Source organism: Vanessa cardui, chromosome 23 (assembly GCF_905220365.1).
Source record: "Vanessa cardui chromosome 23, ilVanCard2.1, whole genome shotgun sequence".
Taxonomy (NCBI): domain Eukaryota; kingdom Metazoa; phylum Arthropoda; class Insecta; order Lepidoptera; family Nymphalidae; genus Vanessa; species Vanessa cardui.
The window spans coordinates 2,204,147-2,276,235 of NC_061145.1; the positions used below are offsets into that span (position 1 = coordinate 2,204,147).

The following is a 72,089-nucleotide window of genomic DNA, read 5'->3' on the forward strand; positions in this document are numbered from 1 at the left end:
ATCAATAATCACATTACACCGTAATAATTATATTCGCGATCTCTATGTGTCAACCACGAATCTCCCGCCTTTTTTTAAGGGAAGTTGTGTGACTTGACGCAGATGTTGTTTGTTTATTCTTACAAAATATTTCTGATTCCCTTGCAATCATTTCATTAATTATTGTGACAGTTCAACATTTTTTATTAATATATACGTATTTGTGCCAGTCTTAAATATTATGCTTCATAAATTAATTACAATTACAATTGATACATAATAATGCAAAATAAATAGGTCAGTTAAAATAATTATCTCTCTATACATGTAAAAAAATTGACTTGACTTTGCATATGTAATACACAGTAAATATACCAAAATAACATTTTTTTTCCATTTTTGTCCGTTTGTTTGTTTGTATCGGCTAATCTCTGGCACGGCTGGGCTGGCTGGATTTTGATAGGACTTTCACTAGCAGATAGATGATACAATAAGGAGAAAGTTAGGCTAAAACAAAAACAAATGCGGACGAAGTCGCTTGCACAGCTAAGATGTAATAAAATTGTGATATACCTGTCATGATTTTTAAATAATTTTAATTGAAGTAATAATATTTAGTACTGCTTTAATTTTTAAATACGTTGTTTTTAAATTAAATAACATTTTTAAGTATTATTATTGATTCGGTTATCGACAACATATTGGTGCAAGCCCGTGCCTTCCTCGGGTGGCGTGGCGTGGTGTGGCGACTGGTACCGCCTGGCACGAGAAAAAGAACACAAGAGGATTGATTGGGAACGAAAAAGAAAAAAAGGACATTCTTGTGAGAATAGTGGTGAAGACTAGTTAATTTTAATATATTAAGCGGATACTTAATATTGTATCAAGTGATAAATTAATATACTGAAATAATTAAATGTTACGTGAGTAGTTTTATTACACTTCAGAAGTGACACGGACCGGATAAAAAGGTATGTTTAAGCAAATATTATCGAGACATTTTGTCTGTAAGGATGTTGTTTTAACGCCCACAGCGGTAAATTATATTATACACTATTAATTAATTAATGAATTTTTAATACTGTCAGCAGACAAATAATCTTGATATAGCTTATTTCTTTTTGAATTAAGCTGTTGACCGGCTTATTAAAATATTTAACATAGAATATATATAATAAAAATATGATGATATATATATTTTTTTTATTCTTATAAATAATCTACCATTCTGACTACATATTTACTTGGTTAATAAATCGCAATGCTGATTTTCTTTTTCTGTGTCCATCTACTAATAAATTATCTTATTGATCTCTATTCTCTTATTCTCTAGTCTTAAAGTATTATAGAATCGGATAATGTTAGGGGGTGAACTATGTTTGTTCATCGGATAATGTTAGGGGGTGAACTATGTTTGTTCATCGGATAATGTTAGGGGGTGAACTATGTTTGTTCATCGGATAAAGTTAGGGGGTGAACTATGTTTGTTCATCGGATAATGTTAGGGGGTGAACTATGTTTGTTCATCGGATAAAGTTAGGGGGTGAACTATGTTTGTTCATCGGATAAAGTTAGGGGGTGAACTATGTTTGTTCATCGGATAATGTTAGGGGGTGAACTATGTTTGTTCATCGGATAATGTTAGGGGGTGAACTATGTTTGTTCATCGGATAATGTTAGGGGGTGAACTATGTTTGTTCATCGGATAATGTTAGGAGATGGACTATGTACATATGTAGCTGAGCTGAAATTATTGTTGTTTTTGCACATAGTATGGTAAACAGATTACGTCTCAGATAATATTTATACGTTTTAGAATTTACTGGCAATGTCATCTGATCATGAAGCGGACACGCCGCCGGTTACGCCTCCAAAGCGACGGCGGCCGAAGAAGGCGATTAAACGAAGAAGGCGAAGGAACTCGTCTTCTTCGTCATCATCCGCTGATGAGTCTTCACCGCGAAGGACGCGTAAGCTATCGAACAGGCTAACCTCTAGAGACGTGCTGAAACTTCTGTCCAAATGGAAGGGAGAGTCAACAAAGAATAATTTTGGTAGGAACAATAATTTTAATAATGTTATTCCTGAATTTGACCCGTCCTGCAGGACCCAAACTATTGATTGCTGGCTGCGAAAAGTAAACGAATGTGCCTCTATATACGGTTGGGAGGATAAGCAGACAATACACTACTCTTTACAAAAGCTAATTGGTCTGGCTAAGAAATGGTTTGAGTCTTTGCAGACGGTCAAATTTACTTGGGACGAGTGGCAACTGAAATTACGCAAGGCATTCCCCAGCGACGAAAATTACGGACGTCTCTTGGAAGAAATGTTAAATCGCACATCACGTAATGATGAGAGCTTGCGGGAATATTTTTATGACAAATTGGGTTTGTTAAGTATGTGTGAAATTACTGGTAAGAAGGCTGTTGATTGTATTGTGTACGGCATAAGCGACCGATCTGTTAGGAATGGGGCACAGGCTCTCGATAGTACGGAACCAGAAGATTTGCTTACTTACCTTTCTTCCCAAAAACCACAACAGGCTATGAGTTACAATAATAGACCGCGTGAACGCACATTTCAAAAGCCCAACAACTCTGCAAACACCAATACGGGTGCCAGCAACTCAAATTTAAATTCTGTTATTTGCTACAATTGTCGCGTTAAAGGTCATCCTTATTTTAAATGCACTAAGCCGCTAACAATATGCAAACGTTGTAATCGGGTAGGACATGACAGCGACCGATGCAGGCTTGACTCCTTAACATCCACAAATCGTAATTCAAACAATAACGTAGAGAATTTTGAAAAAAACACTTTAAAAATTGACACAATTAATGACCCTAATAGTAAGTTCTTCAAAACTATCACAATCAATGACCATTCTCTCAAAGCCTACATAGACTTCGGGAGTGAATGTACTCTTTTGCGTAAAAGCGATGCAAAGTTTTTGAAACTTGCACAAAATTATGACAATATTCCAATTGTAAGAGGGTTTGGTCAGTCTTCTGTAATACCTTTGTACAAAACCTTCGTTTCTGTGAGGGTTGATGACATTGAATCGATTATCGAAGTATTAGTGGTTGATGACGCGCACATGCAGGTATCTGTGATTATTGGACAAAACTTTACAGAACAGTCATTCGTTACAGTCTTAAAGAATAGTGACAATCTGACGTTCTATCTAAGTCCTAATAAAATTCCATTTGATAACGATGAGGATACATTAAAACTTTACGTTACCGATACCACTAACATTTCGAAAACCGGCGTTGTCCCTGTGCAAATAGATCATGATTTTACCGGAGATATTTTTATTGGGGGCTATAACTCAGTCGAACCACGGAAGGAATACCGGTTGTTGCCGGGCGCTTACCGTATTTGTTGCGGCAAAGGTGGGGTCATTATTTCCAATCTGTCCGATAGTACTTTAACTTTTGAAAAGGACGCCTTGATATCTAGAGCAAATCCCTTTGTTGAACGGCCTGCTTACCAGATTAACAGGATTGTAGAGAATTTCTCTACGATAGAACCCCTCAATAAAGCCGACATTAAGATTGGACCAGGTCTTGACAATAGTCAAGCAAATGCGCTTTATTCGTTACTTCAGAAATACCGGGACTGTTTCGCTACCAACTTGGGTGAGATAGGCTGTGCTGTTGACGTGGAAATGAAAATTGATCTCGTGGATAACAAACCGATTGTTTACCGACCCTACCGCCTATCTCATTCCGAACGTGAAAAGGTCAGAGAAACAGTTAATGAACTTGTACAAAACAATATCGTTCAAGAGTCAAAGTCTGATTATGCTAGTCCAATTTTAATGGTAAAGAAAAAAACCGGTGAGCAGAGACTATGTGTAGATTTTAGGGCATTGAACAATAAAACAGTCAAAGATAGGTTTCCTCTTCCTCTCATTGATGATCAGTTATCTAATCTTAGTGGGAATACCTTCTTTACCACTCTCGATCTCGCATCAGGATATTATCAGATCCCAATGGCTCCAAGTAGCCGACATCTCACCGCCTTTGTCACGCCTGATGGGCATTATGAGTTTTTAAGAATGCCTTTCGGACTCGCTAACGCGCCAGCCGTCTTCCAGAGGATGATCAACAAAATTCTCGGTAATAAGCGATTTGAATATGCGTTAGCCTATTTGGATGACGTGCTGATACCATCAAAGGGAGTGGACGAGATGTTTTGGCGACTAGAGGAGGTGCTTAAAATTTTTAGAGAGTTCGGATTAACTTTGAAGCTCTCTAAGTGCCGTTTTTTCGATGCCACAGTTAGCTACTTGGGATATGACATTTCCTCACAAGGCATGCAACCCGGTGAGGCTAAGATAACAGCGGTCAAGGGATTTCCCACACCTCGCAATACACACGAAGTTCGTCAATTTCTTGGCTTAACTGGTTATTTTCGCAAGTTTATAAAAGGTTATGGGGAAATCGCTCGACCGTTGACTTCTCTATTAAAGAAAGAGGCAAAATGGCAGTGGTCTGAGATCGAGAACCAGGCATTCTCCCTTTTGAAGGAAAGTCTTGCTAGTCGTCCTGTTTTGGCCCTTTATGACCCAAGATTGGAGACCGAATTGCATACCGACGCCAGTTCTGTTGGCGTAGGGGGCATATTGATGCAATGGCAGAAAGAATCGCGGGTTTTAAAACCAGTAGCATATTTTAGTCGCCAAACAACACCAGAGGAGAGATATTTGCACTCCTATGAGTTAGAGACCCTAGCCGTCGTATGTTCTCTAAAAAAATTTAGGGTTTACCTTTTGGGCATACCTTTTAAGATTTTCACCGATTGTGCTGCACTTAGAACGACACTAACAAAAAGAGATTTAATTCCGCGTATAGCGAGGTGGTGGCTGCAAATAAGCGAATTTGATTTTAGTATAGAGTATCGACCGGGGGTACAAATGCAGCATGTTGATGCTCTCAGTCGAAATACCACTCTGCCCGCGAACTCAGAGGAACATTTATCCGTTAACATTTATTCTATAGAGAAGGACAACTGGCTTCTAAGTTTACAAAGAGCAGACCCCGACATCTCGCGTATTTCGCAAATTCTAAAACCGGAAGACGACCGGGATATTCGCAAAAATTACGTTGTTAAAAACCACGTTATTTATAGAAAAATAGATGACCAATTACGCCTTGTTGTGCCACGAAGTGCAAGGTGGCAAGTATGTCGGGCTAATCATGACGAAGTAGGACATCACGGCTATTCTAAAACGCTAGAAAGGATACAAAGCAATTTCTGGTTCCCAAAATTGAGAAAATTTGTAAAAAAATATGTAGCGGCTTGCTTAGAGTGTGCATACAATAAAGATACTGCAGCAAAACGAAAGTCTGGACATTTATACCCAATTGAAAAGGTTAATATACCTTTTCACACTGTCCATATGGATCATTTAGGGCCATTTGTTCGCAGTAAGGATGGTAATACTCACATTTTGACCGTAGTCGACGCTTTCACAAAATACGTGTTCGTTAGACCAGTAAAAGATCTTAAAACCAAAACCACTATCAAAGTCCTTGAGAAAATATTTTATGATTTCGGTATTCCGGCAAGGATAATATCTGACCGCGGTACATCTTTCACGTCGACAGCCTTTAAGACCTTTTGTGAGGGACAAGGAATTAAGCATGTATTGAATGCGGTCGCTTGTCCCAGAGCCAATGGTCAAGCCGAAAGATTCAACCAGACTATTCTTAATTCACTAGCGGCACAAAATTCTTTTGGCCACGAGCGCGACTGGGACAAATGCCTGGGGAAAATCCAGTGGGGCATTAACAACACTGTGAATGCCTCAACACAAAAAACGGCGACCGAAGCTTTGTTTGGACTCAAAATGCGGGATCATTTGGCAAATAAACTTAATGTTATAGATGAATCTATGACTTCTAATTTACAAGAACTTAGACAAGATATTAGCTCTAACATACAGAATGAGCAAGAAAAATTGAAACTAAGACATGATAAAAACAGAATTTCTGCTGTAAAGTATAAAGTCGGTGACCTGGTAAAGATATTGCGAAACAATTTTGCCAATGATGGGAAGAGCACAAAGCTTTTGTCAAAGTTCATAGGTCCCTATAAAGTACTAGAGGTTCTAGGAAACGATAGATATACGATAGCCGATGTCCCAGGCTTCAATAGAACGGGCAAGCCCTATAAGACTGTAATAGCGGCAGACAGGATGAGACCCTGGATACATATAAAGGCTTTGGAGGTATATAATTCAGACAATAACAGTTCCAGTGAGCATAGTGATCACAATAGCGCTTGAATGTATGTGTACAGGGTCTTATACTAAATCCATGTAAATATTTTTTCTGTAAACAATTATTTTTGGTACAGCGTGTGTTTTATTAAATGAAAAAAAAAAATATTATGTATATGTTCATATGTGTGTATGTGCATATATATGTATAAATTACTCACTGTGTGATCTACACACATCTGTTGAAATAAAAACAAATATAAATATAACTATAATATGTAATGTATGAATTAACACAAATGATTTATTCCAATGTAATCGCTCTATTTTCTTTAATTATTTCAAACTATCAATATTCACTATATAATATGTTTATAAATAATTCGATTACTAGCTTAATTGGCGAATGTCATGATTTGTTGTATGTAGGATTATTAGCGCGCTAACCTTTGAGTTGTACTCTTAAATTTATGTATCATTATTATATTGTGTAGAGTTAAGTTTGTGTTGAGAATTGAGCTAAGTGTTATGTGGTTATATAATATAACAACCAATTATTGTCATATATTAGCAAAGGGTGTATTTATATATAAACTATAATGATTAGCATGTCGTGCGCCGGGAGTCGGCACGATGTCGGATGGCCGAATGTCATGATTTTTAAATAATTTTAATTGAAGTAATAATATTTAGTACTGCTTTAATTTTTAAATACGTTGTTTTTAAATTAAATAACATTTTTAAGTATTATTATTGATTCGGTTATCGACAACATATTGGTGCAAGCCCGTGCCTTCCTCGGGTGGCGTGGCGTGGTGTGGCGACTGGTACCGCCTGGCACGAGAAAAAGAACACAAGAGGATTGATTGGGAACGAAAAAGAAAAAAAGGACATTCTTGTGAGAATAGTGGTGAAGACTAGTTAATTTTAATATATTAAGCGGATACTTAATATTGTATCAAGTGATAAATTAATATACTGAAATAATTAAATGTTACGTGAGTAGTTTTATTACATACCTAGAGATGACATCCAATAACATAGCACCAGAGTCTAGAGTTAGTTGATTATACTATATTTATTATAACACTTAAATGAAACAGTGTTAGTCAGCTATCAAGATTCTTCGAAGGAGAACAAGAAGTCAGTTCCAGTATAGAACTGCAGTACAGGCAAGTAAACAAGTTCATATTTTAGGAATTAGTGCAGAAAGCCTACACAAAGGCCGACATCATTCATCGCAATATTACTCACTGTCCGCTATTGACTGGCTCGAGGGTTCTTTAAAATGAATAGGTAATATACTCCTCGCTTATTGTATTCTTACAATAGGCGAAAGGCAATGCTGCTCGGTATTAAGAAAAAGAAAATGGAACACTTCGTCTGCATTGCCTGCTAAGCGCACATCGTAGGCGCCTGCAATTCCTGTACTCTGAGTTTGATTATCAGCCTTCCTTTTGCATTATTTTATTAAACACTAGCTGTGCCCGCAACCTTGTATGCGTTTGAATGTAACAAAAAAATATTATTGCAGCCTAAGTTACTCGTTATTATATCAGTTATCTGCCAGTGAAAGTCCCGTCAAAATTGGCCAGATTAGCCGAAACAAACAGACAGACAAAAATTGTAAAAAATGTGCTATTTTGGTATATGTACCGTGTATACATACATATGCATAGAGTAAAAAAGGACTATTTTAATATTACAAACATACACTCCAATTTTATGATATGTATAGATAAGTACCGGGATACAGCTAGAGGTTTAGTTTGCGTGGAGAATAGGGTCATCTATAGTCCAAACATGGCATGACTGCCTTGTTTGCCTAGTGACTGGATTCAATCAGATTAGAACATATCAATGGAATATGCTCTTAAAAGGAGGGCCTTAACCCAGCGTCAGGGCGTCATGGTAGCATGCGTAAGCGATCCCATGGCGTCTATCGAAAGACGGAGAGGGTACCGCTGGTTTTTTGGTGGGAAAACCCGGCGTACTTGGGCGCACTCTGCGTCTAGGGCTCTAGGGAGTCCCACACCTCCCTCACTTTCCGTTCCGTTTTCACGTGAGCGAAGCGTGTAACGCGTTTTTCCAGCGAGAAAAAAGGGCCTTAACCCAGCAGTGGTTTTTAAAGTGGAAATTTAAAGGCTGTTACTTATTATATACTATTATGTCCTATAATATGACCTAAGTAGGTAGTTGGGATTTGACGTCGCGATCGAATTCGGCCCGAATTATATCATATAAAATATTCAAACCAATTCAGATGTCTGTTCGTGATATAATGTTGATCTGAACATTCAAATTTATATTTTCTTTATAAATAATAGGTTTCCACGTAAACAAGTGCATCAATATATACTTTGATATCCGTTTGCGACGTCTTTTGTTCTATGCCCTATGATCAAACTCCAGATATAGAAATCTTAACGTCATATACAAATCTTTACAGCCTAAAGCTTTGAACCGATTTAGATGAAATATGATTGAGATAACTCGAGTCTCGGAAAGGGACGTCACTTTTTTAATCCTCCCCTCGAAGGTATAACAACAACAGCCTGTATATTCCCACTTCTGGGCTAAAGGCCTCCTCTCCCTTTGAGGAGAAGGTTTGGAACATATTCCACCCCGCTGTTCCACTGCGGGTTGGTGGTATACACATGTGGCAGAATTTCTATGAAATTTGCCACATGCAGGTTTCCTCAAGATGTTTTCTTTCACCGTTGATCGCGAGATGAATTTTAAAGACAAATTAAGCACACGAATCAGTGGTGCTTGCCTGGGCTTGAACCCGCAATCATCGGTTAAAATGCACGCGTTCTAACCACTGGGCCATCTCGACTCGAAGGTATAAAGTGGGGAGAAATGTTTCGTGTGCTATCCAAAAAGTTTTTAATTCACACGGGTAAAGTTGCAGGTTCAGCTTGTTACAAATAAAAGCGAAGTTAGGGAACAGCTTCGAGAATGATCGATAGCATTTTATCTTTATGCACGTGTTAGCCTTTTTCACGGCAATTTTGCCTTCACAAAGGCATCATACCTTCCTAAAGACATCTTGTAAAATATCAATACTGTGATAACTCGAGCTTGTGTGTAGGCTAAATATTACCATTACTAAATGGTGGTTCGATTTAGTATTTTTTGAAAATAAGAGGAAAACGTATGGTTTGAACGTGTGTATCTTAATTTATAATCGGTATTTTTTATGGTACAGGTTAGCGGACGAGCATATGGGCCACCTGATGGTAAGTGGTCATTATCACCCATAGACAATGACGCTGTAAGAAATATTAACTATTCCTTACATCGTCACACGGTTACAATGGCTCACTCACCCTTCAAACCGCAACAATACTGAGTACTGTTATTTGGCGGTAGAATAACTGATGAGTGGGTGGTACCTACCCAGACGGGCTTGCACAAAGCCCTACCACCAAGTATGAAGATTATATTGGCTCATACACAAGCAAGCACCGCTGATCTTTCATGTAATGTCCATGTGCAATGAAAATCACTCCGTATGTGTAAAAGAAGAGCAGCAACTTTCATATTCCCAGTAATTTTGGATTACCATGATCAAACCATTCACCTCATCTGAGTGACTACTATACTACGTACACCCCATATCACCGTTTGCATGAAAAGTTTATTATATGTATGGCGCTAAGTCACTACTTAACGTCGATACTGTATTTTTAGGTTTAACTTTCAGGGCAACATATGTCTCCACTCGAACACGAAATATATAATGGATTTATCGATTCAACAGCGAACGAGGTTGGTCATGAATATTACACCGGAACGCTTCGAAACATCGAGTTTTATCTACACTATTTGTACCTTGCTTAACTTAATGATTATTGGTTGATTATTTATTTACACATTGGAAATTTGTGAATGTAGTGTCTCATAATCATTTTAAGCGTCTTCCACAAAATATCAGTGGCATGTTTCAGAAATAATACCATTTTAAATAATAAGTAAGCTGTATATAAGCAATTTATCATCCTCTTGCCCTTATTCCGATTTTATTTGGGGTGGGCGCATGTCAGCTGTCAGACGTCATCTCACAAGTAACATTCTTTCTTACCATATCTTCTTTCACACTATCCACCCATCGTTTCCTTGGTGGTCCTCTACCTCTATATCCATCCACATCAAGGCCTTCCATACAAAATGTTCCTCATTCCTCCGCATATTATGCCCAAACCATGATAGCCGCCACATAACTTCACGGCTATCGGTGTCGCTTTCAAACTTTCTCTTTTGTACTCATTCCTTATTCTATCCATTCGCGTAACACCACACATTCCTCTCAGCATTCTCATCTCCGCAACATGCAATTCTCTTTCAGTCATCCCTTTTGTAGCCCAACACTCAGATTCATATAGGACAGCAGGTCTGATCATGGCCTTATAGATCTTCACCTTAAGTTTAAGGGGAATACGGGGATCACAAATTGTTCCCGTAACTTGTAAATTAATGAAATTATGTAATTAAATTGATATTTAATAAAATGGAAATAACAAATACAGGATATCATATAAATGGAATACTATGAGTATTTATTGTGGTAGAATAAAGGCTCATGATCATTGCAGGTTATAAAACCGCCTCAACTGTTTGTCTGTCTGGCATTTATCATTCCACATTTTTTGAAGTGAACTTTATCCTGGAAACAACAGAGTTCTTTGTTATTTCAATTGATCAATCAATCAATCAAAAAATCACATGCAGTCTTAATCATTGATATTAGTTATATAAAAATCCTAGCGACCCGCCCGGCTTCGCACGCTTGCTATACAAATACTAAATATTTTAGTGCATTTTTATATCATGACATAACATGAGATACTTCTAAAATTATCATTGTTTGTTTACTATATATACATATTATACATATCGCATCCTCCGTACGTTCGGGCTCAGATCGCTCTTCCTCCATTACTTAATTTACAAAATAAAACCGTAACGGATTTCACAATATTTTATTTTCACGGAACAAATCGATAATAACAAACGAATGTCTGACAGCTATTAAGAACTAGCGCGCACTGGTAACTTTTGTCACGGTGACTGTTTAGACACTCTTGTCAAGTCCGTGAATATGTACATATGCAGACACAAATGTCACGTCGTAATGTACGCGCACCTCCATACGTATTCACGGACTTGACAAGAGTGACGAAACAGTCACCGTGACAAATTTACCAGTGCGCACTAGTTGTAAGAATGCAGTGCTGTCGTTTTGCAAAAGCGATTTCATACCAGTGTCAACTTCAAGAATTTATTAACTAGTAACACCAAGGCATAGTTCTTGATCGTATCGATGGCGTTGCTCATTCTTCGACATATACATAAACCTTCCTCGCGAATCACTCTATCAATTATAAAAAAGCACATCACAATCCTGTGCATTGTTTTGAAGATCTAAGCATACACAGAGACAGACAGCGATAAGCGAGTTTGTTTCATACTATGTAATGATAACGATTACCAAGTGTTTCTTGTGGCTTTGTTCGTCTGGAACAGCCTTTCGGATTTCGGAGCGAAAAAGGGATATAAATAAAGAAACAAACTTTTATTGCTTAATCTTTTTTTTTTGTTTCTCTCGTCGTATTTTTTGTTATACTCTGTGGAATTCCCTAATTTACTTCGGAGGGCGTTGAAACTCTGCCCCTGATTTATCTTTTGTTTTAGCGCCGTGTTTATTTGTAATTTATTTTATTTTTTATTTTTCATAAATATATTCAATTTGGTCTTACGTTCCATTAGTTTCAATTTGTGTTGTTTGATTGAGTTTTTTTTCGATATTATTATTATTATTATTTTTATATTGGGGGAGAAACAATGAGATGACACTTATGGCATATTAATATATTACATACATCAGCTAAGTTTTCACTGATTCTTATTACTTAATTATGAATAAACTTAAATACATAAATAAAAAAAAATTGATGCATTGGCAAATTAGTTACATGCTAAATATTTATTCATGTCATTACATTTTTTTTTTTTCGAATAAAATATCAATATACAAATTTGATATATGAATATCAATTCTAAAAAAAATCATTTAAAATATAGTAAGATAAAGATATAAATATATATAAACATAAAGTTATATATGCAGAGAAATATATAGATAGATAGATACATAGTTTGTCAAGAACGTTATTTGGTTATGACCAATCAACGCGGAATCGGATTTCGTTGATTTCCTCATTTTGCCTGCAATATAGTATTAGTATGACGGTTATCTTTACTCGTTCGATACCTCGATGACGTAGTGCATAATTTATAAGGTTGTTAATACTGTGTGTATGTATTACTTCTAAAAATAGATTTTAAGAACATTCTCCATCATAATTAATCACTAATAACTTAAAATCTATAGGGGGACGGTAAATGCACAACTATATTTTTCTATCCCTAAAGCTTACTTAGCATTATAGAAAATATTTATAAGTGTAAACCTGTTACGAATCCATTAAAGTAAACCCAAGCAAACTTTTCTATTAACTGGAGGATCTAATAAAGTTATCGACTTTTAAGATCTAAAATTTAAGTAGAAGACATTTTGTTTTTAAAAACTATCTCAGTCCTTATATTCTATAGGCTTAAGTCTGTCTAGTTCTTTTATTTATTTAAGGTTCGTCAAGTTACAAATCAAATGGGTTGATACGTTACAATTATAAAGGTATGTAAATATTAAAAATTTGTAACTTTGTGTAGACAAACACCACATGCATATACATTTAAGTGAGAAAGAAGCTAAAGAGTAATAAAGTTATACAATAAAATATGATTCTTATCTAATAGAAAAAAAAGAGAAAAACAGTAGTAAGGATAAATTACACATGAAACAGTATAAAAATAAAATACAGACAAATAAAATTAAAACATACAGACATTAAGGATAACTTAATCGATTCTTTTTGAGACTGTCAGGTGTACACGAAATGATAGCTATTTGACTGATAAATGACATTTTATATTAATATTATAAATGTGAAAGTAACTCTATCTGTCTGTCTGTCTGTCGGTCTTTCACGACCAAACAAATTTGGTATGAATCAAACTTGAACTTCAAAAAGGACATAGCTTACGTTTTTTGCCTAAATATAAAACCAACCCCTAAAAGGAGAGGGTAGCAGAGGGACTACTAGTATTTTATATAATGCTATAAGTAATTGTAATTAATTCATTTGCATTAATGCAGTAATTTTACCTTTAATAGTCTTTTTTCATTTCTAAGGTTAGATTTGCGTTTTAGTAAAACTAAGTACATGTTTAATAAATATAAATAAAAACAGAATTCTACCTTTATCCGGATAAGTCATTTGTTTATTATTTTCTTAAGATATTACAATACAGATAATACAATACAGACAATAAAGATTTCAAATATGATAAGGAATAAAGGTGATTCGTAGCAGACGCAGCCTGCAGTTGACGATATAATAATGACGATCAACTTTCCCGCCAACCATTGATAAGACGCTTCATCTGATCGAATAGAAGACCAATTCTATTTAATTTCACTTCGTATTTCACTCGTGCAATTTCGACAATCGACTTACGCCATTTTGACACGTCTTATAAATGTTATACTACACATAATATGATATTCTCACATTCCTCGCTCGTCTTCTGCGGTTAGATTTGAGTTTCTTGTTACAGAGAACCCTACAGCAGTGCGGTTCTGCAAATAATCACTTTGTGTCTCACTCCTGAAATGTACACAATTGACTTAAAGTGATAAGCCATTTTGATACGTATATTTTATAAATTTTGTAGCTATTTTCACATTTAACATTCTGATATTTTAAATTCATGTTCTGTGGTCAGATCTGATTTTTTTGTTAATTCTACTGGTGTCAAATTTTGTTTCTTCATAATTTAGAATATGGCTCTAGCGATACGCCGATAAATATTGTAAATACATTTTTTAATTAGAATAGAAGTAATGTTCAAAATTAATCAAGGAATTACTAATATTTCTATTCACTATTTAAGCTTATTACATTAGGAATGGGGACGAGAATAGCCCAAGGGGTAAGCATCAACCATTGTAAAATTATAAAACCATTATCATTGTATTTTTACAAAATTGTCGTCAAAACCATTGACGCATAATAAATTAAATAATATGTTTTTATAAAAACAATAAGATATACTTTAGCTAAGTGATATATCTATTAAAATGAATATTAAAAAATATATATATATTCAACAAATAAAAAATATATTGCATTACAATTATTCAAATACATTTTCTACCACAGACGAAGAATAATATTTATGTAGCGAATATTATGTAAATTTTCAATTATTTCGACAATAGCGAAAATAACAAAGCAACGAAACTTCGATCAGATCGAGACGGACAGATTAAAAATAAACACAAAAAATATAAAAACATGTAATTGTTTGTGTCGCTGACAAACGCTCTTATATATACCCCCCGCGAGACGTGGAGGGGTATATGAGGCTCGCAGGCTATAAAATCGCTGGTATACCCACTGAGCAACTAGTGGTACCCAGTACATCTTTTCAGGGGCGTGTCATGGGATGGTTGGCCCACTTTTGTCGGGGTAATGTTATACAATATGGCGTAGCTGATAGAAGAGATGACGGCGAGCAATTTCGGCCACGGCGTTGAATCTCGAGACTAAACAACTACACAGGATATATTATTGTGCAGAAATGTGAGTGCATAATATAAACACAAGCGCACTTTATGTCCCCCATTATTATAATCCGGATGAGAGGGAAAATCGGAAAGAGAACAGGTGAATTATTAACATTATTACTGAGAATGTTTCTATAGAAAAACCCAATAACTTTTTATCGTTCCGCCCTGGTCTTTAAGAGGCGATATGGCCCTGTGGTTGGAATGAGTGCATCTTAACCGATGATTGCAGGTTCGAGCCGAGACAAGCACTGAATTATCATGTTCGGGAGTGAAGGAAAATATCATGAAACCTGCATGAATCTAATTTTAAAGAAATTCTGCCACATGTGTACCTACCAAACCGCTTTGGAGCAGCGTGGCCGAATATACTCCATATTCTAATTAAAAGGCGAGCCTTAGAGCAACAGTTGGAAATATACAGGCTGCTAATGTGACTACGACCTCCGTGGTCGAGTGGTGTGTACACCGGTTTCCATGGGTACGCCACTCCGAGGTCCTGGGTTCGATTCTCGGCTGAGTCGATGTAGATTATTACTTTTTTTCTATGTTGTCTTGGTTCTGGGTGTTTGTGGTACCGTCGTTACTTCTGATTGACTGATTGTGATGAAATAACACAAGTGCTTTAGCTACTTACATGGGGATCAGAGTAATGTATGTGATGTTGTCTCATATTTATTTATTTATTATTATTTAATGTGTTATTTGACCTGAATTTGAACTCAAGACCTCGGTATGTGGAGACTTATATCCCGTCACTAAACCAACGGGAAGGTTAATTAAATGTATTGACGCGAGAAATCAACATCAATCTATAATCAACTACACTAATTTGATCGGGGTGATGATGAGGTTGGCACTTCTGCGGCGCCCCGGGGATGACTCGAGGCGTATGGCTCTATGTATACAAGTACAAGCGTCAATAAAACGCTGTGCGCTTTTAATGCTAAGAGTTAAGAGTTTGAAATAGCATCAATACCGATTTAGTTATTATTGTATGCATTTTTTTCGTAAATAATATCGAAATATCGAGCTTCACCAACTAAATATGACTGTAATTGTATGTAGTCTACATAAAATGATAACTAAATCAGACTGTCTGTATATTCAAAACCAGTGCTACCGACGTACAATGTAGATATTTAATTTTAATAAATGTATTTTTAACCAACTACAAAAACGAGGAGGTTATGATTTCGACTGTATTTTTTTATGTTTGTTACCTTATTACTTTCAACTGGGTGAACATATTTTGATGATTTAATTATTACGTAGTCTATTATTTTTCATTTCAGGTTTACTTAAGAAACTACAAAAAATGTTTTGATCATTGTTATCCATGCAAGACTTTTTTGAAGTCCTTTTTAAGGTGCACAATACTGTAGTACATTATTTTGATCTATTTCGTTGGGTTTAATCAGAGTTTGTAATGTAAACGCAAAAAAGTCCGTTGCGTAATTTGAAAGATCTAAGCATATATAGTATCAGACTTTGTTTTATACTATGTAATGATCACAAATAATCACTTGAATCTTCAGTGGCGGTGAACCCATAATCGTCAACGTTTCAACCACTGGGCCATGCCATGCTTTTACCACTAATATATAATTTATTACAAGTTCGTAAAGGTTAAACTGAAATACCTAACATCTCCTTGACATAGTTTCTCGACACGGAAGCAAGAGTGCATTAGATATACTCCACGTCGTACATTGATTTAAGATCGCTTATAGCTAACGATTTAACGTATCGGAATCGAATCTGATTTATGGCGTTGATCTTTGGTCTCAAGGAATTCAAAGTCAAAGTCAAAAATCTTTATTCAAAATGGAAGTGATTACACACATCTCACATCTCATCTCACCTGAGAAGAACCGGCTAAAGAAACTCAGTGGGATCAATGGTTTCTTTTCCTTTTTTTTCTCTTTCATATCATGGATGTAACGAAGTCTAGTTCGACTATCAGCAATTGAAAGTTTAGCTTTGTATATGTTACCGGCCGGTTTGACACCGGCTCCAAATATAACAATATCTATAACTACGTTATATAATCGTAAATCGACTTTTAAGTAGTCTAATATTTTTCATTTCATTTTACTTAGGAGGACTCTAAAAAATAGATTGAATACGCAATTATTTTTATTACTTTTTAGTGCATATTCATTTGTTTTAAAATAGTGTTTGAAGTCGGTTTTTCTTTTTGTTAAAATTTTATTTATTATATTTATATTGGCATATAAAAATATGCCAATATTATTATATGAGCAGAGATGGCCTAGTGGTTAGAACGCGTGCATCTTAACCGATGATTGCGGGTTCAAACCCAGGCAAGCACCGCTGATTCATGTGCTTAATTTGTCTTTATAATTCATCTCTTGCTCAGCGGTGAAGGAAAACATCGTGAGGAAACCTGCATGTGACAAATTTAATAGAAATACTGCCACATGTGTATTCCACCAACCCGCATTGGAACAGCGTGGTGGAATATGTTCCAAACCTTCTCCTTAAAGGGAGAGAGGGCCTTTAGCTCAGCAGTGGGAATTTACAGGCTGTTGTTGTATATTTATATTGGCTAGTTAGTATTTTTCAACAAAGTAATCCATGAGTTGCCCCACCATCAGTGTTATGTTGACATACAAATACAAAATTGATATTTGACGAGTAGCTGTTAAGATAATTCAATAAATTTAACGCATATATGTTACGAACTTTTGGGCTGAGTTTAATATTTTTTTATAAATTTATTTTATAGCAATTTATACTTTACTGTTACATTATTAAGGTTGTAACTCCTTTGTCGCATTTTGTAAAAGATTTAACAGTGTCTTTTTTGGTGCGCGAGCACAGGATGACTTGAAAAGTACATAATTAAGTTACTCTCGATACCGCCAATAAAGTGTCAATTCGCTCGTAATAGATAACTTCACATCATATTAAATTTATTATAATAATAATTATTATTTTACTGTAATTAAAAACATACATTCAAAAAGATTGACGAAGTTGATCGTCCAACGCATAAAAGCACACGTACCTTTTTCATTTAGGTGTAAGGTCCTTGAATATATGAATTTAATATTTAATATTGCATTGTAATAAAATAACCTTTTCATTTAATAAATATTTTTATTAGCTAATAAAATAACAATACAAACAAAACAAAAAAAATAAAGATGTACAAAACGTATGATTAAAAAATGTATAAAATGTATATAGCATCATGATTGTAAATAAATATTATAATAGTCAATATTTGGATATATTCACTAAAAAAAATATTCCTTGTTCATACAAATGTATAAAAATATTTAAATACTTCAAAATTATTTTCTATAATTAATAATATATATTTTCTATAACTCGGGTGTGTGTAAACGGTCTTAAACAGTTTAAACTTGGAGAATGCAAGTGAATAAATAACTACAGGTGAATTTCGAGTTCGTAACTTTGTGATCAAGAATACCACAATAAACCTATAAAATATATACATTGAAAAGAATGAACATAAGTATGAGTAACAAGTATTATATTAAAATCGATTTTTGAGTTCAATGACCTTTAAAATTATTTTACAGGTACACAAAACAGTATTAATAGGTAGATAAATTTAAAGCTAGCTCTTCTTGCCAACGCATTATGAAGACCGTGCCTCGTACTGGTGCCTTCCAAATCCGGCAATCGTCGGCAACTTCAAAAACCCGTGTATCAAGACTATCTCAAGATAGCGATCTGTCTACACATACCTAACGAAAAATTTATAATTTAATGACGTCACACTGATTTAATAATGTACTACAATATCGCATTAGGCGATAGCAGTTACTTTACTTGTCATTATGATTTTGTTCTTAATTTGAATCACACTGTTAACCGTTGGAATAATAAAGAATATGTTCTATTTTCAAAATTAAAGAAAAGAAAACTACATAATGCTGAGTAGCTACTAGAGATGACTACGGGTACATCAAGAACTATATCTATATTTGTGAAAATTGTTTGTTTGAGATTTTAGTACTGAGGCACAATTAATCACGCATTGTACTACCAAATAGCATTATTCAATATTATGAGCCAGCATATAGGCATTAGGACATAACATCTTAGTTTCTAAGATTGTTCAAAGCTCACGACCAAATCAACAGAAATAAATGCTAAAAGAGGCCAGGTTTGTATTACCCAGAGGTCTTAATCGTATCCAGCCATTCATAACATCTCCAGAATCTCATTTTAAATTTGGAAATCGTGTTCAATATTCGATTTCGGGACGTGACAAGCATTTCGTATATTTCTTCCAACCGCGATCAATTGTGACGTCATCTGCCACTTTCCGATTGGACCACGAAAGCAGTCTGTGGTCTCATAATCTCAAATCTCGTCTTAATTCCACGTTCAAAATAGCTGAAAATATATTTATAATGATGAATCAGCCATATTTAAAAAAGGGTATTGTATGGATAAAAAAATCCACAAAATGTCATTTAATGACTATAATTAATAACGAAAAGTGAAGTGAAATGGAGGAGGTCTATACTATATTTATATATCATCATCATCCTCCTATCCCAATTTTATCCGGGGTCGGCGCAGCATGTCTTCTCCTTCCATACTTCTCTGTCGGACGTCATCTCACAAGTAACATTCTTACTAACCATATCTTCTTTCACACAATCCATCCATCGTTTCTTTGGTATACTACGTTAATATAATACATAAAATTAAATAAAAAACACTGCTACTATTATTACAACAACAGCCTAAATTTCCCACTGCTGAGTCAAGGCCTCTCTCCTTTGAGGTTTATGAAGGTTTGGAACATATTTCACTCCGCTGTTCCAATGCGGGTTGAATTAATTTGAACGTAATTTATGTAAATAAATACTTATTTATACTAGAAAATTCATGTCAACTACTCATACAGAATCATTATTTGTGTCTAATTCTACAACTCTATATAACATTTACCTTTAAATAAAATAGTTATTAACATCACTATTTGTCACCTCGATTATAATTTTCGATTCCAAATTAACCCACCACACCCAAAACGTAACTGTTTGCGACGCAAATGAAATATATCCACACTGAAATGAAAAAGTATTTATCTTTAAGACAACCTCCATGGTCGAATATTGTGAACACTGGTTTTTGATACGCCACTCCGAGATCCAGGATTCGATTCCCGGCCGGTTCGATATAGAAAAAAGTTCATTAGTTTCCTATGTTGTCTTCGGTCTGGGTATTTGTGGTACCGTCGTTACTTTTGACTTTCCATAACACAAGTGCTTTAGCTGCTTACATTGGGATCAGAGTAATATGTGATGTTTTCCAAAATTACTGAATATTAGTTGAACCTGCGCCTTTATTCGGGCAAAATTTTTACAACTATGCAAACATACCGTCACCCTATTTTATATCCTTGTATCCCTCGGGATCCAAACTATCTGTATACCAAATCTCATCGAAATTGTTACATCGTGAAGAGCTAACAGATACAGTTACTTTCGTATTCATAATATTAGTATATATATTATATTATAAGAATTTCAAGTTTATTTGCAAAGCGGAGATATTTACAGTATAATATTATATAATAAAACCTTCATCAAAACATGCTTTATCTTCAGATGTGATTTTAGTTGAACAAAAAAAAAAAACAAAATACGTCACCGGTATTCTACATAAGATTTTAAATGAACATGGTTATTTTTATTACTACAGTTATTAAATACGGGATAAGTATTTAATGAAACGAAATTGATGTTGATTGTGAACTAGACATTCGTAGATAATGCCGAAATATCAAGCTCCACCAAAAAATTAAAAAAACAAGGTAAATAACCCGTATTTAATAGCTGCAGCAAAAATACTTCACGTTATTTTGACATTTGAATTGTAAAATTGGTTCAATGCAGCAGAATAAACAGCCGTATTTTGTAAACGGTCAAAATATACGTATATATAAATAAAAAACAGTCTTACAGAACAAATAGCAGACAATCAAAACCAGCAAAGCGGACCCTGACAGCCAATCCATTTCGCTCAAGATGCAGCTCGTTTTCGCAATGCAATCGAAGGCCGTTCCCAGCACCATGACGAAGCCGAGGATGATGTTGAAAAAAGTCACCCAGACGAATATTTGGACGAGCCCCTCTTCATCCTGGATCAAAGAAAAATCAAAACAAAACAAAAATAATACTAAAAATTTTCAACACCAAAATTGACAAGGGGTACCAATATAATACCCAGCAACAACAAACACAACAACAGCCTGTAAATTCCCACTGCTGGGCTAAAGGCCTCCTCTCCCTTTTGAGGAGAAGGTTTGGAACATATTCCACCACGCTGTTCCAATGCGGGGTTGGTGGAATGCACATGTGGCAGAATTTCTATGAAATTTGTCGCATGCAGGTTTCCTCACGATGTTTTCCTTCACCGTTGAGCACGAGATGAATTATAAAGACAAATTAAGCACATGAAACACATGCTTGCCTGGGTTTGAACCCGCAATCATCGGTCTCGACTCTTCTGTATAAAATATACCATTCACAATATATTCTACCGCGGAAAAGGTAGGTACTCAGTATTGTTGTGTTCCGGTTTGAAGGGTGAACGAACCAGTGTAGCTACAGGCACAAGGGACATGACATCTCAGTTCCAATGTTGATGGCTCATTGGTGTTTTAAGGCATGGCTAAATAAGGTGTCAATGTCTTATGATGACCACTTACCACCAAATGACCTATTTGCCTGTCAATTTACCTTTGTCATAAGAGAAGTTAAATACTAGTACAATTATTCATTATGGAATCTTTAAAGTTTACCCAAAGGTAATTGATAAGGTAAAACTTTGACTGGAGTCTCGGAAAATGAAAATACACTCGAATTCTAAATTGGAATGTCGCTTTGGAGTTACCAAAGATTCGAACGATCAAGTATTGGTTGGAAATTAAGCGACTAATTTTCAATGGAACGCAATTTTGAAGTGGCTGTAAATTGACAACAATGTTTTTCGTCTCATAAAAAGTTTATCTCAAATATTATTTGATATTCAATTTCGATTGTCAATTTGTTGTTAAACTCAGTTAAGCTACAGCTAGTATAGACGTGTTTCACGAACTCACGAAGGCGTTTTACTGCACGTAGATTGGGGTAATTTGGGTGATGAAAAATAATGATAAAATTTGATAAAATTATAATATGTATTTAAGTACATATTTTTATTTTGAGTCATAAAAACGCAATATTAGCTTAAAAAATAAATAAAATAACAGCTTGTAAATTTCCCATTGCTTGGATAAGGCCTCCTCTTCCATTAAGGAGAGAGTTTGGAACATATTCCACCACGATGTTTTCCTTCACCGCCGAGCACGAGATGAATTATAAACACAAATTAAGCACATATATAAAGTGGTGCTTGCTTGAGTTTGAACCCGCAATCATCGGTTAAGATAAACGTGTTTTAACCACTGGGCCATCTCAGCTTTTGTGATTGAATTTCGTATTTTTTACTCTGTATATGACATATTATATCGTGACTTAAAACACACACACCCAGCCGTATGAAGATTTTGATAAGTTTCAGGATGTCAAAATAAAAGTTTATATATATTTTATAGCTGGATATACTTGGATCACCGGACTATGATATACTGACGAAATTTGCAGACATCTAATGAACCTGAATCACGCTTTCAGTATTTCAATCACAATTGATATAAATGCAGTCAATTCATTCTGTTAACTTAAGATATTGCCCAGACAGGGTATTTCCAAATTTTAAGAACAGATTTATTTGTCTTGGTACTACCAATAAAATATATGATCATCTTCAAAAAAGTTCCAATCAGATATTATTTAAAAAAAAGAATACAGACTTTAATAAAAAAAAAATAGCTCACAATTAAAGTACCGAACAGTAAGCAGACACCAGTGATCATGAACAGGTATGACATCACGCTGATCCCTGAGGACACGAGCACACCTAGTTTGTCCATTGCCTCTTCAGGTTCTAAGGAACACAAATAAAAGAACTTTAATCTTAATAGTTTCTCAAGTCTTCGTTTTTTTATGGTATAGGTTGGCGGACGAGCTGGTCACTATTACCTATAGACAATGAAGCTGTAAGAAATATTAACTATTCCTTAAATCGTCAATGCGCCACCAACCTTGGAAACTAAGATATTATCTCCCTTGTGCCTGTAGTTACACTGGTTCACTCACCCTTCAAACCGGAATACAATAATACTGAGTACTGTTGTTTGGCAGTATTTTGCCTATTAGTTACTACTTACTACTAGTATGGTCTGTTCTCTACATTTGACGACTTGTAATTTTATGATTACTAAAGAAGAGTGGTAATTCACACGAAATATCGCTTAAAATCACATCAAAGTAGTATCACAATTAAAGTAAATAATCTTTTTAATTTGATCCTATGTCCTCTTACTTGGAATACAAAAGAAGGCAGAAATATATCAATAGTTTTTCTGTTAGATTTTTGGTAAGTTTAAGCAAAAAGAGTTTACTTGTATTATTCGACAATATAGTTTGAAAGATTCTTATACAATTTGCAGATAATCAATAGACTTAAATTAACAGTTAACATTTATGATTTAATGTATCATTAAAAAATTTAGTGTTTGATTTTAATGGAAATCGTATATGAAAAAGATTAGGGGACACCCGGGTTTGAACCGGGGACCTCTCGATCTGCAGTCGAATGCTCTACCACTGAGCTATATCCCCGTTATGACTCACGTTGAATCGCAAATATATTACATATAGACTATAAGGTATGGACAGAGAACGTGCTTAGTCCACACTATTAACGATAAACAATATATGTATAGTACGACGCAACATAGATGTAGCATCGGCAAAATTCGTAAAACCGATCACATCCGAATTATGTACGCTATCCCAAATTATCAGTAATTATTTCTTATGTGAATATGATCTTTACACAAACGTTATAACATTTTATATCATATGACCTCATATATTCGTCAATTCGACACGTCGTTTAACATGCACTTGCTTTCTCGGGTTGAACTGACGCGATAATCTATAGCGACGAATAGCGTCGAATGGCATGATAGGGAGCTATTTCTGTTGGATGTGTAAATCTGCAGTAATCGGTTTTATTGAATTTGCCGATGCTACATCTAAGTTGTGTCGTACTATATGTACATGTAACCGAACATGTTAATAGGTATTGTAAATACGTGTGCCATTTATTAATATAAAATATAGTACAGTACAGTGTAGTAGTTTTACTCGGTTTTACTACCCACTCATCAGTTATTCTACCGCCAAACAACAGTACTCAGTATTGTTGTATTGTTGTGTTCCGGTTTGAAGGGTGAGTGAGCCAGTGTGACTACAGGCACAAGGGACATGACATCTTAGTCCTCAAGGTTGGTGGCACATTGAAGATGTAAGGAATAGTTAATATTTCCTACAGCGTCATTGTCTATGGGTGATGGTGACCACTTACCATCAGGTGGCCCATATGCTCGTTCGCCAACCAATACTATAAAAAAAAGTATAATAAATGTAATTAAAATTCTATAGAACGCAGGAACAATGTAGCATTCTGTCAATGACATAATATTTAGAATTGGATCACTTATTTTGGAGATTAGCAACTACATACAAACAAACATATACACTTATGAGCGTCTCTAAAAAAGACGAATCACCTAGTGTCACCTTCATTGTGGCCAGAAGAGTAAATTTTCTTGAAATATATTTATTCCCCACTATAATAATAAAATAATAACTTATTTAACGAATTAATAATCATTTAAATCAAATTTTTATTTGAAAATTTATTGCAAAAAGTGCGACAGATATATCTACATATATAGCCGTCTCTATTGCACTTCCTGTGACGCTGCTGATCAAAGAAAGATTAATTTATTTAAAATCTGAATTGATTTTTATGAAACAAAAACATGCAAGCAAATCAAAATTCTAAATTCGAAAATATAAAGATGCACAAAATGCATGGTCAATACATCTGTTGGATTAGAGAAATAAAAAAATAACTGATCGCTGATTGGTCGGACACAGGCGATGACGCAATATGCAACCAATTAGCGTACAGTATTAATCATACTAGTTAATCTGATTATGATCATTATTTCTCAAATTTGTGGTTAGTTATTTTAAAAGCAACAGTGTGTAAACAAATACAACGTATAGAGCATAATCCACCACAATACTCTAATGCGGATTGACGTCATCTCCCTTTTTCAATCAGTAACCTAATATCGGCGCTTGATTTCCCAAAAATGGCTAGGCTTTTAATTGAAAGGCTATTTAAAGTTACTGACTGAGACTATTGAGTATTCATTTTTTATAGATCTCTTAATGAAAGAAAGAACGCTATCTATAAAGTATTTTGTTACTTTTTGGGTTTTTAATCTAGGACTTTGAAATGTATTGTCGTATAAGCTAGACTCACAAGGCGATCAACATAATAATGAGACTTAATGACAATGATATTTTAATTAACTTAAAATACAAATATTTGTATGATGATGCATTGACGTTCGTTCATTAATATAATGTGATTTGCATCAACAAGTACATAAATGTTTTGACATCATAATAACTCAATATTTTTAGCAGATATATATGTATACATAGAAAGATTTTGCTATAACTAACATTATGTAATAATTTAATAATTATAATGAGTAATGTAAGTGTCATTTTTTGGACAACCTTTTAACCCTTCAAAGGAGCCTTAGCTTAGGTAGATTCGTTAAATAAATAATTTATTTAAAAAAATAACATTAGGGGACACCCGGGTTTGAACCGGGGACCTCTCGATCTGCAGTCGAATGCTCTACCACTGAGCTATATCCCCGATGAATCACAGTATAAATATTATTAATAATATAGATAGAGAATAGAAGTGACTTACGCACTCACAGTTTACATATGTTTTTGTTATATGTACAAAATTCGATCACATCACATCGAGTTTTAGTTTCTTATACGTTACGGGGTCGAATAAGCCCCGTACAGATAATATGACAGTTTTCATATGAGGTCTTAAAGGCCCCTTACGAAAAAAAATAATGCCACTAACAACGTGTAACGAATTGCTGATTTCCTAATAAAAACGTGTTAAAGAAATCACTTAACAATAATTAGCAACTGAAAAGTGAAAAGTGAATCTCCATTTAAGTAATGGTAAATAGAAATTCACTTTTCACATTTAGAATCAAATTTGCGATTCAACGTTGAAATGATACTCAGATTTGAACTCATTTTTAAATTTCGAATTATATATATCAGCCCTAAATGTAAATAATTTTTAACGCTAATAGTTTAAAATATTTTACATTAATAATAAATGTAATTTTATCTTTTTCGTTCAGACCATTCGATATCGAGAGATGAATGAACGCATAATAAAAATAGGCGTGGGACGTTTAAAGATTAGCAGGGGTTAATGACCTGATGATTGTATTTGAATCGTTTCTAATGTTGGTTTAAGAATAATTAACAATAAAAAATAGTGTGAAGCGTTAATCAAAGTAAGGTGGAGTTGATTCTGTGACGTCACAATGGTATATTACAGCCGCCATGACGTAGACAAAATCACTGACAAACAGTGGCAGCGACTGGGGGATCCTAGGCAACTAAAAACTTAGGAAATTATTTACAAATGAATCGTATTTGAATAGTAACATATTTAAATACATTATAATTACATACACGTATAAAATAATCCCTATAATACACGTATAATATAAAATAGTCCATATATATATGCTTCTTCTTTCTTCTTTAAAATGACGCAAAGGATTTTGATGCGGTTTTTTTTTAAAGATAGAGTGATATGAGAGGAAGGTTTATTAATACATGTAGAATATAGTAAAGAAACAAGAAAAATTCTGTAGTATATCTGTAGTATCAGCCGACCCGTGCGAAATCGGAATGGCTCACTAATATTATTTTAAATAACATTGTATTGTAGCAGAACACACATTTTTTGGTATTTAAAAAAGGGTAAAGAATCCTGAGACATAAATTGAAAATATAGTTAATCTTTGATAATTAGAGAAAGTAAAATCAGTTTTAATTGTCATACGAATATTGTATAAAAGTTGATGAGTAGATAAACAATCTTGTGTCCTTTTCATTGATTTGTAAAATTAGTAATGATAGAAAGAGATGAACCGCTGTTTACTAACACCGACTACATAATGTTCATTTTTATCATTGTCAGACATATATCTTGAGAGACATGTTGAACGTGCCTTTGTTAATTGTTCTTTATTATTTTTGGAGTCTATTGGATTCCAGACGACATCTTCGTTTCGGAATGTGTTATTAAAGGGGTGTTATGCCTTCGTGGTATTTTGGATTCCTTAGCCGGTATGGGCGGTATTCTGACAGACAGTTTATAAAATGTTAATCTTATATATTAAGAGCTTAAGCTGATTTTTGTCTTAGTGTATATGGGACGATAGCTCACACAAAAATATAGTTATATTAGTTATTATCTGATTTTGAAATGATCCAGTTGTAGATTAGAGGTTTCTCAGAAAGATAAACAGGATTCTTTATTACTATTAACTCAATTGCTACAATTTAACACAGAATTAATTTAAGAAATGGCTGGTTATGGAGCAGTTTTACAGTTGTATAAAAAAATAATTAAATAAGGTTTTATAATTTTGCCGCCAAATGTAGATGAGTGACTGGCACTTATATAATGAATTAAAAAAGTACTAAAATTTTTTTGAATGAACTCGAGTTTTTGTGGGCAATCTAATAGTCTCTATTATGAGTCGCTATGTTTAGATTATAATTCACAATTTCTTCTAAATTAAGTTTATTAATAAAGGCGGCTTTTTATCATCTTATTATCAATAGTAATCATTATATTAATTAACTTTCACTGATAAGTCTGTTTTATCTTTTTTCATTAAGATAAGATAGATTTATGAGAATTATTATATGTGAATTTAGAATTTAGAATTATATGTGTATTTTCAAATCCACTTATCATGGGGATATAGCTCAGTGGTAGAGCATTCGACTGCAGATCGAGAGGTCCCCGGTTCAAACCCGGGTGTCCCCTGAAGATTTCTTCTCTTTGTAATTTTTTTTTTTAAATTAATTATACGAAGGTAGTGAAGTGAGTTAGTGGCTAGTGTATCTGTTTTCTGTCTAAAGTGTACCAGAATCGAAATGCGAGTAGGTATTATTGAAACAACATTCTAGAAAATTAAATTGTTTTCAAAGTGTCATCGGCTTATGTTTGACTATAAATTAAACAAAAATTATACGTATTATAGAATTTGTAAATACATGTATTGATGTAACTTTTTATATTATATAGGTAGGCCGACGTGAAAATCAGTTACGTGATGCTTAATGGTCACAACTGTTTATAGACACTTTACGGATACACCATACACGCTTTAAGAAATACTGACCATTTCTTACAGCGTCACTTATGCCATTAAGTTTTGGACCTGATTTCATCTTACTGGGCGATAAGAAGTAACCGGGCTCAAATACCCTTCAAACCGGAACCAATACTAAGTATTGCTGTTTGCCGGTAGTGCATTTCTGAGTACCTACCGATACTTGCACAATCACCTACCACCGGGTACCAAGTACAAACTTACTTGTAATATGAGTGGCATCTTTAACTTTTTGATAGTTAATATGCGATTTTTGCTCCACAGCGCTTAATCCAATTACACCTGTCATCTGAAAAGAAAAATAAATCAAGGTGTTTAGAAAAGGTATTTCTGTTGGGCGGTAGAATGTATTATGATGAGTAAGTGATACCTACCTAGATGGCTTGCACAATGAAAACCAAAAAGAGAAAATTCTTAAAGGAGAGGTTGCAAGAAGAGATGATGACTAATCTTCCAATAGTGATTTGACATAAGAATTAGAATTGTATTGAGTACATTAGTAGTAGTAGTATATAGTAAATTCCCACTGCTGGGCTAAAGGCCTCCTCTCCCTTTAAGGAGAAGGTTTGGAACATATTCCACCACGCTGTTCCAATGCGGTGGAATACATATGTGACAGAATTTCTATGAAATTTGTCACATGCAGGTTTCCTCACGATGTTTTCCTTCACCGCTGAGCACGAGATGAATTATAAAGACAAATTTAGCACATGAATCAGCGGTGCTAGCCTGGATTTGAACCCGCAATCATCGGTTAAGATGCACGTGTTCTAACCACTGGGCCATCTCTGCTCACTGGGCCATCTCTGCTCAATGAATTGACGTTTCGAATAAAAATATGAAAACATAGTTGTCGACCGCGGCTTCGCTCGGGATTTAGGGGTTTTGTCAAATGTTAGCCAAAAAAGAGCAGAGATGGCCCAGTGGTTAGAACGCGTGCATCTTAACCGATGATTGCGGGTTCAAACCCAGGCAACCAGGGGAGGGAAGCTAGGGTATGGTGTGGTGGGAATCGCTGTTAGTGAGATCAGCATTACCTATAAAATGCCAAAGAGCCTTCTGCTGTACTCCGGGCGGAGTACCGTATTAGCAGAGCCCTAGCCAGTCCGCGTCATCCACGTCCCCGTCGTCCTACCTGGGACCTGCTGCAACTGCGCCGCCACGCGATAACCCTGTTGCAGCTGAGCTAACGGATGCAAGGCGAAAGGCGAGTATTCTGCGCCTCAAAACAGAATCAACTCACAGGGAGGAACCCGAAACAAAACCGAGCAGATCCGCAGGCTCTGAAGCGGCAGCCCCGCTAGCGGATTAAGGCACAGTGGGCTAATCACTTGCTGCCCGACAATCACCGATTAATGAAACTGAAACAGAGAGAAACCGGACCGATCATTTACCGACGACTATTGGCATGAAAACACGGACACGAATTGCCTTTTGGAATATACGTACGCTCAGCGACGATAGCCGATTAGCCCAAGCAGAAGCAGTAATGCTTAGATACAAACTGCACATACTCGGTCTAAGCGAAGTGAGGAGAAACGGTTTCGGGGAGCTAAGAACGTCGGGCTTAACTTTGCTGTATTCAGGTAAAGAATGTGAGGAAGATGTACGCGAACACGGTGTTGGGCTCCTCCTTTCTAATGCAGCGAAGACTAGCCTTCTGGACTGGAAACCAATCTCGGACCGGATCATGTACGCCCGATTCAACTCAAGATCCCGGAAAATCTCAATTGTGCAGTGCTACGCCCCAACCAATGCAGCAACAGAAGAAACCAAGGACAACTTCTACAATGCCCTCAACACCACCCTGTGCAAAATAAAGAAACAAGACATCGTCATTGTCATGGGAGATCTGAATGCAAAAGTTGGGACGGATAACACAAACCGCGCACGAAATATGGGTACGCAGGGACTTGGGTTGTGCAACGAGAACGGGGAAAGATTTATTGAGTTTTGCCAGAATCATGACCTAACCATCGGAGGAACATTATTTATTCATGGCGACCACCACAAATACACCTGGAAATCACCCGATGGCGTCACAAAGAACCAAATCGACCACTTTGACATCAGCTCTAAATGGCGTTCGTCTTTGCTCGATGTCCGTAACCGTAGGGGTGCCGATATTGATAGCGACCACCATTTGGTGGTTGCTGAAGTTCGACTTAAGGTTGCGGTGGCCCGCGCAGCTGGAGGACCTGGCAAAGTTGGAAGGAGGTTCGATGTGAGTAAACTAAACGATTCAGTGACTCGAAGATCGTTCCAACTGGAATTACGCAATCGTTTTGCCGCTCTCGGAACAGCCTCAGACTCATTGGACGAAGAGTGGCATAACATCAAGGTAGCGTATACTGAGGCTAGCTCTACCGTTTTGGGGCGTAAATCACCTCACTCAAAAAAGGACTGGATGTCACAACGCACATGGGATCTGATCGAAGACAGGAGAAATCTCCACCTAAGACTCCTTGAGACTCATGATGTTGCTGTTCGAGCCGACCTTAACTCGCAATACCGCCAAAAGCGTAAGGAGATCTATCGCAGTACACGCAAGGACAGGCGACTGTGGGCTGACAGTATTGCTGATCGTGCTCAACAAGCTGCTAATACTGGGAATTTGAAGGAACTTTACAGCGCAACAAAGTCCTTGGAACAAGGCTAGGAAGAGGAAACCCATAAAATCCAAAGATGGTCAGCTTGTTGTGACATCAGAAGGGCAGCTGCTGCGTTGGCGTGAACACTTTGAGGAGGTCTTCCGCTTATCTGCAACATCGACACCTGACGCGATAAATGTTAGTTCCCCACAACCTCAACTACTCGACATTGATACGGAACCACCATCACCATCAGATGTGGCAAAAGCAGTCCTCTCTCTGAAGACCGGCAAGGCGCCAGGGCTTGACTTGATCACAGCGGAAATGCTACAAGCAGACTTGACCTCCACAGTCAATGTTCTGACGCCTCTAATCGAGAAGATTTGGACTTCAGAAGAGCTCCCGGATGATTGGAACAAAGGTCTTATTATAACAGTACCAAAGAAAGGAGATCTTAGTGAGTGTGACAACTGGAGAGGTATTACATTGCTCTCAATCCCCGCCAAAGTTTTCTGCAAGATCATCCTGGGCAGGTTGCTAAAGGCTGTAGATCCTCTCCTCCGCAGGGGGCAGGCTGGTTTCCGGTCAAATCGCTCTTGTACAGACCAGATCAACACTCTGCGTATCATACTAGAACAGGCATCAGAATGGCAGAGAGAGATTTATCTTACATTTGTTGACTTCGAAAAAGCCTTCGATACGCTGAAGTGGTCAAGCATCTGGTCTCGTCTACTGGACATCGGGGTGCCTCCGAAGATTGTGCGCTTGTTAGAGAGTATTTATAGAAAATATTCCTGCAGAGTTACTCACGACGGCTTCATTTCGGAAGACATTACAGTGCATGCAGGTGTCCGCCAAGGCTGCCTCCTATCGCCTCTTCTTTTCCTGGTCGTCCTTGACGGGATAATGCTTCGCATCACAGATAAACGGCGCCGCGGGATAGAATGGGGATTATCCAATATCTTAGAGGATTTGGACTATGCCGACGATCTCTGCCTGCTGAGTCACACCCACGCCGACATGCAAGCAAAGTTAGATGATCTACGGCAGGAAGCAGCAAAGACAGGACTGAAGATAAATACCCGGAAAACCAAAGAAATGCGATCTGGTGTGAAGAACAACTCACCGTTGCTGATTGGCACAGAGGTGGTGGAACGCGTCCACCAATTTACTTACCTCGGGAGCGTCGTGTCGGAAACGGGGGAATGTGAGGAGGACATCGCCTCACGGATCGCCAAAGCCCGAGCTACTTTCGCGCAGTTGAGACCTGTTTGGCAGTCACGACAGCTGACCCGAAGGATCAAGCTCAAAATCTTCGGGTCCAATGTCAAAGCCGTACTGCTTTACGGGTGCGAGACGTGGAAGGTCACAAAACTCATCTCACGCCAAATCCAGGTCTTCGTCAACCGATGTTTGCGCCGTATTCTCGGAATTTACTGGCCCGAGACCATCTCCAACTCAGAACTGTTGGAAAAATGCCGCGAAAGCCCCATTGATCGACAAATTAAACGCCGCAAATGGGGATGGATTGGCCACACACTCCGAAGGGATCCCGACCACATTCCCAAGCAAGCCTTGGATTGGAATCCTCAGGGGAAGAGGAAGCGTGGCCGTCCTCGTCAAACCTGGCGTCGCACTGTGATAGCTGAAGTGGCGAGCATCGGTATGACGTGGAGCGAGATGAAGCATGAAGCTCAAGACAGATCGAGATGGAGAACCTCTGTGGACGCCCTCTGCCCCATCTAGGCGTCATAGGACTTTATTGAGAGATTCATGTGTTAATTTGTCTTTATAATTCATGTCGTGCTCAGCGGTGAAGGAAAACATCGTGAGGAAACCTGCATGTGACAAATTTCATAGAAATTCTGCCACATGTGCATTCGACCAAATCCGCATTGGAACAGCGTGGTGGAATATGTTCCAAACCCTCTCCTTAATGGAAGAGGAGGCCTTATCGCTTTTGACCTCGATTTTGATTTAAAATGTAATACAATTTTGTAAGCTTTAATAAAAGTAAAGTAAAGTAACAGCTTGTAAATTTCCCACTGCTGAGATAACTCTACCGTTCAATATTCCGTGACCTCAGTCTGTCACAGTCCGATGTAGTAAGCTTTAATAATCAAATGATATTCAAAGTGTTTAGTTCTTTATAAACTTCAAGTCTTAAAAATATTATATTGATGGAATACATCACTTTTACAGGCTACTGTGCCGATTAGAGAAGAAATGAATTACAAAAATAAAACTATTCAAATTGTAATGAAAACATATAAGAATTATAATAAAAATGTTATATAAGAAATTAGATTCTATAAAAAATTATAAATGCCTCTTATAGCAAGTATAGTATTTTCAGCAACAAAACATTATTATGATAAAGAATATTTCACTAATTTATATTCTAAAGTTTTATTCAGAGTTATATCATTTGATTGATGTTGAGATGAGATTGTTTAAAAATTAAATTATAGGTTTTAATAGCCATGCATTTTTTTAAATTTTTTTATGTTATAGGTTGGCGGACGAGCATATGGGCCACCTGATGGTAAGTGGTCACCATCACCCATAGACAATGACGCTGTAACAAATATTAACTATTGATTACATCGTCGATGTACCACCAACCTTGGGAACTAAGATGTTATGTCCCTTGTGCCTGTAGTTACACTGGCTCACTCACCCTTCAAACCGGAACACAACAATACTGAGTACTGTTATTTGCCGGTAGAATAACTGATGAGTGGGTGGTACCTACCCAGACGGGTTTGCACAAAGCCCTACCACCAAGTAAAGCATAAATATAGTTATTATATCCTGTCTCTTTGTATTGCACTTATCTGTTTTACTAAGCTTGTATCACAAGGTTGTCTGTGAGAGACCGCTACAAGCGATAAAACCGCCTTGTTAAATATTATTAGTAGTGGTTTCTCATATAGTCATATTTTGTGCAATGTAGTATTAAATTGAATAAAATAAATAACTTCAACACGTCATCATCATCCTCCCTTATCCCAATTATATTTAGTGTCAGCGCAGCACGTCTTCTCCTTCCATACTTCTCTGTCGGAAGTCATCAAGTAAAATTCTTTCTAACCATATCTTAACACAATCCATCTATCGTTTTATCGGTCGTCCTCTACCTCTATATCCACCCAAATTCATGCTTACGACTTTTTTGAAAATATGTTACTCATTCCTCCGCAAAACATGCCCATACTTACTACAAGATATTAATATAATATGAAAATTACTAACAATAGCCAATACCGATATCAAAAGCATCCCAATCCTCAATGAAACTACTAAGCAACAGTTCTCCACGTCCGGAAATATATCACACATTTTAATTTCTCTCCAAACTATTAAATTAAATAAATTACTATTTATAAAAGAGCATAAATGAAACTTGTGTTTTTTTATTATATGACGTTGTCGTATTGATATAAGGCTGATGTTACAATGTTGATTAGTTGCAGATTATACCTTATCTGTATTCATAATGTCGTGCAGTCTACAATAGACCTGATCGAAGCCTATCCACAATCTCACAAATAAATTTTTAGATCGTTAACACTTGCAACAAAATGAATTGAGTCTTTTTTGAAGGAAATTTAATGCTCTCCAACTTTTGTAATAACTATTTTTTCAATAAATATCATAATTGAGAAGTTATTTAGCAAAAACCATAAATGTGCACCTTTTTTTCAAGATGGCGGCGATTCCGGAGCTTCAATTGTTCAGGACTTTTAACCCGTTCATTAATAAGCCAGAATGAACATTGTAACCAAATTTCAAAACTTTCGTATTTATTATTTTTATTTCGTGAAATTTTGCCTTCGTTGACTGGGCTATAATACTATTGCATGTCGGTTGAAAATAATGTAAGTGAGTACCTTCCCAGAAGAGCATATGTATATTGGTATAGTCGATTTTCAGTAAAGTTAAACAAAAAAAATTCTCATAATAATTTATACATATAAATAATAATAAAAAATAAAATTTTAACAAAAAGAAAAACCGACTTCAAACAAAACACTATTTTAAAACAAATAAAAATGCACTAAAAAGTAATAAAAATAATTGCATATTTAACATATTTTTGAGAGTCGAGAGTCGAGAGTCGAGAGTCTTCACTTCTCTCTCTCTCTCGAGAGAGAGAAGTGAAGCTGATGTAGACTAACTATTATTTCTTAATATGGATAGATTAAGCGTGCCGTTTATTCGAATCAGAAACTACTTCGGGGACAATTTCAAAAGAAACTTTCGAATAAAGCAAAAATAGACTTTCAAAAATGCGGCTTTAATACGTCATGCGGCATAAACTACAAGGTACCACCCTCGAAAGAGCTGTAATCGATCTCAGTAAAAAAACTTTGCAAAAGAGCTATTCGTATGCTATGTCGTACATCATATGACATCACATCATATACACAAAATTTGATTAAAGCCAGTAAGAAATTCTGCCCCAAATCGCACCCTAACTGTAAGCCGTTTAGGAGTTCCGTCAATACATAGTATAAAACAAAGTCGCTTTCTCTGTCCCTATATCTTTAAAACTACGCAACGGATTTTGATGCGGTTTTTTTTAATAGATAGTGTAATTTAAGGGGAAGGTTTGTGTGTATAATAAATGAACAATATAGTAAAGAAACACTGACAATTTTAGAAGTTTGCAATGTGATGTCGTAAATAAACAAATTCTTTAGTATATTTAGTCTTCAGTATTGCACCCGCGAGAAGTCGGGGCGGGTCGCTAGTTGATTATAATATTCAATTATGACAATTACATGAACATAACCACGTTCCGGAAGGTGATTCAAATATCCAAGTAACCCATAAATAAAAGATTCGACCGAGAATTGCTAACGTGCTCCTCAGAATTGTTCCGGTCCCTCCCGTTCCCTTAATTTGTCATGGATCCTATACTCAGAACCTTACCAAACCTTTACCAAACTACCCTTAAAGTATATCCTTTATAATAAAAAAAGAATCATCAAAATTGTGCCAACCAATTTTGAGTTATTCACCTATTTATCGCGCTCATACATAATGCAAATTTAAGACTTATGTCGTTTTCATACGGACACCATCATCGGAAAAAAATAAAAATAAAATTAAAATGGGACCCCACGGGAAGCACTACCTTTCAAATAAAAAAAAATCATCAAAATCGGTCCACCCAGTAAAAAGTTATGAGGTAACAAACATAAAAAAAAAAACAAAATACAGACGAATTGATAACCTCCTCCTTTTTGAAGTCGGTTGAAAAGAAACATTTCAAAATAATCATTCTTTCTTTCACACACATCACCAATTACTATTATAAAATTATCAAAGAATACAATTTCCAAAAGCCCAATTTTAAAAATAGAAGCTCAATTTTCAAACTTTTATTTCAAACATTACCTACAAACTGATGAGCTTTATTTTCAAGGCCTCGTTCGGCCAGATGTGTTGAGTGAGTCTTATACTGATATTACTATAAAGCAATTAGCGGTAACAGCTGGTACTACTGGTCCTACTTACACTAATAGGCTATTGGCAACATGATATTTTTTTGTAAACATACAGACGAATAATTGGTTGCAAAACGTTGCGATTTTTTTGCAATTATTTTATTAGTTATGACTTTCATTTTTATATTCAAATTCGTCATATTACTATTTCATGTTCCAATTTAAAGATTACGAAAACACCGCGAAGAAACCTTAAAAGTCACTTCTAACAATTATAGCAACTATTGCGGTACTTTTAGCTCCAAAACTTTATTCTCGATAGAAGACTCACTCTAATACTGACAAGTATTTTAATTTAATTTTTGATACAGTATTTATTATCAACAATATAGGGATAAAAATTATAAGGATTTCATCCTAAAATATTCTATGGAATATTTTAACAGTAAATACTTTCATAATGACATTTTAAATTTGAAAACAGTAGCGATATAGTATCAGAATATAGTCCGTATATTTTCTATAGTCTTAAACAAAGAGGAGAATAAAAGCAAAATGAAGAACCACTCTAAACATTTTATTCGTTCAAACAGAGCAAATATACCGTAGAACCTCTTTATAGGTACTTTCACAGAGTAATAAATAAGTCGCGTTGCTTTCTCTGCTGTTAATAAAAAACGTCATCGCTCGCTGCATACTTTAGAGACATTCGAAGGCTATTCGCGACGATTAGAAAATAAACGGTAACTGAAAAAAAAAACATTAAACATAATTTTATTGTATGTCATTTCTATTTCTTTATGAGTCTATGGTAAATAAAAATAAAATTGAAGATCTTTATTTATAACCAGCTACCTATTCCGGCTTCACAATGTTACTATAAAGGCTATATAAAAAAACTAGTTTAAAGAAAAAAAGTACAAAGAAATTATTTTTAACTCCGCCTATGTAATTTTAAATTCGTGCCTTCTAAGTATAATATGACTGAAATAAAACTAGCTATAACGAGTCTACCCGTGACCACGAACGCTGTAGAGTGCTCGAAACGTCGGGATGTTAAAAATAATTAATATACGCGATTCAAATCCGTTATAACTAGTTTTATTTCAATGTGTAATCGCGAAAATTTAAGACAACATTATATAATATGACTTTTTTTAACACATAAACCTTCTTGAATCATTTTGTCTATTCATGAAAACCGCATTAAAATCTGTTGCGTAAATTAAAGATCTAAGCGTATAGAAAGCTGGAAGTGACTTTTGTTTTAAACTATGTAGTGTTAGAAATATGGCGACCTCCTTGGTCGAGTAGTGTGTACACCGGTTTTCATGGGTACACCACTCTAAGTTCGATTTACGGCCGAGTCGATGTAGAAAAAGTTCATTAGTTTTCTAGTATATAGTATCGTCGTTACTTCTGATTTTCCATAACACAAGTGCTTTAACTTACATTGGGATCGAAGAAATGTTTGTGATGTTATCCAATATTCGTTTTTATTACTTATTATATATGATTACTAATGCTAAATAATTAGTTTGTTCTGTTAATTAACGCTTACACGATCATACGTTATCAAGCATTGGACTGAAATGTTACGTTACAGGAGACACTATGCTTCCTTCTAAATCAATTGGAGTCTCGGAGATCTAATGGTTAGTCAGTACTATATCGCTTTGTCATTATCATTACATAGTATTAAACAAAGTCGCTTACCGCTGTCAGTCCCTATGTATGCTTAGATCTTTAAAATTACGTAACGGATTTTGATGCAATTTTTTAATAGATAGAGTGATTCGAGAGGAAGGTTTTTGTATAAAATACATGGACAATATAGTAAAGAAACACTGATAATTGTAGAAGTTTGCAATGTGAGGTCGTAAATAAACAAATTCTGTAGTACATTTCTTGCGAAGCCGAGGCCGCTAGTAATTATAAATTTTGCTAAGAATACCTACTAGAAGAGCAAATACTCATATAAGACTTTATTCGCACAATCATTAAGCATCATAAATAAATATGAATATGAGTTATATTTACCTAATACTTCACAAACCATCAGAGCACAGAGAGAGGCACCGGCAAGCACACAATTCGAATGCACAAAGAAACAGAACACGGCCAGAATGAACAGCAACAAGAATACCGTTGCGCTGTACAATAGTGCACCCCACTGGTATATCAGGATTAACATCGGCATATTCTGTTGAGACAAATATAATATAATTATAATTACTATAGTATACACATGCAAGTTAAATGGCTAATTCATTTTTGGTTTTCGCCGCCAAGCTGGGATACATATAAGCCTTAAGATAATTTCAAAATTAGAAACTTAATATAGCAAAATCGCAAGTTCGAATAGCTAATTTTATTTCGAGTATTTATAAAGTTAAATACCTTATTTTTAGTGTTCCTTCGCCTAACCAGAACGACAAGTTGAATACCCAAGAAATTCAAATACGTTGAGTTAAATCATTACCTTCTATTTTCAGAATATATATAAAACATTCATAAAGTCGGTGGCGAACGCATCTTAACCGATGACTGCGGGTTGAAACTCAGGCGAGCACCACTGAATTTTTATGAGCTTAATTTTTATTATAGTACATCTCGTGCTCAGTGGTGCAGGAGAACATCGTGTGGAAACCTGCATGTGACTAATTTCAGCGAAACTTTACCACATGTGCTTCCACCAACCAGCATCAGAGCTGCGTGGAAGAATATGCTTTAAACTTTCCCCTTAAAGGGAAAGGAGGCCTTAGCCCAGCAACAGGAAATTTACAGGCTGTTAATGTAAAAATGTATTACTAACACAAATAGCTCCAATGAGCAGCATCACGCTGACTAAGCAGAGCATTATCGAGACGACACCCAAGATTATCTGTATGGTATGTTCCGTGGCTGCGCTGTGGTAGGAGAGGACTGGATCAATGTTCCAGAAACCCTTCGTATGACTCACATTGGGCGCGAAGATCAAACCCGATAACTGTTGAAGAAACGTCCTTGATTGAATCAAGTATATATATCTTATGTAATAGATATACGGACCAAAACATGGGTCTGAAGTTAAGTGATGACCAATGCTCATAGACATTGGCGCTAGTGGAAATATTAACCATCCCTTCGACCTTGGGATATAAGATGCCCGTAGTGCCTGTTACACTGGCTCATTCGGCTTTCAAACCGGAACACAATAAAACTAAGTATTGTTGCATGGCTGGAGAATATCTCATGAGTGGGTGGTAGCTACCACCTACCACTACCCACAAAGCTCTGCCACCTAGTGACGATTATCCTAATGTAAATACAGTATACCTAATCTATCTGAATTGAATCTGTTTGACAAACTTAAACGAGGAAGTTAGTTTATGATTAGTTTAATTTTATGAATTACACACAACCACCATGAAACATTTCAAAATATATGAGTAATAATAATATTAGTAATGCTTCAAAATTATACATCAGTTAAAAAAAATTGTGAATATTTTTATACGGAACACGTAACATGATATGCCTCTTCAAATAAGCGTCAGAGAGATCACGTTATTTTATTAAACAGAAACGTAAAAAATACAAAGGACTTTGTTTGTATTAAATCCTTTTTGGAATCGGAACTCCTTTTTTACAATTTAAAATGATACGTCGTATATATTTTTATATCAGTATTTATTAAGCAAAAGGGGAAAATATTATATATTTTATATAATATTGATATATTCGTCTGCATCTCAAAGGCAGATCCCACGATTAAATGGGAATAATAAATGCAAAGGAGATATATTAATATATTAATAATAATAATGATGCAGGCGCGTTTCTCATGTATTCATTCGAGTTCAATAGTAAGCATTTATAAGAAAATGCAGTGTTTCTATTCTCATTTGTGTACTGTAATATGTCTTGCGAACTAGTTCCCTTTGAGAATGACTGTGGACGAAATCAGAAGGGCAGTTCGTAACTGTTTAGTGACTAAGCAAAGGCAGAGGATTGCAAATATACAAATGTTGAATGATATCGTGTTTTTAATTGCAGTTTTTTTTTAGTTATTATAAAATTAGTGAATGCATGGTTGAAAGTATATTGTAGGAATGTAACGATTGCCTTCTGGAAACTTATTTGTTATATAGAATATATATGAGCAATTACAAATGGCCAAAAATCTTTTTCTTGGTTGTGTTTAAATTTGATAGTCAATAAGTAAGTTTAATACTTTTATCTATTCTTATATTATAAAGCTAGTAGCTTCACTTGATATAGTTGTTAAATGACGGTTCAAAAGTGCTTCTAAAAGTCTTCTTGAATAAGGTATATTTTTAATTTAAATGCGATAATAACTATTTGTCTGTCTTTCTGTCTATTGTCATATTACTGAACCGAATTTGATGAAATTTGCTGAAATTTGGCAAAATAGAACTCCAAGGAACTTAAAGGCTTTTTATGGCCTACATGTACACCTGTCGCATCACCGCTAAAACGCAAGAGAACTCAAAGGCCCCAATTATTGTTGAATAAAAAATGTATTTAATTACATTTGTTTTTTACAGCAATTCATTTAGTATACTTACGAATGAGAAAATTGCTATCATAACCGTTCCAGCTCTTAGGAAACAGCAGAAGCAACAGCTGATCACTGTCGGTAGTTTATCCATGAACTTCATTATGTATGTTTGTTAAAATCACTGAAAATTTATAAATTCACGAACATCGTCTAAAGCCTAAACGGACTTTGACGTTTGACGTTATAATCTTTGACAATTTTTATTCCTCTAAATTGATGTTTGCGGTCAGTTTGAGGTTATTTACTTTCGTAGTGATTATAATACAAAGGAATAACTTGTTTTAATATTATTAATATTATTTTAGGCTGTTACATTTTGTGTACTATTAAACTTATTAGTGAAACCTTCTTAGCCATGCATAAATCTGTCTGTACATTTAGAGGTCTGTCCATCTAAATGACAAGATTATAAGATTACTTCGTTGTCTTTCTGTCTGTCAAAATATTATTTCCCAGAAACTCGCAGAGTTATAAAGTTGAAATTAATTCCAATTTCTGAATTCTACTTCCCTTAAGATGTGTGAAATAATAAATTTCTTAGTCTAGGTAGTCAAACTAAATAGCGGTATCAAAATCTATGTGACACTTTTTGTTGATCTAGAATCATAAAATTTGGCAAGAAGTTATATTTTGTAGTACAAGTATTGAAAAACATCCAGAAAACCGTAAATTTGTTGCTACCGATTGTGATGATTTTAATTATGTTATTATGATTTAGAGATGGTAACACTGTTGCGTCGTGGTCGGCTGGTTAAGAAAGCAGAGTTTGATCGGCTGACCAATTGGGTGACAGGACAGATTGTGAGGTGACAGGAAAAAAAAAGAAAAACAGAAGAGAGCGGTAAGTGGTCAGAATCCAGGTTTATATATAGGTTTGATTTGATTGATTGTACAACTTGGATTTATGCCGATTGAACCTATTATGTTAAATAAATGTATTTATATCTAATGGAGCTGAGTTTGGATTTATAGGTTGTTGTCCGATTAGCATTCGAGCAGTCGAACATTATTATATTTATATATAATATACAGCAAAGTCAGGCAGTTAAAATGATATTGAGTGTCTCTATCTCTATTCTCAACTTTTCGAATTCGATTTTCAAATCGGAAGCGTGTATACTGTACACTCTCGTGCCAGTATGCTCAGATATAATCACGAGATTGTTCACATATACTATAATATGCCCAACTTAGTTAGCTGGTCTCCCCTGATATTGTCTGCCATGGTCGGTCATTTAGTTATTAAAATTATAAAAAATGTTATTTTATATGTACCGTGTATACACGAATATACATTAGTTAAAAAGCTTTTTTTTAATATTACAGACAGACGCTCTAGTTTGATTAAATGTATAGATATTGTAATTAATATCTATAACACACTAGTTCATTGTAACAAGGAAATTAATTTAGTAATTAATTTAGAATATTCATCTGAATAATAAGATGAGATTAATGTGTATTTATATAATCTATGTTCAGTCAATCATTTGTATTATAATTATTTCCAATTAATAAGCCCATGATAAAGTATCATAGTTGTTTTTTTTTTCGAATAATGAAAAACGTGAACTAGTTATATCATTATAATAGGTTGGGGAAAAAGTTTCTTCTTATTTTATATGAAAATTCAAAAAGTTTTTTTTATAGTTTATTTACATTTGACTAAAGTATGTAGGTGCCATTTTGTTCCATAACTTTTTGCCATCTTGTTGGTAGTGATATGATCCCGTTGCTGTAAAAATTTTGGGGCTTCTGATCGAAAAACTGCGACAAGTGGTTTTGGCAGTCCTCTCGTGATGTTAACCTGACACTGCATAAGGAATTCTGCAGAGACCGAAACAGATGAAAATCTGAATGGTGCAAGGTCAGGACTATAAGGCGGATGCATTAATACCTCCCAGCCAAACTCTCGTAATTTTTGTTGAGTGGCTAAAGATGTGTGAGGTCTAGCGTTGTCATGGTGAAAAACCACACCCCTTCTGTTGATCAATCCTGGCCGCTTTCTCTCAATTTCTTGCTTCAATCTCATCAATTGTTCGCAATACAGTTCTGAATCGATGGTCCTGCTGGGCGGTAGCTCATAATGAATGATGCCCTTCCAATGCCACCATACACACAGCATTACCTTGTTGCGAGTTAATACGGGTTTTGCCACAGTCTGTGAAGCTTGACCGGCCTTTGACCACGATCTTTTTCGCACGTTCTTGTCGTATGTGATCCACTTTTCATCACCAGTTATCAGCTTCTTCAAAAATGGTTCGGTTTCATTACGTCGTAATAAAGAATCACAAATGAGTACACGGTTCGTTAGGTTTCTTTCAGTGAGTTCATGAGGCACCCATATATCGAGCTTTTTTGTGTACCCAGCTTTATTCAAATGAGTCAAAACCGTTTTGTGGTCAATTGCCAGTTCTTCAGTTACATCGTAACTACTAATATGCGGATCTTGCTCCACTTTTTCAAAAATGGCATCAATTTTGTCCGTAACAGGGCGACCAGAGCGAGATGCATCTTTTATATAAAAATTTCCGGCTTGAAAACGCTTAAACCAAACTTGCGCTACTCTCACAGATACTGCATTAGGTCCATAAACATCACAAATTTTTTTCGCGGCTTGAGTTGCATTTTTACCTTTTTTATAGTAAAATTTTAAAATGTATCGAATTTCTTCTTTAGATTCACTCATTTTAACAATAACAAAAACAAATGAAAATCACACAAATTCCTAATTTGAATTTGGAAGTGCCTTCTTTAAAATTAAAACTTTTTAATGATACCAAAACCAGCCGGATACAAATGGTATAGCCAAAGAGATTTTATTACAAGTTCATACATGCTATATGCGAAAAGACTTTTTCCCCAACCTAATAATTCAAATATAAGCGACAAATAATAAGAATAATTTTTGTTTTGTTTTGTTTTGTACGGCATATACAACTTTATTGTAATTTAGTTATTTCTCGATAGTATTTTAAGTTTTTTGTTTAATTGGGATATTTTTACAATGCTTTATACGTGATTTAAAATGCATTGTAAATATGATTTTTTAAGATACATGCCTCGAAAGGCGTTGTACCGAAGTGTTTATGAATATATATAAATATATTGAATTATTTAATTTTAAAATGAAGACTTAATTTTTTTTATATTTAAATAAAAATGATGTGTTAGTTATGTATTAATACACACAAAAAATCCTTTTATCTAAATTTTAATCGATATAGAAAAATAAAGATATAAAAATATAGAAGATATCCAAATCACACAGTCAAAAAACATTTTTTTTTTCACTATACTAATGTAAAGCAGTAATACTGGTTGGTTTACTGTACAGTATGTGTGAGTAATAGTAGTGCATTAAAAACACATTTTAAAATAAAACATATCTTAAGGTAAATAATAATAATTCGCGAAATAATGGAACGGCTACGTTTAATCTATTTATACGGTAAGTTAATGATACTAATAATGAACATACATACAATTCTAGTGTATTATTCCATACGAAGATATTGTATTATGAATATGAATACTGTTATAGGATGTTGACATATAATAGAATGACAAAAAATATCCTTGTTTTTTGTGTTTGGTCTTAAAACGTCCTATACTATAATATATCATTTAATGCGTGGATATTACACGCACCACAAGTTTTTTTTTTCAAGTGCTTTATTTGTGTATGTAATTTGGTGAAAATCAAAATCAAAGTATACTTTATTCAAGTGGGCTTTTACAAGCACTTTTAAATCGACATTTAACAATAAAGTGAAGCTGGTAGCTTCGGTTCGGAAAGTAGATTCTACCGAGAAGAACCGGCAAGAAACTCAGTAGTTACTCTTTTTCAACATTTAAAAAAAACACAGTCATGTTAGTTAATACAATTATTTAAATAAATATATCTTGCCTGGAAGTCAAAAGGTATTTATTCCACGCTTTTTTATCATCTACAAAATCTTGTATCGAATAATACGCCTTTTTCACCAATGTATTTTTTATAAAGATTTGAATTTTCGAGACGGTAAAGTTCAAAATGTCTGCGGAATTTTATTACAGAAATGGATACCTTGCCCCAAGAAAGATTTATTCGTAGAGTCCTACGGAGTCGGAAACTTGGCGTTATAAGCTTATCCTTACTTCTAGTGCATATACAATGATTATCATTGATTTTATCAAAGTGATCAATGATACTTTGAATGTGATGATATTGTTGTAAATATATTATATTGCGACGCAACAGTGAGTATTCCTACTCTGTTAAAACATCCCGAAGAGAGTCTCTAGCTCCAAGATTATAAAAAAACCGAATTGCTCTCTTTTGTAAAATAAAGACAGATTCAATGTCTGCAGCTTTACCCCAAAGTAATATGCCATATGACATAATACTGTGAAAATAACCAAAATAAACTAAACGAGCGGTATCAATATCAGTTAATTGTCTAACTTTTTTAACCGCGTATGCTGCGGAGCTGAGTCTCCCTGTTAGGGACGACAAATGGGGACTCCACTGAAGTCTGGAATCCAATTCTATTCCCAAGAACACCGTAGTATTGATATATTATAATTTTGCTTTCTAACATTGGGTAGGGTAAAAACTACACATTTAGTTTTTTGAGTATTCAAAACCAAATTATTTACTTTAGACCAATCTTGTATCTGTGATAAGGTACCGTTCACATCGTCATAGTCAGTCTTTTTCCTGTCAACCTTAAAAATCAGTGAAGTATCGTCAGCAAACAATACTATATCACAAATACCTTTAACAAAGAAAGGAAGGTCATTTATATATACTAGAAATAGAAAGGAACCCAAAATTGAAACTTGTGGAACACCCATTTTTATGCTCGCTATGAAAAATGGTTTTTGTACCAAAAAGGATAAGAAGTTGATTTAAAATAATTTTGTCGAAAATTTTTCTTAAAGATGGGAGTATTGAAATAGGCCTGTAATTACTGGGATCGCTCCTATTTCCATTCTTCAAAAGTGGCAAGACTTTAAAGAACCCGTCCAATCTCGTCCAAACTCTTGTTAAAAATTACTGCTATATACGGAGCAATATCGTGTATGATGTTATTTATGAATTTTACCGAAATGCCCCATACGTCGTTAGTTTTTTTTAATATTGAGTGTTTTAAATACTTTTATAACATCTATTGCAGAAACTGTTTCAAAAGAAAAATCAATAACGCATTTAGAAACATGTTTATTTAATAATCTAGCTGCACCTAATGTAGATGATTTTAAATGAGATGTTATTTTATTAGGTATGTTGTCAAAAAATATTTCAAATAAATTTGCAACTTCCAAATCAGAATTTGTGTATTTACTGCCTGTGTTTAATTTGATTGGTATACTTTCCTTTTTAGGTTTTCCACTAACACTTCCAATAATGTCCCAAGTGGCCTTTATTCTATTATCGGAAGTCAAAATTTTGTTCTTTATGTATAAAGACTTAGCATAAATACAAACTGTTTTAAATATTTTGGAATATTTATTGACATATCCTAGAAAGGCTTCGTTTTGATTCCACTGCTTCATACCATATAGGTCGTATAATTTATTTCTGCTTTTATATATACCAATAGTAGCCCAGTCACTAAACTTCAATTTTGTATTATTATAAAATGATTTCATTTTGAATAATTTATTAAATTCTATTAATATTAATTCAAAAAATGAATTATAAAGTTCATTTGGATCTTGTGTCGTTAGATCTAAATAAGCTAATTTACACGCCACAATATTTTTAAAACAGTTTACTTTAGGAGCCGTTATTGGCCTGTACATTATTTTTTTTGAATGAATAATTTATTTGTGTTCTAAAGAAAACTTCTGACCACAATGATCAGAAGTTAAAGTTAATGAAGGAAAACATCCCGAGGCAAGCACATGTAGACACCGACCAAAATTGGAGCATCGTGGTATAATAAGCTCGAAGACCGTCCTCTCAACAGAGAGGAGCCTCTAATTGTTATAAGACTGTTACTTTACTTATTACTTTATACAATGCAATAAAAATATATTCACTGACTAATTTCTATGAAGACAATTTGAGGTTCGGTGTCACCTTAATATCCTGTAAACAAATGTTAAAATCTCACCTGACTAATACGTCGATGAAATTATACGCTTAGAGCAATTTACAATTCAAAATATAGAGTGGCTCCATAGAATTGAAAAGCTGTAGACTTGCGACACCTGAATTATTACGAAATACGAATAAGTAAATTAATTAATTAAATGTTTTTCTCGCGACGCCAAACACAAGTGATAACCTTAAGTAATCTAAGTTGAACCATTTAATATTGAAATCGTTTAACTTGAGAAAAGCTTAGGTTATTACTTAAAACTTTTATTAATTGTAAAATATTTGTAAGTCTAAGTAACAAAGGAAACAAAGGGAAAGGAAAGGCAGACAGACTGGTACCGTAACGCGTTACGTAACGAAATAGTTTATTCTTCCATAAAAAGTAATCACTTCAAAAACATAATTCAATTTTTTCCATAAATCTTTTTATCAAGGTACTATACAAATTTTCCAAAATAAATTGAAATCCCAACAATTATATATATTTATATATGTTTAATTGTTTACTATAAATATAACCCAATAAATTAATATTTTTAAAATTTATTAAATTCCAAGTAAACTGAAACCATTAGAAAATATTACTTAGTCGTTGGACTTTGTACAATTGCGTTTGGGTGGGTAGTACATTAAATATTCTACCGCTGAACAACAATACTTACTTTAATATTGTTGCATTATTGTATTTTAAGGGTAAGTGAACCTGTGTACAGGCATACGTTTTGATTTAATATAGATAATAAAAATACAGCGGACGTTTCGTTTCCGCGCTGATGGCGGCCATCGTAGGGTTTTTAGTGAGTACAATCTCATATGACCCGACATCCCCCCCAGAAGTCGGGTATTTATGAAGTTTCCTCTGCGTAAAAAAAAAGATCATAAAAGTGACGGGTATAAACACAAGCGTAACAAGAGCATTCTTGGAATCTGTGTCGCAATACTGTTCGACAAAATAGTCGCATGTCAGTCGAATAAAATTGCTCTAACGACTATCTCTAGAATTTGCATTCAAATAACCATAACTGATTTAGAGACCTTCGATAATTCTATCTTGGTATTAATATTATAATATTTAATAGGAATTTAGATAACAAAATTACAAATACCATTGTTCGTTATAGATGAGATAAATATTTATAATACGACCCAAATATTCGTCTTATTCCAAATTATGTCTTTGCGGTTGAAATTCTTGGATCTAAGACTAATATCTCAGAATAATCTCTCTCTCTCTCTCTCTTGTGCATTTATTATTCCCATCCAATGGTGGGATCTGCATTCCTAGTCCTTTGTTTCCATTTCGCTCTAAATGACATATCGTTTTCAGTAACATTGCAGGAACTAAGATCTTTTCTGACCACATCTGTCCATCGGGTCGTCTTCTGGGTCGTGACCCTGTAACTTTAAGATGGTCACTAAATTTCCTATGTACCTTAAGCCTTAGAATAATAGGATATAATATTTTTTTAGTTTATTTTTAATTTTTAAAATTACACCTCGACTTATTCTCTCCACTGGTGGCAAGGGGCCTCTTGGTTTTTTTTTAAATATGAATCGCGGTTCTCCTAAGAAAAGCTGCTAGCAAACACACCACCAATCCATGCGCCTTCTATATAGTAACTATTTCATTTATATTCGTATATAATTAAAACGATAAGTTAATAATTCTCATGTAAAAATCAAATTTAATTGAAAGGAGAGTAACATTAATTCAAGTAATTATAAAGTTATTAATTTGTTTTATAGTTAAGATATATTAAGTATGTATTTCTTGCTTTATTTAATTTGTAATCTCTTCACATTTTGTATATCAATTTGTGTGTGTTGAATTTTGTCTTTACTGTACCGTTTTATTTAAAAGTTAAACTGTCACTGGCTTATTATAATAACGAGTTCGAGTCGAGATGGCCCAGTTGAGTCGAGATGGCCCAGTGGTTAGAACGCGTGCATCTTAACCGATGATTGCGGGTTCAAATCCAGGCAAGCACCGCTGATTCATGTGCTTAATTTGTCTTTATAATTCATCTCGTGCTCAACGGTCAAGGAAAACATCGTGAGAAAAACTGCATGTGTCTAATTTCATAGAAATTCTGCCACACGTGTATTTCACCAACCCGCATTGGAACAGCGTGGTGGAAATGTTCCAAACCTTCTCCTCAAAGGGTGAGGAGGCCTTTAGCCCAGAAGTGGGAATTTACAGGCTGTTATTGTTGTTGTTGTTATTGTAAACACAAGTGAAATAGAAAATTCTTATCATGTTTTTAAGATATGTATTTTTAATTTTTTTCATGATCACTTAAACTGACTGACAGACAAAATGTGATAGCGTGAGCTCGTCTTTGTCTATTAATACATGGATTATTTTTTAAAGATTTATTCCAAATCATCAACTAAGACTGTGCTTGTATAATGTGTTATACGTAATTCTGTACATTACGCTAACAAACTGTAACCTATACTCAAAAACAATAGAAATAATTTAAACGTAAATATTCAGCTGCTGAGCTGATCTAGAATGTTTTGATTGAGGATAAGAATTGGATCTTATTCCAAAACTCTTTTAGGGCTTTGTAGGCACTGACAATGATGTTATTTTGATTTAAAACATATGACAGGAGGCATGCAGGCACAACACCTATTGCTTTATGTTGTCATGGAAGGGAGTGGTTTTGCTAGCATCCGAATTTTGGGATGCTACAGAGAATTTCTCGAAAAAGTTAAATGCAGTTGTTAGCATATTTCATTGGTGTACTGGCGAAATATATGGACGCAGATCTTGAAGGTCACGACTTAAGCTCCAGATCGGGACTAAAAAAGTAATTGAGTTTCTTGTCAAAAAAATCTCAGTAATACTTAGGGTTAAGGAGTGTATATTCCCATGTTTAGCAAAGACCATCAAATAATTGCTTTTTCACCTACTCTTTTTAAAGGTATCCGATTTGGTTTTTCATTCTGCATTTAATATCCCATATATTGGATATGTCTCTAGATTAATTTCCATTTTTGAAAACAGTTAAGACTAAACTATTATTTTCTGTTTTTTTCTAGTATGTTACAACAACAACGGCCTGTAAATTCCCACTGTTGGGCTAAAGGCCTCCTCTCCCTTTGAGGAGAAGGTTTGGAACATATTCCACCACGCTTTTCCAATGCGGGTTGGTGGAATACACATGTGGCAGAATTTCTATGAAATTTGTTACACGCAGGTTTCCTCATGATGTTTTCCTTCACCGCTGAGCATGAGATGAATTATAAAGACAAATTAAGCTCATTAATTAGCGGTGCTTGCCTGGGTTCGAACCCGCAATCATCGGTTAAGATGCACGCGTTCTAGCCACTGGGCCATCTCGACACTAGTTCTCTAGTATGTTATCCACGCAAAAATATTATGAAACTCATAACAATAGTAAGTATTCCTTTCAAGATTCCTAATTATAATTATTGAATATAGTAACTCGATCGTGTTTCAGTGTTCCGCGACACGCGTCGGTACATTTCATGCGGTCGTGATCACTTTTAATGAGACGTGTTGGTACCGATTGCAAAACAATAAAAAAATATTTTATTTTAAATTTTCAGATTTATCAGTCTATCAGTTTAATTGTTGTCTGTGATATTATATTTTTACTTTTACAATTCAGTTGTATAATTTAAATTAAGCATAATTCCTCCACCAATCAGGGTCCAGTTAAAAGAGTGGTATTCATTGGATGAAATAATAAACACCTCTCTGTGGATGACGTATTTTATTTGAGATCTTATATTGCCAAGGTTTATTTTCATGAACTATCGTAGGTATCACCGCAGCATAGGTCACGGTAGCATGCGTAGGCGTTACCGTAAAGCTCTTGAAGAGTACGTCTCCTGGGTAGTGTTACGTAGATCTTTTAGCAGGTAGTGATCGGAGCATAAAAGTCGTTGTCGACGGTGTAAGCTCTGACTTAAAATTTGTCAATGTTGGTATTCCACAAGGATGCGTTATATCACCCACTCTGTTTCTTCTGAATCAATGACTTGTTGCAAATCAGTAACATTCACTGCTGTGTAGACGCCAGTGAAACAATAATTCCGCTCTTGGTGCCAGCGAGTAGGAAATTCGGGAAAAAGAAATCACTTTAGTTGTTTATTACAAAGGTTAATTTATATCACAAATAAAAGCATAAATATAAAAAAAAAAACAAAACAACTACAAAAGGATTAACATTTGCTACGAACCTCCATAACTCTTTCAAAGGAGAAACAGGTTTTACCAAACTAAAAATAATCTCAAATCTTAAATTAGTAGTCATAAATAAAAAAATCCTTTAATGTTATTAGTATATTTAAATATTTTAACCTCGAATTATACACAATTATATATTTTTTAAACCGTTGTTCGTGCACGCCTACTTATAATCTGTCTTAAACATTAAATTTGACTGATAAAGTATTACAGTGTTGCCTTTGTAAAAAATGTATATATTTTTTTAATTTAATCCTGAAACTTTAATATTTATTTTCAACCATTTATAACATCTTATTGCAATATAATGGAACAAGTGAAGTCATTCAAGTGACGTTCCTCGTGCTTTTGAAGCGAGACATTGTGAGAAATAGTTATTTCATTTTCGTCTTATAACTTGCTTCTTATTTGGATTTATGCCAAAAAATTCTTTCATTATCCGTCGTCTGGTCTTAATATTTGCTAAGGTTATTGTATTTAACATTTTATCTGCAGATTAATTGTATATTTTAACTAGCCGTTCCCGCAACCTTGTACGCGTTTGAATTTAAAAAAAAATATATTATTGCAACCTAAGTTATTCATTATATCAGTTATCTGCCAGTGAAAGTCCCATCAAAATCGGTCCCGCCATTCCAGAGATTTAAAGAAACATATCACAACGTGCGCATTTATTTTCGAAAGTCATTTTATTTAGTGTTAGATTATAATATGATAATCCATAAGTAAGTCTTATGCTTTTATATTAAATAAAGAATTGTCATTTGATTTATTTTCATACGATACAATTATATTCTTTTTATATTTGTATTCGCTTTTGTTGCATTACTACAATATTGGACGCGCTATAACTGCTTTTTTATTTTATAAGCCGGGGATATGATTTAATTTCAAGCATTTAACCTGAATTCCGTAATCGGTAGTTCTTTAATTATCACACTAATAGTTCGAGCCATAAAACCAATATAGTATATTCATATAAGTCATATTACACATACTACTAGTAAGGTTTTGTGGCAGCCCAAGTGCGCAGATATGACCGATTCATTAGACATTTTACCGCCAAAAAACAATGCCTAGTATTGTTGTGTTTCAGCTCGAAGGGAAATTGAACCAATGTAACTACAGGTACAGGGGATGAATGTTAGCTTCCAAGGTTGTTTGCGTATTGGTAATATAAGCAATGTTATATGTCCAACAGCACCAATGTTAATGACCGGTGCCCACTTACACAGTTAGTCCATTTGTCAGTCTTCGTCTAAATATTATATATATAAAAAAACACATTTGTAACGAAAAATCTAGTAATATAAAATTTGCTTAATATTAACTAAATGAAACGTGAAACTAAAGATAAAAATTGTAGATAATATCCTTAATAAAAAAGATAAACTACATGATATCATCAGGTAAATAAATGATATGAAGCTTTGTTATGCTAACGCTACATCTAATTACGCGCTCCACTGGTCTTAGGTATTAAATTTACGGAGATGTTTATACATTATGTGGCGTTTTACGTTCCGTTTTACCTACCTTAGTTCGATTTTATTTGTAAAGAAAATATATTTTCTTGCTATAAAATAAAACACCAAGAAAGTATAAAAACAGTTATAACATATTTATTGATATTATAAATATGTGTGTCCCTCTGTATGTTTGATATGGTTTCACAGCGAAACCACTGAATCGAATTTGATTAAATTAGGTATAAAGCAAGCTTGAGCCCCATGGAGGTCGTTTTTATATACTTAACCGTATAACGCAAGCAACTGCACAGGCGAAAATTAGTAAAACCTACTTGGAATATATATTAGACAAATATTTGCCATGTTTTGTCTTTATTACTTGGATAAGTAAATTTGTTAAACTTTTACTAAGTAAGGACTTTGTTTTTGCATTTTAAATGTAATGAAGGTAAAAAATAAAATAAATAAATGTGACTGGGATTGGTATTATAATCTTATGAGAAATGTCGACGATTTCGTGTAACATACGTTGTATAAAAATATTTGAGAAGCTATAATAAGTTGTTAGCATTGTATTCAGTATATTTTTTTTTATGGAATAAGTGGCAAACGAGCAGGAGGCTCACCTGATGGAAAGTGACTACCACCGCCCATGGACACCTGCAACACCAGGGGGCTTGCAGGTGCGTTGCCGGCCTTTCAAAAAGGAGTACGCTCTTTTCTTGAAAGTTCCCATGTCGTATCGGTTCGGAAAAACCGCCGGCGAAAGCTGGTTCCACAGATTTAGATCATAATACTATTTGAGAAGTATCTTTGAATCATCAAGAATTCATTAAACCGAGAAGTTACAGCAAGTGATTTTTTTTATGGTATAGGTTGGCGAGCGTATGGGCCACCTGATGGTAAGTGGTCACCATCACCCATAGATAATGAACCTGTAAGAAATATTAACTAATCCTTACATCGTTAATGTGCCACCAACCTTGGGAACTAAGATGTTATGTCCCTTGGCATAGTTACACTGGCTCAATCACCCTTCAAACCGGAACACTACAATACTGAGCACTGTTGTTTGGTGGTAGAATAACTGATGAGTGGGTGGTACCTACCCAGACGGGCTTGCAGAAAGCCCTACCACCAAGTGAATAATGTAATAATAAAAAATATGGTAAAATTTGAATGTCATAAGCTTCAGCGAGCACGCATAAATAGTACGAAAGATTTAAAAATATATTTACGTTGAACATGACGTTGAAAAGAGTTTAATATTAAATGTGTCACCTTAATGTGTTTTCCGAGCGCATTTAATATTGGCAACTTCCTGATACAAAATTGCTACTTACAGATATTGATTGCCAGAAAAACTTTTATAATAAACGTAATTAAGTTAATAAATATTCTACTATAAAATAGCAATATTGTTGTGTTCGGATTTGAAGCATCCGAGAGGCGGAAGTGAAAAAAGAATCACTGTTATGTAATCAAACACTTCAGTCCAAGATGATTCATCTCGATACCTAGTTATAGACAGAATTAAAAACGTCTAATACTTTATTGATGTCCAAATTTCAAATTTTTTACTTATGCAAAATTTTACGTTATAATAATATAATTTTTTTATCCGATTTATGGAATTGTTCCATTATTTTAATTCTAAAACTTATTAGATAATAAATGATGAATTGTATAATTATAAGTGAATGATAAATTATTTTAATTGTTTTCGTTATCAATGCATGCCATAATATAATTTAATTTTAAGATATTATAAGTTTTTATTGTTGTATTTTATGGTTACACTAAGTGTTCACTAGATTGATTATTTTAATTTTCAACCGACTTCCAAAAGGAGGAGGTTATCAATTCGTCTGTATTTTTTTTTTTATGTTTGTTACCTCATAACTTTTCACTGGGTGGACCGATTTTGATAATTTTTTTTTATTTGAAAGGTAGTGCTTCCCGTGGGGTCCCATTTTTTTTTTATTTTTTTCCGATGATGGTATCCATATGTAAACGACATAAGTCTTAAATTTGCATTACGTATATGCGCGACAAATAGGTGAATAACTGAAAATCACGTTAACCAATTTTGATAATTCTTTTTTTATTCTAAAATATATACTTCAAGGGCAATTTGGTGAAAGTTTGGTAAAGTTCTGAGCACAGGATCCATGACAAAGTAACGGAACGGAAGGGAACGGAACAATTCTGAGGAGCACGTTAGCGATACTCAGTCGAATCTTTTATTTATAGGTTATTTGGATATTTGAATCACCTTCCGTAATGTGGTTATGTTTATGTAATTATCATAGTCGAATATTATAATCAAGTAGCTACCCACCCCGGCTTCGCACGGGTGCAATACTGATACTAAATATACTACAGAATTTGTTTATTTACGACATCACATCGCAAACTTTTAAAATTATCAGTGTTTCTTTACTATATTGTTCATGTATTATATACACAAACCTTCTCCTTGAATCACACTATCAATTAAAAAAAATCGCTTCAAAATCCGTTGCGTAGATTTAAAGATATAGGGACAGAGAAAGCGACTTTGTATATTATGTAGTGATGGAACTCCTATACGGCTCGCAGTTAGGGTGCGATATGGGGCAGAATTTCTTACTATCTTTAATCAAATTTTGTGTATGTGATGTGATGTCATATGATGTACGAAATATAGTTGGTCTTTTTCAAAGTTTTTTTGCTGAGTTCGATTACAGCTCTTTCGAGGGATCCTTGTAGTTTACGCCGCGTGACGTATTAAATCCGCATTTTCGAAAGTCTATTTTTGCTTTATTCGCAAGTTTCCTTTGTCCTCGAAGTAGTTTCTGACTCATAAAAACGGAACGCTTAATCTATCCATATTAAAAAAAATTAGTTAGTCAACATCAGCTTCACTTAAAATCAAAAAATAAATAAAAATTTTAACAAAAATAAAAACCGACTTCAAACAAAACACTATTTTAAAACAAATGAATATGCACGAAAAAGTAATATGCAATAAAAATAATTGCGTATTTAACATATTTTTAGAGTCTTCCTAAGTTAAATGAAATGAAAAATATTAGACTACTTAAAAGTCGATTAACGATTATATCATGTAGTTATAATTATTGTTATATTTGGAGTCGGTGTCCACACAAATCTGAAAAGGGACTAGAAAACGAGGCAGGACTTATAGTGTATAAAAGTATATGCAAACAGAGCCGAGTCGGCCCAGTGGTTAAAAAGTAAGATACACGCGTTCGATGCAATCGGTGATTGCAGGTTTCCAAGCAATTTGTATGGATTTAATTTGTGTTTATAAGTTATCCCGTGCTAGTGGAACACATCGTGAGGAAACCTTCATATATACAATACAATGATTTTCAACGCCTAATCCTTGTTGGAGCAGCATAGTGGAATATTCTATTAACCTTCTCCTCAAAGGGAGAGAAGGCATTCGTCCAGCATTGGGAAATTTACAGGCTGTTACTATTACTATATACTATTGTTGTGCACTATAATAATATGACTTATGCATATTCTATCAATCAGCATATCATATGTAATCCACCAATGTGGATTGTTGGTATATACTCATAATATACAGGCTGTTATATTATCAAGCTTCTATATACATACACAGGACACTCTATGTTACCTCTCATTCATAATCCAATGGAACAGTAAATCTGATACAACCGGAAGAAAATCAGGCGCTGGGCCAATGGCTTTACGTGCACGGGAGAGCGTGCACACTTTCACCCTTAAGACATTCAGACTGTCATTGAGAAATTCTGCTCAGAAAACACCTGTTTTCAACCGTGTACCACTAGACTAACACTCAAATTTGCTGTCGAAACGCTTGGTCCTTGGAGTAGTGGTGCAAAAAGCTTCATCAAAAGTATAACACCTCGCCTCATTGCCTCCACTGGTGACAGGAGGGCTGGTTCGTTTTTTGCCTAGATGATCGGAATTGCGATTCAACTTGAAAATGCTGCTAGCATTCTTGCCACCATTCCCACGCGGTCAATATTTATAAAGTAACTAGTTTCAGTTCATATTTAAATATTTAATGTTATTAATTCTTATGTTAATAAATTATAGGAGATTTTATCAATCAGATGTTAAACCGAAATGCAAGATGTTTTTTAAGATTCGAACGTCAAGATTTACCACTATCGAAATGTTTCTGCTATTTTTACACAAGAGAACTTTTAAAATAGCCCATTGAAATGTATTTCAATCTCACACTTAGGTCTAGATACAAATAGATACGTCACTCAGGATGCCCTAGATACGGGTATTAAATTCTGTTTCTACAATAGAATGAAAGAAATTCCTAGCGTTCTCTGAGAGACAAACTAACGATTCATTCGTAATCTGGTGTCAGCTGTTATTGCGATTAAATACTTATAACAAGTATATATTATATTCAGTTACTGTAAATGCAATGAATACTGTAAATATAATGAATACTTTTTGGTTTGACATTTTTATAAATAAAAGTAGAAATAGATTGTTATTGAATTTGACATGGAAATTCTTAATCTGGGTTTAAATACGGTTGACAATGGATAAATGGTAAAGAAAACTCTAAAAATAAACATTGTATACCATATTAAATATTGTTAATTGTTTGATGTTCCTGTTTATCCGAAGCTGGGTCTACACTATATTAGTATAGATAAACTTAGTATTTATAAAGAGTAGCTACTGAGTTTACTGATGCACTTTCCGAAAATGACGATTCAAAAGTGCTTGTAAAATCCTACTTGAATAAAGTTTATTTTGATTTGATTTGATTAATATTATAAAAGTAAAAGAAACTATCTCGAATTTAATGAAATTTGTTATGAAGCAAATTGAAAATCCAAGAATGGACATAGGTTACTTTTTTGCCTAACACATGACAACCAGCACTCTTATATATTAATAGCGTAATATTTTAAGATTCGTCTCAGTGATTATGAATAATATTAAAAATCAGTTATGGTCTAATTTTGAATAGCTCTAGTAAAAGTGAAGTAAAACAAAGAAAATACTTGATGGCATGAATTAACAAAGAATTTCCTTTGGGAAAAGTTACTGGCTGGTTAGAGAGCTGCGCTTTGGATGCCAGAAAAAATTGAAAAAACGTAAACAAAATAAAATAAACTGTTTTAGACTCAAACTAACTAATGTGAACTATTGGACATTAAAAGTTTCATTCTAAATAGGTCATCATTTTGGTACCAAATGTAGATAGGAGACTTGCAGTTTATAATGAAATTAAATCGAAACAAAAGCTGCCATAATTTACGAAATTCCTAAAACATATTTAGAAGAAAAGCGAAGGTTCGAGGGAGACCCACTAGTAAATATTATTATAGATATTTGATTATTTAAAAAAGGCTTGAAGATTTAACATTTGAAGTAAAATACATAGAGCTATTTACAAAATCAACATCGATTTCTTTACAGTTACAAGCCTTTGGTTATCATTTGCATTAAGAAGAAAATCACACGACACATGCACAAAATACTTAACCACTAAATTGAATAGATGACGTCACAACGGCAAATAACGTTTTAATACCGTTATTTATATTTACGCAACAATATTCGGAATTCGAATCATCAATCAAAGGTTACATTTATTCATAGAATTAAAATAAATAACAATATATTTACAGTCAAATATTTAATATTTAATACGTAAATAATACTGTGTAATCTGATTAAAATGAGTGGCTCTATACAGGATAATAAAACATAGAGAAATATGTAATAAATTAATTAAATTATTAGAGTGCTCACAATATTTTACTTCATAGCTAATATAATCAAATTAAGTAATTGATACACGATGGAACCATCTGAATATAATTCAATGGTATTATCTTCACATAATATAAAACAAAATCGCTTCCCGCTGTCTGTACACATGTATGCTTAGATCTTTAAAATTACATGACGGATTTTGACGAGTTTTTTTTAATATATAGAGTGATTCGAGAGGAAGGTTTTTGTATATAATATATGGTAATATATATGGTAAAGAAATGCTGTCAATTTTAGATGTTTCTAATGTGATGTCGTAAATGAATACATTCTGTAGTATATTTAGGTTCAGCATTGCACCCATACGAAGCCGAGGCAGGTAGATAGTTATGAATATTCCAAAGAGAAACTAATCAACTTCCCAGGATGTATACTAAAAGTGCGCAAACAGAGGTGTACTGTCGTATATTTAGTCCTACGGGAATCGAGTACGATCGGGGAGAGCCGATCTTCTCCGATCTTGAGGTATGAGAATGTGTATACAGTCAATAATCTAACTCTTCACTTCTATTGAGAAAATTTTTCAGCACAACTCTCAGCGTTTGTGGTAAGGATGCTGTTATTTCTTTATGTCTTACTATTTTCCACTGGTTTTTGGGATAGGCTTTGCTTGTATGTGTTGGGAATAACAAGTGAGCTATGTGTTGTTCGAAATTAATAATAATAATCTATATCAGTCCCAAATGTCATTAAAATCTGTTCAGCCGTTCTGACGTACATCTTAGTTCCCAAAGTTGGTGTAACATTGACGACGTAAGGAACAGTTAATATTTTTACAGCGTCATTGTCTATGGGTGATGGTGGCCACTTACCATCAGGTGGTCCATATACTCGTCCGCCAACCTATACCATAAAAAAAGCTAACAAAATTCTCTCTGCAATTCAAAATTGTTCGATAAAAAACATTAAATTTTAACCGTTAAATCGTTCGAAATCGGTATTATCCAATCGAATAATTGCTTAAATCGAGAACACGAAATTTAATCGAGTGAATTCCCGTCGATTATCGAGGAGGCGTCAAAATCGTACCGCCACGGTCTACCGGGCACTTTCATTTAGGGCTGTTTCGAACAAATATACTACAGGACACTTCACAAAGCTACGGATGGAGTAGCAATTCAGGCTGTATAACGGATATCATTGGCCAATGGAAGAGACATTAATATATAAAAAAAAACTATAAACTTAACAACAAAAACAATAGCCTGTAAATTTTTCACTGCTGGGCTAAAGCCTCTTCTCCCTTTAAGGAGAAGGATTTGAAACACATTCCACCACGCTGTTCTAATGCGGGTTGGTGGAATACACATCCAGGTTTCCTCACAATAAAGCACATAAATATTTAGTAGTGCTTGCTTGGATGTGAACCCGCAATCATCGGTTAAGATGCATGCGTTCTTACCACTGGGCCATGGGCTTATTCCGACTATTATTAGTACATTATTATTAAAAATTTAATACGCTTTCAAGACTTAATTAAACAATCATTATGATATTTGGCTTACAAGGGTACAGAAAAGGCAAGGCTATCTCCACACCCACACATCGGTCTCACGTGGGCGAACCCGCGGGCGTTAGCTACAATATTAAATAAACATAAATTCCTCATGTTTATTGAAATTGATACATTCTAGAAATAAATGACAAACTTTCTATTTTAGTATAGAAATGATTAAAAGTTATATATTCACTTGGTGGTAGGGCTTTGTGCAATCCCGTCTGGGTAGGTACCACCCACTACATCTTAGTTCCCAATGTTGGTGGCACATTGACGATGTAAGGAATAGTTAATATTTCTTACAGCGTCCTTGTCTATGGGTGATGGTGACCACTTACCATCAGGTGGCCCATATGCTCGTCCGCCGACGTATAAGATAAAAAAAATGTTTTGATATATACTAATTCTATTTAATGTACATACATATGTATATCCATATGATATATTTGGTTTTATATATCTCTAGATAGACTGCGAAAGTTGTAAACGCATACAAAAAAACGTGGTCAGCCGCTGGTAACTAAGTACACGCACATAAATAAAGTATTATGACGTTTATAAAGAGTCAAGTGTAGCTATCACACATACTAATATAATAATAGTGGTCCGTTGGATTTGGTTATTTTGTATTGTTACATTATCAATATCTGTAAATAATTTCAGAGTTCTATATTACGCAGTATTTATAAACGAAAATTATATAATAAACATTATGAAAAAACATATGACAGCTGTAAGCCTATAAACCATTTTAAATATAATATTTATAAATAATCATTAAAGGTTGTATAACTTGTAGCTGTTGAGTTATATTCAGTCACAGAATTATATAAATGTAATGAATACTTTTTGGTTTGACATTTTTATAAATTAAAGTAGAAATAAAATATTATTGAATTTGGCATGGGAATTGTTAATCTGGGTTAAACACGGAAGATAATGAATGATTGTAGAGAAAATGGTTAAAATAAACATTGTAAACCATATTAAATATTGTTAATTATTTGATGTTCCTGTTTATCTGAAACTGGGTTTATATTACTTTCTAAGTAATTTGTTCAGTCCTAAATTATAAACTTCTTAAACGTTTTCATGTTACTTCAAGCAATATGCGGTTAGAAAAGTATAGGTTGGCGGACGAGCATATGGGCCACCTGATGGTAAGTGGTCACCATCACCCATAGACAATGACGCTGTAAGAAATATTAAATATTCTTTACATCGTCAATGTGCCACCAACCGTGGGAACTTAGATGTTATGTCCCCTGTGCCTGTAGTTACACTGGCTCACTCACCCTTCAAACCGGAACACAACAATACTGAGTACTGTTACTTGGCGGTTGAATAACTGGTGAGTGGGTGGTACCTAAACAGACGGGCTTGCACAAAGCCCTACCACCATGAAAATTAAATAAAGATAACTTAAATTGTTACAATGATTTTGTATTTACGGGTTAAATATTAAGCTCAACACGTTTACATATAAATCCCTACTCTAAATATTGTAAAATAAAAAATATCAAATACTTTTTTAAATAGGTTTGTAATACGTATTAATCTTTAAAGGTAACTCGATTGGTAAAAAATCAATTTAATTTTAAACAACTTAACGTGTATTATTATAAATTATATTATATATATTTTTAAAGACAAATTATAATTGAATTAATAAAAACTATCTTTTCTAGTTTCAAAGCATCATCGTCAAATTTAATTCTCCACGCATTAGATTTCTTAAGCCGAGTAATTGCTTCAGATCGACTTTTCCGCTACGTGATATACTTAAGACAGCCTTTGATGTTTATCGGTTGATCGCAGAAAAGAGCTATACGAACTATTTACAATATTAGCTCTAGGACATCATTACATGAAAAATATAAAGAAATTTATAACATTAATTTTTATTTAAGAATTAATAACATTAAATGCTTAAATATATAAAAATATGAACTAAAACTAGTTGCTGTATAAATCTTGACCGCGTGGAATGGTGGCAAGAATGCTAGCAGCATTTCCCCGTTGAATCACAATTCCGATCCTCTGGGCAAAAAACGAACCAGCCCTCCCTGTCACCAGTGGAGGCAATGAGGCGAGGTGTTATACTTTTGATAAAGAAATAAAGAATTAAAGAAATAGGTTTATGCTGCTTTACAATATATTAGTGATAATATTATGTTTATTGAGAAGAATGTATAAAAATATTCCATATAAGCTGCTATACATACTATTCATACAAATAATAAGAATAAACTTGTAACCCCTTTCCGTTTGCATACAGTACAGAGAACGTTTTTGGACAATGATAAATATCAATTTAGTTTATTAAGACTAAAAAAAGAAATAGATCTTATTATTCATTAAAATAGTACTTTCTAAAGCCGTCATTTAGGATAAGCCTGGATTTAGGCTCGGGTTCCATCACAGGACACTAATTATTCTAAGAAACAGCATTGTTAATCTGTTTATTTGAAAAGAGCTATATTTCTTGCCGTTTCTTCTCACTGCTTGTCGAAAACGCATCATTGTAAAGTTTACTTTAATGAAATTGATTCGATTTTGTGATAAAATGAACACTTAAATAAATAACTAATTCCTTATAAAATGTAATGAATAAATCCTTTGTGACAACAAAACGATTTTTATCTTGGATTAGCTTTAATGAAATAGTCACTAAAATGTCTAACTCTGAAAATTGAAATGAGAATTTTCAATTTACTTTCTTCACGTTATAACAAAACGGATTTTATCTCGGATTTGCTTATAATCCTCAACCACAAGAAATATATTTTGTCATCATTTTGAATGATTTCAATTGCGTCAGCTTAATAGAAACGATATACATTTAATTTATTACTAGCGACCCGGCCCAGCATCGCACAGGTGAAATGATATGACATCACAGTAGAAACTTCTTAAATTATTAGTGTTTATTTACGAATTTGTCCATGTATTCTGTGTAAAAAACCTTCTACTTGAATCACTCTATCTATTAAAAAAACCGTTTCAAAATCCATTGCGGAGTATTAAAGATTTAGGTATGCGAAGGGACATAGGGACAGAGGAAGCGCTTTTGTTTTATATTATGTAATGATGATACTAATATTATAAATGTGAAAGTAACTGTGTCTGTCTGTCGCTCTTTTAACACAAAACAACTGAATCGAATTTGATGAATTTTGATATTTCATTGAAACTAATTTTATATTTTATTAAAGTTTCTTTCACTTTAGCTCCAAGAAAGAACAAGGCTACTTTTTCTGTCTTACTTTGTCTGGTATATGACAACCAACCCTTCACACAAGCGAAGCCGTGGGCGACAACTAGTGTTAAATCATTCATATGTGCGCGTAAACATAATTTTCTAATGTATACATTTTTACGTCCTCGGCGGTGAAGGAAAACATCGTGAGAAAACCTGCAAGTGTCTAATTTCATCGAAATTCTGCTACATGTGCATTCCACCAGCCCGCATTGGATCAGTGTTGTGTAATATGTTCCAAAACTTCTCCTTAATGGAAGAGGAGGCCTTATCTCAGCAGTGGGAAATGTACAGGTTGTTACTTTACTTTACTTTATACACTTTATGATCGGAAGAAACAGCTCAAGCTTTCTGAGACTCAGGAGTGTAAACTTCCAGAGTCTTTTTCATGTCAGGTAATAGTGGTTTCTGATTTGGTAATCGTTATGTCAAGCCAAGAGTTAGAACGCGTGCATCTTAACTGATGATCAGGCAGCCACCACTGAAAATTCATGTGCTTAATTTGTGTTTATAATTCATCTCGTGCTCGGCGGTGAAGGAAAACATCATGAGGGAAACTGCGACTAATTTCATAGAAATTCTGCCACATGTGTATTCCACCAACCCGCATTGGACAGCGTGGTGAAAAATGTTCCGAACCTTCTCCTTAAACGGAGATAAGGCCTTAACCCAGCAGTGGGAAATTTACAGACTGATGTTGTATCTCTAAATGTTTTAATCCAAATCAACCTCGCTTACTATCTAAGACTGTTCAGTCGGCCAAATACAGAAAGCGGTGGATTCTGCTCAAATAATCCGCCAGTTTCTCAATCTGTCACCCTCACTACAGACTGGTTTCCCTGCCAAGGATTTACTCCGTCCGATAAAAATATTTATTTGTGAAAAGACTGTATAAATTTATATTTCAAGGGAGATTGGTGCATGAATTTTTGCGTGTTTATTTATTTTACCCGAAGGATTGGAATTTTGATTCAACGGGAAATACTATCGTTCTTGCCACAATTTATATATATATGTTTTATTTGTATACTGAGGTCTGAATGTAAATCCTTATTATATAACATTCTTTAGAGGAGTTACGATTTTACATATAAATTATTAAAACAATGGCTCGTTTACAGAATATGTAGTATTATTAAATATATCCGGTTTTTAAAAGAGTTGATTCGTATTTCTTAAATAAGATTCCTCAAAGCCATCTAAACGAAACTTTAACTCGCTTATTCAAGATCCGAGTCTTGAGATAAAAAGATTTTATACAGCAATTTGTTGTAATAAATCCGTAGACTTGTGGACTTTCTGCGGTATACTTGAAGTGCTGCGGGTTTACAGTGCGAGCGGAAGCGGAGCGGTGACGTAAACTCGCTTCGCTTAAGAATCATTAATTTACTGTATTTTGTAAAAAAATTTGGATTTTTGCTTAGCCGAGTCGAGAAATTAAACCAAATAGTAATCGTCTGAGATTTTAATATTGATATTCAAGTAAAAAAATCAATTTAAATTGAGGCTACTTTTCTTTTGCGATTGATTTTACGAGTATATAATCTTCAAAACATACACTTTTTCCAAATTTTGTGTTAAACTCACAGCAATAAACAGTGTTTTCGATTTAATGTGGTTGAAACCCGCAAGTTTTGTTTATACTTTATGAGTACTGGCCACAGCTTACGGCGTTACGGTTTAAATGGGTCTTGATCCAGTATAATTGAAGGAACATGGTGTATATCATCATCAGTATACATTATGATTACAGTACCAATGTCTATAAGCAAAGGTTACAATTAGACAATTCGATGACTTTCTCGCAAATCGCTATTGCTTCACAAAACGCCACCGCTATTCACTTTAATGTGACCGAGACCTATCGACAGATTTACTTTTTGTTTTCTTAACGTTAACTCTCTCGAGATTTAGTGGAAATGAACACTATTTTTACTTTGTCACTCGTTTTAACGAAAGAGAACACTTCAGTACTAATATAACATCTAAGCTTTGATCTCGGCGTTTGATTCAAAAGATTTCTTTGCACAGTTTCAAAAGATGTTTTTATTTAAATATCGGGTCTTTTATCTTTTCCCTGCAAAGAAGTTTTGTGTTGAGACTGTCAAAAACTCTTTTTAAAAGTTGTGATGAGTTTTTTTCATTGGCAGGGATCTATTAAAATGAATGCGTTTGTATGTTGGGATGGCAGGTGTCTTCAATGGTTTTCATACTCTTGGAACCTTATATTTTATTGTAGATCATATCTAGAACTGACAAAACGGCCTATAAAGTCGCAAAGTTTGAAGTCCTTTATTCTAACCAAATGCATATACCAAAAATACTTATGGTATAATCTGTACAAAATGTCTCAGTCGAATCTGGACGATTTTTTATTATTACTATAAAATAGGGTATATGTAGATGGAAAAATGAGTCACCGGAGTAGATAACGACGTACAAGATTCGATTAAAAAAATCCTGGAATTCATTCTTGGTGGTACGGCTTTGTGCAAATTCGATTGTGTAGATCACCCACTCGTATATATAAGATACTAGTAACGACCGCGGCTTCGCTCGCGTTTTCGGTCGGGTATTGGTTGTCATGTGTCTTATGTATATATATATCTAATATATATATATCTAAATAGCCTATGTCCTTTCTTGGAGTTCCAGTTTGCTTCCTACCAAATTTCGTTAAATTCGATTCAGCGGTTTGTAAAAGAGCGACAGACAGACAGACAGACAAAGTTTCTTCCACATTTATAATATTAATTATATATTAATTAAATCCTGACCACCCATATACATATGTTTGTATTGTAACTGTAAATGGAATATGATATCGTAAATTAGATTTTAAATTGAAAGATTCAATAAAAAAGCAAGGACGTATTTCTTGGCTGTATGCAAGTTCGTTTGATGATTTCCACTCATGAGATATTCTCCAAACAATTATACCAATATTGAATTTTGTTGCGTTCCGGTTTGAAGGCTGAGTGAGCCAGTGTATTGTTTGCTCAGCAAGGGACATAACATCTTAGCCCCAAACATTTGGATAGTCCTTAAAGCGAGCAATGTATGTATATGTTACCGTAAGATTACGAAATTCTTTAGATTACAATCTGACGAGACAGATTGTAATCTAACGAATTTCGTAATCTTACGGTGACATATAAAGTAGATGTATATGTTCCCGTCAGCGGGCCATTAGCGTGTCCCCGACTACCTCTTTCATAAAATGATATATCTTTTATCATCCGTGCAGTCCGACATTTTGGTTTCATTCGTTTTGGCTTCCGTGCATTTTTGGGTTTCCACGTTGATAGTACGTGAAATAATTTTAGAATTTTTGACAAATACAAAATCATTTTTTCAGAATTTCCACATTCTTACATTTCTTTAAAAATCGATTGTTTATTAATTATGATTAATTCCACGATCACATTAAAATATGCTTCACATTATAACTAATTATTTACGTTAAATTTCAATGAAACTTTAATATAAATTCTTAGAACGATAGCGAGTTGTTGTTACTTCCTTAATGTAATTAAAACAAAATAATTGACCTAATTCAGCTTTGTTCTCGTTGATCCTGAAATTATTATTTTGCTGCAATATTTTAAGGAAATTTACATTTAAAATTACTATGAACGCTATGCGATTCATTTCGTTATTAGAGTATTTGAAGATAAGGTGTGCTGTTAGTATTAGCGATATTAGTACCGTCGTCTTGACCGATTTAGGCCACGGCGGCCAATTTTCTGGGTGACCAGCAAACAATTTTGGGTGAAGAGAAGAGTAATGTTCTACGCCTGGCATTTTTTCGAAAACAGTATAAACTTTTATCGAGCTGACGAGAAATACAGGCAAAAACAATTTTTTCAATTTTTGTCATTTTGTTTGTTCCGACTTATCTCTGGAACTGTACCGATTTTGACTATACTTTTACTATCAGAAAGTAGATGTAATAAAGAGTAATTTAGGTACAACAATAACTTTTTTTTAAATTAAAACGAGTACGAAGTCGCGGGCACAGCTAGTTAATATATTAAAGATTTTAATCGTCCCAAAACGTTGAAAGGGAAGCTTGATTGAAAAAGGATTGAAATATCAATTTCGTTATTAGAATTCAGATTAAAGATCGTCCTATCAATTAATACAGTATCAAAGATTGATTTTAATCTCCGTTTGTAGGCATGATATTAATTTCGGTCCTTAGTAAACATTAATAAGCCAAATTTATCTTATGCTTAGCTACGGTAATCCGGTGTTCCGTACGGTTTTTTATATATTGATTATTATTATATCTTATTATTAGTCTTATTTTTTAATTTTATAACATCTATTATAAAAGTGTTATGTTAGAGCAATTGGCATATTTGATTTTACAGTTGTTAAAATAGAACTGAGACGTAGTGTATAGAAAATTATGTTTTCTATAAATATTGAATAAATAAAAAGTACAAAAACTGCATTTCTAGCGGTAGAATAAGTGATGATCTACCCACGCAAATTTGTTCAGAGCACAACCTTCAACTACAAACTTATTTTTAAGATAATTTTTATCATGAATGTCTGAAAATGATTTTGAATATTTATGTTCTTTTTAATAAAAAAAAACACTTTAAATTTTAGACACTTAAATTTGAAATTACCAGTAATTTTTGAATGAAAACCAGACAACTACGCAGAATATATTATAGTAGCCACTCGACCCGGCTATGTAGGGGTGCAATGCTGATGATAAATATACTACAGAATTTGTTTATTTACGACATCACATTAGAAACTTCTAAAATTGTCGGAATATAGGGGTAGAACTTAGAAGCGACACAATTTTTATTTTTTGGCGACTTTAAGAATGTTGTAGAATTGCAGGGGGTCCAACGAAACCAATAAAATTCTGTGTGGTCCACTAGGTATTACAGGTACGATTTAGTCGTACAGCACTATTTTAATCCTTATTAAAAAATAAACAGAATATTAACATCGTGTGCTTTGCAACAAGATCATTATAAATGTGGTATTTATAATGGTATATATTGAGGAGATACCAATTGATCGGTTGACTTTCATTATAATTAGCTGCAAAATTGGTCTAAATATTGAGCAGCAAATGTGAATATTTAACTATGAAACAAAATATCGATTGAGTTTTGCAGAACGCTTGGACCAACAAAAGTTTTGCTTCATCGAAATTCATGATAAAGTAGCATAATTTGTCCATCTATTGTGTTTGATTGCACATAATTATATAAATTATAATTTTATTACATTTCAAATATAACTAACAGTGACACCATACCCATTCTGTAAGCACGCTATCAAAATGAAACTAATTGCTCGCGTTCATTTCCCTGTATTATCGTCGTGGTTAATTTACAATGTTATCGAAATAATTTGATTTTAAATCAAATAATTAACATTGTGATCGTGGAAATTGATTACTCTTTCAATATTTATCAATAAATTAAAATTTGCAACAATAACTGTTCCTTATTCTTCGTTTATTTGTAGGTTTTAATAACGATCGCTTTAAGACTTTATTTTCATTAGGACAACCAACATTAGATGCAATAACACAATCAAAATCACTACATATTATAAAACGAATTTTTTTAATAGATAGAGTAATTCGAAAGGAAGGTTTTTGTGTATAATACATCCACAATATGGTAAAGAAACACTGATAATTTTAGAAGTTTATAATGTGATGTCGTTAATAAACAAATGTAGTAAATTTAGTATCAGCTTTGCACCCGAACGAAGCCGGGTCGGGTTGCTAGTAAAAAATAAAAATTACATTTCAAAATTACCAAGGCAAAAGCTCTATTTAGGTGGTCTCATCATACATTATCATCTTACACAAAGTAATTATTGAAAATATAAATTAAACATAAGCATAATAATTACAATTTAAACTATAAATAAATAAAACCAATAAGATATACCATATAATTAGAATTGGGCACAAATAAAATTTTGGAATTACAGAAAAAAACATAGATAACTTAAGAACTGCATTGCCCTCTCACTCTCTCCCGTTTCAAGCGATCGGAAACAAGTAGAAATAAATTATATGGATGTTGCTTTCGAATGTAGCAAAAATTGAGCCGAGATGGCTCAGTAGAACGCGTGCATCCTAACCGATGATTGCGGGTTTAAGCCCAGACAACCGCCACTCATATGCTTAATTGGTATAAGTCATCTCTTGGCGGTCAAGGAAAACATCGTGAGGCCTGCATGTGTCTAATTTCATAGAAATTCTGCCATATATGTACTGGTATTCCACCAACCCGCATTGGTACAGCGTGGAATATGTTCCAGACCTTCACCACAAAGAAGAGGCCTTAGCCCAACAGTGGGAAATATACAGGCTGTTGTTGTGTTTGAATCTGTGGTCGCATTCCCTCAACCTTTAGACCATAAGCCTATTTGATAATTGCATTACTAAACGCTCACCAGGGAGAGCCGAGCTGTCAATTCAATTTCGCGGTTCATCCCTGTAGATTTAAGATTCTATAAATATTAAATGAGCTACTTAAATTTTGATACAAGAACGCGAGTCTTGAATTACCATATTTTTTTCAAATTCGCTAATGGAATATAACTTGGAATCAATATTGACATTATTGAGTCACGAAAGATTTCTCTTCGTCGGAAACTTTAAAAAACTTTATGGTCAGATTTTCGACGTCGCCCACGTCATCAATTAGAGCAAGTCATCTGCAGGACATATACTAATACGATACTTAGTGTCATAGTTGCCGTGCCGCTTGGCTCATTAGCATTTCATCACTCTTATATATGTGAAAAGTGACTATCACTACCATAGGTAGTGACCCCGGTAGACTTTTGTGACCCCGGAGCTTACAAGTGTGATGCTAACTTTTGATGAAAAGGTTTTTCTTGATGGTTCTCATGTCATATCGGTTCGGCAAAAATCCCGGCAAATGTTGATTCCACAAAGGACAGCTTGGAATTGTGATGTAATATCTGATGATGGAATTCAATAGTGAAATGCGGTAACAGATAGAAAGCGATCCCATATCTCAACGCAAAATCAATGGATGGTTGGAAGCCTGATCGTTTTATATAATAAGGAACTGTTTTTTGTGTGTATTATATAAATGTTAGACAACATCACATCCATTACTCTGATCCCAATGTAAGTAGCTAAAGCACTTGTGTTATGGAAAATCAGAAGTAAAGGCGGCACCAAAGACACCCAGATCCAAAAAAACATAGAAAACTAATGAACTTTTACTAGATCGACTCGGCCGGGAATCGAACCGGGGACCACGGAATGGCGTACCCATCAAAACCACTACTCGACCACGGAGGTCGTCTACATCGAGTATGTGTATCGAAGAGAACCGTCGAGGAAATAAAACCTTGTCCATAATTTATAAAGATAAACCCGGCCATCGATGTTTTCTAAACAATGTGTCAATTATAAAGAAGGTCTTATTTTCACACTATTTTTTTATTTAATATCATTAGCATACGCAATTTCAGTCTTATTGCAATAGTTACAGAGGCTGTAATGGAATACGACAATATGCTTTCTGAAAATTGCATGCTTTTATGTAAAATTGTGACATGGGACTTTGACGTTTAATCCTAATGAATTAGGGCCCAAAATACGTTGCATATGAATGTAGTGCGCAACGTAATTGACGTGAACTGAACAGTTGCCTACTCAAGACAACATTAAGTTTTACGATGAAACGCTGGTAGGAAAGTTATTTTATCGTCGTCTCGTATTACATTAGTTTTCTTATGTTGGTTTTATATCTTCATAGTTTAGTTATATTAAGCAGTGAGAAAGTATATCATGAGTCTTAGGCAACGACATTAATTATACATCAAATTAATAGCCTAGCCTTTTTAATAAGCGGCACTGTTCAATTCTACCCGTGACCACGAACGCTTTAAAGTGCTCGAAACGTCGGGATGTTAAAAATAATTAATATACGCGATTCAAATTCGTTATAACTAGTTTTATTTCAATGCTGTACAGTAACCTTCGCTTGATTACTCGAATTTCGAATATTGTTGCTTAAATATAAATAACGATATTAAAACGTTATTTACTTGTTGGTAGGGCTTTGTGCAAGCCCGTCTGGGTAGGTACTACCCACTCATCAGTTATTCTACCGCCAAATAACAGTACTCAGTATTGTTGTGTTCCAGTTTGAAGGGTTAGTGAGCCAGAGTAACTAGCGTCATTGTCTATGGGTGATGGTGACCACTTACCATCAGGTAGCCCATATGATCGTCCGACAACCTATACCATAAAAGAAATTGTCATTCAGTAATTTTTTTTTCACATATTTCCGACAGATATCTACGACTGTGTAGTCCGTAGGAATAACAGCCTTAAAAGAGAAATATTGATTACCCAAACAAAATAAAAAATAATCACGTAACAAACCTAAAAGAAAATGTTCTTAAAGATTACTTTAGAAATATTTATTAGGGCATTCTGTAAAATCAACAAATCTGAGTTGGAGTGATGGGCTAGTTTATGTCCTTTAAACTTTGTCAAGAGGCCTCGCCCCAACAGTTAGTGGCTTACAGAATGTTACGCTACAGTTAATATTATTGTATCATTATACAGGATATTTGTTCAAGTACATGAAAGGCCAAACATCGTGTGTGTGTGTCAGAAATGCTTTGGAAATACTCATGTAAACTCGATATAAGAGACAAATTATATGACAATTTACCATCCAACGGTAAGCTGTTTTCGTGGCAATCAGCGCTGTATTATGTATT

General features: G+C 34.3%; 2 protein-coding genes and 3 non-coding genes across 5 annotated transcripts; 1 reads left to right on the forward strand and 4 right to left on the reverse strand.

Annotated features, from left to right (window-relative positions):
* Positions 1-19,906: 19,906 nt before the first annotated feature.
* On the reverse strand, positions 19,907-34,319 carry LOC124539809. The gene is made up of 5 exons (XM_047117166.1): positions 34,206-34,319; positions 28,564-28,648; positions 22,804-22,913; positions 20,886-21,063; positions 19,907-19,987 (listed from the first exon to the last, which is right to left on the reverse strand). Exons 1-5 carry the CDS (start codon positions 34,290-34,292, stop codon positions 19,932-19,934), a joined length of 516 nt encoding a protein of 171 aa, XP_046973122.1. The 5' UTR covers positions 34,293-34,319; the 3' UTR covers positions 19,907-19,931.
* Trnac-gca lies at positions 23,579-23,650 on the reverse strand. The gene has a single exon. It is a non-coding gene; the product is annotated as a tRNA-Cys (tRNA).
* On the reverse strand, positions 25,710-25,781 carry Trnac-gca. The gene has a single exon. It is a non-coding gene; the product is annotated as a tRNA-Cys (tRNA).
* Trnac-gca lies at positions 27,939-28,010 on the forward strand. The gene has a single exon. It is a non-coding gene; the product is annotated as a tRNA-Cys (tRNA).
* Positions 34,320-37,020: 2,701 nt separating the features above from the next.
* LOC124539598 lies at positions 37,021-41,143 on the reverse strand. The gene is made up of 4 exons (XM_047116894.1): positions 40,978-41,143; positions 39,222-39,395; positions 38,447-38,609; positions 37,021-37,153 (listed from the first exon to the last, which is right to left on the reverse strand). Exons 1-4 carry the CDS (start codon positions 41,068-41,070, stop codon positions 37,074-37,076), a joined length of 510 nt encoding a protein of 169 aa, XP_046972850.1. The 5' UTR covers positions 41,071-41,143; the 3' UTR covers positions 37,021-37,073.
* Positions 41,144-72,089: the final 30,946 nt, after the last annotated feature.

Excerpts from the sequence above, each read along its gene's own strand:
- LOC124539598 (XM_047116894.1), bottom strand. The coding sequence starts at position 41,070 with ATGAAGTTCATGGATAAACTACCGACAGTGATCAGCTGTTGCTTCTGC. Across the intron at positions 38,610-39,221 it reads TGCTCATTGGAGCTATTTGT|AATATGCCGATGTTAATCCT; the intron begins GTTAGTAATACA and ends TTGTCTCAACAG. Across the intron at positions 37,154-38,446 it reads GATGGTTTGTGAAGTATTAG|TTACCGTTTATTTTCTAATC; the intron begins GTAAATATAACT and ends TTTTTTTTTCAG.
- LOC124539809 (XM_047117166.1), bottom strand. The coding sequence starts at position 34,292 with ATGTGTGATATATTTCCGGACGTGGAGAACTGTTGCTTAGTAGTTTCA. Across the intron at positions 21,064-22,803 it reads TACTGTTCGGTACTTTAATT|GATGAAGAGGGGCTCGTCCA; the intron begins GTGAGCTATTTT and ends TCTTTGATCCAG. Across the intron at positions 19,988-20,885 it reads GATTGTCTGCTATTTGTTCT|TGTGGATATATTTCATTTGC; the intron begins GTAAGACTGTTT and ends TTTTCATTTCAG.